The sequence below is a fragment of the Macaca mulatta genome, chromosome 8 (genome assembly GCF_049350105.2).
Source record: "Macaca mulatta isolate MMU2019108-1 chromosome 8, T2T-MMU8v2.0, whole genome shotgun sequence".
NCBI lineage: Eukaryota > Metazoa > Chordata > Mammalia > Primates > Cercopithecidae > Macaca > Macaca mulatta.
The window spans coordinates 83576768-83634346 of record NC_133413.1 but is presented as its reverse complement, the minus strand read 5'-3'; the positions used below and the strand labels follow the sequence as shown (position 1 = coordinate 83634346).

The following is a 57579-nucleotide window of genomic DNA, read 5'->3' as shown; positions in this document are numbered from 1 at the left end:
CACTGCCATTCTCATCCCTACACACCAGTTTGTTAGATTCCTCTCTGAGGAAGTGGATTATCCAAGAGAAATGACAACAGGTGTTGACAGTTGGTGGTCCCCTAATGAAGGAGCCATGTCCCTGTCTAATCACTATACAGGCATATCGCTACCTGGATGTCTTTGTTCAGGCTGCTATATATTAAAAAAAAAAATACCATAGATTGGGTGGTTTAAACAACAAACATTTATTTCTCACACCTCTGGAGGCAGGAAAGTCCAAGATGAAGGTACCAGTAGATCTGATAACCAGTGAGGGCCCTCTCCTTGGTTTGGAGATGGATGCCTTCTCACTGTCTTCAGATAGCATGGAGAGAGACAGAGGGAGAGAAAGAGAAAGAGAAAGAGAGAGAAGAGAGAGAGATGGGACAGGAGGAAAGAGAAAGAGGAGAGTAAGCGGGGAAAGCTTTTTCATGTCCCTTCTTATAAGGGCACTAATTTTATCATCAGGGCTCTATCCTCATGACTTCATTACCTCCCAAAGGCCCATCTCCAAGTTCCATCATATTTGGGATAAAGGTTTGAACATACGAATTTTGCGGGGACACAACCATGCAGTCCATAACATTTGACATGTCCCATCAGTGCTCACAGAACTTGAATCAGCTTTTTAACTTTTTTAAAGTATTATTTATTTATTTAGAGATGGTAACTTGCTATGTTGTCCAGATTGGTCTGAAACTCCTGGACTCAAGTGATCCTCCCACCTCAGCCTCCTGAGTCACTGGATTATAGACATGAACCACCTCATCTGGCTTCAATCAACTTTTTTGTTCTTGTCCATAAATATAAATGGACAGCACAGGACAACCAGACATTTCAGAAAAACCACTAACAAGAGCAACCAAAATTAAACATGAAGAAACAAGAAATATAACAAAACTCAGAGTAAATAAATCAGAGTAAATGATCACTACCAGGAATGAAGAGATGACATGATAAATCATAGAATAAGGACAGGATGCTCTAAAAAGGGAATATTTAAAGCTCTTGAAGATTAAAAAGTGTAATAGTCATATATAAATGTTATGAAAATTTATAACATAAAGCTTAATGCCATTTTCCCCAGAAGGTAAACAAATTACAGACACAGAAATTAGGAGATAATATATGAGGACATCTGAGAATCAGTCAAAGAGATATAAAACCTGAATAACGGGAGCACGTCAAAGTCTACTGAGTGACACAGTCTCCTTACTTTACAAAGAAAGGCTGGCCCAGTACAGTGGCTCACACCTATAATCCCAGCACATTGGGAGGCCAAAGTGGGTGGATCACTTGAGCCCAGGAATTTGAGACCAACCAGCCTGGGCAACATGGCGAGGCCTGTTTCTATAAAAGTTTTTTTTTTTAATTTTTTTCTTTTTATTATACTTTTTAAGTTCTAGGGTACATGTACACAACATGCAGATTTGTTACATATGTATACATGTGCCATGTTGATTTGCTGCACCCATTAACTCATCATTTACATTAGGTATTTTTCCTAATGCTATCCCTCCATTGCCTCACCCAACAACAGGCCCTGGTGTGTGATGTTCCCCAACTTGGGTACAAGTGTTCTCATTGTTCAGTTCCCACCTATGAGTGAGAACATGTGGTGTTTGGTTTACTGTCCTTGAGACAGTTTGCTCAGAATGATGGTTTCCAGCTTCATCCATGTTCCTACAAAGACATGAACTCATCCTTTTTTATGACTGCATAGTATTCCATGGTGTATATGTGCCACATTTTCTTAATCCAGTCTATCATTGACAGACATTTGGGTTGGTTCCAAGTCTTTGCTATTGTGAATAGTGCTGCAATAAACATACATGTGCATGTGTCTTTATAGCAGCATGATTTGTAATCCTTTGGGTATATACCCAGTAATGGGATCACTGGGTCAAATGGTATTTCTAGTTTTAGATCCTTGAGGAATTGCCACACTGTCTTCCACAATGGTTGAACTAGTTTACACTCCCACCAACAGTGCAAAAGTGTTCCTATTTCTCCACATCCTCTCCAGCATATGTTGTTTCCTGACTTTTTAATGATTGCCATTCTAACTGGTGTGAGATGCTATCTCATTGTGGTTTTGATTAGCATTTATGATGACCAGTGATGAGCATTTTTTCATGTGTCTGTTGGCTGCATAAATGTCTTCTTTTGGGAAGTGCCTGTTCATATCCTTTGCCCACTTTTTGATGGGTTGTTTGATTTTTTTTTTTTTTTTTTTTTGTAAACTTGTTTAAGTTCTTTGTAGATTCTGGATATTAGCCCTTTGTCAGATGGGTAGATTACAAAAATTTTCTCCTATTCTGTAGGTTGCCTGTTCACTCTGATGGTAGTTTCTTTTGCTGTGCAGAAGCTCTTTAGTTTAATTAGATCCCATTTGTCTATTTTGGCTCTTGTTGCCATTGCTTTTAGTGTTTATTCCTGAAGTACTTGCCCATGCCTATGTCCTGACTGGTATTGCCTAGGTTTTTTCCTAGGGTTTTTATGGTTTCAAATCTAACATTTAAGTCTTAATCCATTTTGAATTAATTTTCGTATAAGGTGTAAGGAAGGGATCCAGTTTCAGCTTTCTACATATGGCTAGCCAGTTTCCCCAGCACCATTTATTAAATAGGGAATCATTTCCCCATTGCTTTTGTCAGATTTGTCACAGATCACATGGTTGTAGATGTGTGGTGTTATTTCTGAGGCCTCTGTTCTGTTCCATTGATTTGTATCTCTGTTTTGGTACCAGTACCATGCTGTTTTGTTTACTGTAGCCTTGTAGTATAGTTTGAAGTCAGGTAGCTTGATGCCTCCAGCTTTGTTCTTTTGACTTAGGATTGTCTTGGCAATGCGGGCTCTTTTTTGGATCCATATGAACTTTAAAGTAGTTTTTTCCAATTCTGTGAAGAAAGCCATTGGTAGCTTGATGTGGATGGCATTGAATCTATAAATTACCTTGGGCAGTATGGCCATTTTCACAATATTGATTCTTTCTATCCATGAGCATGGAATGTTTTTCCATTTGTTTGTGTCTTCTTTTATTTCACTGAGCAGTGGTTTGAGTTTCCCCTTGAAGAGGTCCTTCACAGCCCTTGTAAGTTGGATTCCTAGGTATTTTATTCTCTTTGTTGCAATTGTGAATGGGAGTTCACTCATGATTTGGCTCTCTGTTTGTCTGTTACTGATGTATAGGGATGCTTGTGATTTTTGCACATTAATTTCGTATCCTGAGACTTGGCTGAAGTTGCTCAGCAGCTTAAGGAGATTTTGGCCTGAGACAGTGGGGTTTTCTAAATATACAATCATGTCATCTGCAATCAGGGACAATTTGATTTCTTCTATTCCTAACTGAATACCTTTTATTTCTTTCTCTTGCCTGATTGCCCTGGCCAGAACTTCCAACAGTATGTTGAATAGGAGTGGTGAGAGAGGGCATCCCTGTCTTGTGCCAGTTTTCAAAGGGAATGCTTCCAGATTTTGCCCATTCAGTATGATATTGGCTGTGGGTTTGTCATAAAGAGCTCTTATTATTTTGAGATATTTTCCATCAATCCTAGTTTATTGAGAGTTTTTAGCATGAAGGGCTGTTGAATGTTGTCGAAGGCCTTTTCTGCATCTATTGAGATAATCAAGTGGTTTTCATCTTTGGTTCTGTTTATGTAATGGATTATGTTTATTGATTTGTGTATGTTGAACCAGCCTTGCATCCCAGGGATGAAGCCCACTTGATCGTGGTGGATAAGCTTTTTGATGTGCTGCTGGATTCAGTTTGCCAGTATTTTACTGAGGATTTTTGCATTGATGTTCTTCAGGGATATTGGTCTAAAATTCTCTTTTTTTGTTGTGTCTCTGCTCGGCTTTGGTATGAGGATGATGCTAGCTTCATAAAATGAATTAGAGAGGATTCCCTCTTTTTCTGTTGATTGGAATAGTTTCAGAAGGAATGGTACCAGCTCCTCTTTGTACCTCTGGTAGAATTCGGCTGTGAATCCATCTGGTCCTGGACTTTTTTTGGTTGGTAGGCTATTAATTATTGCCTCAATTTCAGAGCCTGTTATTGGTCTATTCAGGGATTCAACTTCTTCCTGGTTTAGTCTTGGGAGGGTGTATGTGACCAGGAATTTATCCATTTCTTCTAGATTTTCTAGTTCATTTGTGTAGAGGTGTTTATAGTATCCTCCGATGGTAGTTTGTGTTTCTGTGGGTTCAGTGGTGATATCCCCTTTATCACTTTTTATTGCATCTATTTGATTCTTCTCTCTTTTCTTCTTTATTAGTCTTGCTAGCGGTCTATCAATTTTGTTGATCTTTTCAAAAAACCAGCTCCTGGATTCATCGATTTTTTGAAGGATTTTTGTGTCTCTATCTCCTTCAGTTCTGCTCTGATCTTAGTTATTTCTTGCCTTCTCCTAGCTTTTGAGTTTATTTGCTCTTGCTTCTCTAGTTCTTTTAATTGTGATGTTAGGGTGTCGATTTTAGATCTTTTCAGCTTTCTCTTGTGGGCATTTAGTGCTATAAATTTCCCTCTACACACTGCTTTAAATGTGTCCCAGAGATTCTGGTACGTTGTGTCTTTGTTCTCATTGGTTTCGAAGAACATCTTTATTTCTGACTTCATTTAGTTATTTACCTTGTAGTCATTCAGGAGCAGGTTGTTCAGTTTCCACGTAGTTGTGCAGTTTTGAGTGAGTTTCTTAATCCTGAGTTCTAGTTTGATTGCACTGTGGTCTGAGAGACAGTTTGTTGTGATTTCTGTTCTTTTACATTTGCTGAGGAGTGCTTTACTTCCAACTATGTGATCAATTTTGGAATAAGTGCGATGTGGTGCCAAGAAGAATGTATGTTCTGTTGATTTGGGGTGGAGAGTTCTGTAGATGTCTATTAGGTCCACTTGGTGCAGAGCTGAGTTCAAGTCCTGGATATCCTTGTTAACTTTCTGTCTCGTTCATCTGTCTAATATTGACAGTGGGGTGTTAAAGTCTCCCATTATTGTGTGGGAGTCTAAGTCTCTTTGTAGGTCTCTGGGAAGTTGCTTTATGAATCTGGGTGCTCCTGTATTGGGTGCATATATATTTAGGATAGTTAGCTCTTCTTGTTGAATTGATCCCTTTACCATTATGTAATGGCCTTCTTTATCTCTTTTGATCTTTGTTGGTTTAAAGTCTGTTTTATCAGAGAGTAGGATTGCAACCCCTGCTTTTTTTTTGCTTTCCATTTGCTTGGTAGATCTTCCTTCATCCCTTTATTTTGAGCCTATGTGTGTCTCTGCATGAGAGATGGGACTCTTGAATACAGCACACTGATGGGTCTTGACTCTTTATCCAATTTGCCAGTCTATGTCTTTTAATTGGGGCATTTAGCCCATTTACATTTAAGGTTAGTATTGTTATGTGTGAATTTGATCCTGTCATTATGATGTTAGCTGGTTATTTTGCCCATTAGTTGATGCGGTTTCTTCCTAGCATCAATGGTTTTTACAATTTGGCATTTTTTGCAGTGGCTGGTACCAGTTGTTCCTTTCCATGTTTAGTGCTTCCTTCAGGAGCTCTTGTAAGGTGGTGACAAAATCTCTCAGCATTTGCTTGTCTGTAAAGGATTTTATTTCTCCTTCACTTATGAAGCTTAGTTTGGCTGGATATGAAATTCTGGGTTGAAAATTCTTTTCTGGCCGGGTGCAGTGGCTCACGCCTATAATCCCAGCACTTTGGGAGGCCAAGGTGGGCAGATCACGAGTTCAGGAGATTGAGACCATCCTGGCTAACATGGTGAAACCCCGTCTCTCCTAAAAATACAAAAAATAAGCCGGGCGTGGTGGCAGGTGCCTGTAGTCCCAGCTACTCAGGAGGCTGAGGCAGGAAAATGGCATGAACTTGAGAGGCGGAGCTTGCAGTGAGCCAAGATCGTGCCACTGCACTCCAACCCTTGTGACAGAGCAAGACTCCATCTCAAAAAGAAAAAAAAAAAAAGGAAATTCTTTTCTTTAAGAATGTTGAATATTGGCCCCCACATTCTTCTGGCTTGTAGAGATCATTCTTCTGCCACGAGATCTGCTGTTAGTCTGATGGGCTTCCCTTTGTGGGAAACCCAACCTTTCTCTCTGGCTGCCCTTAACATTTTTTCCTTCATTTCAACCTTGGTGAATCTGACCATTATGTGTCTTGGGGTTGCTCTTTTCGAGGGGTATCTTTGTGGTGTTCTCGGTATTTCCAAATTTGAATGTTGGCCTGCCTTGCTAGGTTGGGGAAGTTCTCCTAAATAATATCCTGAAGAGTGTTTTCCAACTTGGTTCCATTCTCCCTGTCACTTTCAGGTACACCAATCAAACATAGATTTGGTCTTTTCACATAGTCCCATATTTCTTGGAGGCTTTGTTCATTTCTTTTTACTCTTTTTTTTCTCTAAACTTCTTGCTATATTTCATTAGTTTGATCTTCAGTCACTGATACCCTTTCTTCCACTTGCTCGAATTGGCTATTGAAGCTTGTGCCTGTGTCATGTAGTTCTTGTGTCATGGTTTTCAGTTCCATCAAGTCATTTAAGATCTTCTCTATGCTGTTTATTCTAGTTTTCCATTCATCTAATCTTTTTTCAAGGTTTTTAGCTTCCTTGTGATGGGTTCGAACATCCTCCTTTAGCTTGGAGAAGTTTGTTATTACTGAACTTCTGAAGCCTACTTCTGTCAACTTGTCAAAGTCATTCTCTGTCCAGCTTTGTTCCATTGCTGGTGAGGAGCTGCAATCCTTTGGAGGAGATGAAGCGCTCTGGTTTTTAGAATTTTCGACTTTTCTGCTCTGGTTTCTCCCCATCTTCGTGGTTTTATCTGCCTTTGATCTTTGATGTTGGTGACCTACAGATGGGGTTTTGGTGTGGATGTCGTTTTTGTTGATGTTGATGCTATTCCTTTCTGTTTGTTAGTTTTCCTTCTAACAGTCAGGTCCCTCAGCTGCAGGTTTACTGGAGTTTGCTGGAGGTCCACTCCAGACTCTGTTTGCCTGGGTATTACCAGCAGAGGCTGCAGAACAGCAAATATTGCACAACAGCAGATATTGCTGCCTGATCCTTCCTCTGGAAGCTTCGTCCTAGAGAGGCACCCACCTGTATGAGGTGCCAGTTGGCCCCTACTGGGAGGTGTCTCCCAGTTAGGCTACACGGCAGTCAGGGACCCACTTGAGGAGGCGGTCTGTCCAGTTCTCAGAGCTCAAACACCATGCTGGGAGAACCACTGCTCTCTTCAGAGCTGTCAGACAGGGATGTTTAAGACTGCAGAGGTTTAGGCCAAGGTGGGCAGATCACGAGGTCAGGAGATCGAGACCATCCTGGCTAACACAATGAAACCCTGTCTCTAGTAAAAATGCAAAAAATTAGCCAGGTGTGGTGGCAGGCACCTGTAGTCCCAGCTACTTGGGAGGCTGAGGCAGGAGAATGGTGTGAACCCCGGAGGTGGAGCTGGCAGTGAGCCGAGATTGCACCACTGCATCCAGCCTGGGTGACAGAGTGAGACTCTTTGTCTCAAAAAAAAAAAAAAAAAAAAAGACTGCAGAGGTTTCTGCTGCCTTTGTTCAGCTATGCCCTGCATAGGCAGGCAGGCCTTGGTGAGCTGCAGTGGGCTCCACCCAGTTCGAGCTTCCCAGCCACTTTGTTTACCTACTCAAGCCTCAGCAATGGCAGACGCCCCTCCCCCAGCCAGGTTGCCACCTCGCGGTTTGATATGGGACTGCTGTGCTAGCAGTATGCAAGGCTCCATGGGCATGGGACTGACTGAGCCTGGTGCGGGATATAATCTCTTGGTGTGCCGTTTGCTAAGACCTTTGGAAAAGCCCAGTATTTGGGCAGCAGTTTCCTGATTTCCCAGGTACAGTCTGTCACAGCTTCCCTTGGCTACGAAAGGGAAATCCCCTGACCCCTTGCACTTCCCGGGTGAAGTGATGCCCCACACTGCTTCAGCTCACCCTCTGTGGGCTGCACCCACTGTCCAACCAGTCCCAATGAAATGAACCAGGTACCTCCGTTGGAAATGCAGAAATCACCCGTCTACTGCGTCAATCATGCTGGGAACTGCAGACCAGAGCTGTTCTATTTGGCCATCTTGGAATGGACCAAAAGTTTAAAAAATTAGCTGTGTGTGGTGGTGCATGCTTGTGGTCCCAGCTACTTGGGAGGCTGAGGCAGGAGGATCACTTGAGCCCAAGAGGTCAAGACTGCAGTGAACCGTAATTACATCACTGCACTCCAGCCTAGGTGACAGCACAAGATCTCAAGAAAAAAAAAAAAGGTTCACACCAAGGCATCTTACCATGAAATTCCAGATTATCAGACACCCAAGAATCTAAAATATTCCAGAGAGAAAAAAGTAGGTCATGTGCAAAAATCAGTAATTAGAATTGTATCAGAATATTTATGGCAAAGCAACATTTGAAACTATAAGACAACAGAGCAATGCCTTTAAAATTCAGAAAGAAAATGTTTTCCAAACTAAAATTCTATGTCCTATAAAATTATTATTCAAATGTAAGGCAGAATAAGGATATTTTCAGACATGCAAGATAGGAGTTTTCCATTCTCTGTGCTTTTTCTGTGAAGGTACAGGAGGAGGTGCTCTATCTAAACAGGAGTGTAAACCAAGCAAGAGGGTCCAGGTAATAAGGAACACAACCTGGGAGAGAATTGAGGATCCCCAGAGTGCAGACGAAGGGCAATGTAAGCGTGACAGCTTGCAGCAGGCCTGCAGAGCAGCCAGACTACCTGGGAGCAGGGGCAGGGACCGTTCCAAAAAAACAATGCAATCCGAAGGAGGGCCTACATCTTTCATTATGTTCTGAGATTTTCAATTTGGAGAATTTGGAGATGAGTAAGTGACATGTACATAGAAACTGCACAGCTCAGGTGTAAAGAACAATTACAGAGTTAACATAATATGAACACTTACAATTGATTCAACAAAAACTGGCATAAACGTGCTGAAGGAACTGGGGAGGAGAAGCACATGTGTGAGTGCAATGAGTGTATGTGAGGTGTGGCCAGGCACAGCATCCCATATAGAAGAGGTCAATAAGATATTATCTCTGGCCAGGCATGGTAACTCACACTTGTAATCCCACCACTTTGGGAGGCTGAGGTAGGTGGATCGCTTGAGTCCAGGAGTTGGAGACCAGTCTGGGCAACATGGCAAAACCCTATCTCCTTAAAAACAAAACAAAACAAAACAAAAAAAATAGTCATGATGATGCATGACTGTGGTCCCAGCTACTCAGGAGGCTGAGGTGGGAGAATTGCTTGAGTTGGGGAGGCAGAGGTTGCAGTGAGCTGAGATTGCACCACTGCACTCCAGCCTGGGCAACAGAGCAAGACCCTGTCTCTAATAATAATAATAAACTGAAAAACAACAAACAGCAGTAAGTGCATGTTTTTAACAAATACAAAAATCAGTAACTAAGAGAAGAGCTAAAAGAGTTGAGAATGGTGGCTTATAGGAAGCACCAAAGGGTAGTGAAAGGGAAGAGTGTTTTGTATTTTAAGCCATGGAGAACCATTTCAGTTTTAAAATTGTGAACATGTACTACTTTCATAAAACTAGAAATAAAAGTTTCAGGATAAAACTGCAAATAAAAATATGATCAAAATATGAAGCTTAAATGTGGCATGATTTTGAGCTATTGAGGGGGGAAATAGAGAACATTTTGACACTTTAGTTGTATGAATTTTGTGATACGGGATTACATTTTTAATGAGTCAACCACACTTCTAGGAACTAATGTGAATAATATACTATATAATCGTAAAACAGGTTTATTGGTTTCCGATTTTTTAGAATCTACCCACACATAAAGCACAAAATATTTAATTATAATTAGTGGACAGACTGTGTTTGAATGGTGAAACCAAAACCAAACCAACCAACCAACCGCTTGACAATGAAATAGTCATAGCTAACAAAATGAGTGAGTGTGACATTGGGAATTGCTTTTCTCCATCTTACTTAGTAAAGCCAAGGAATTCTGTCTAAAGTCAATGGCATAAGAAAGAGTACCTTAAGCAAGTAAAAGGAGAATAATATTGAACAAAGCATGGGAGGTGCACGGGGAAGGAGGAGGAGTGAGTGTGAGGAAGCTAAACGTCTCATCTTCTTCTCAGGGAGTTACTGTAATAGGTTTCAAAATAAAAATAAAAATAAGAAAGCTGGGCATGGTGGCTCACACCTGTAATCCCAGCACTCAGGGAAGTCAAGGTGGGTGGACTGCTTGAGTCCAGGAGACAGAGGTTGCAGTGAGTCATTGCACCACTGCACTCCAACCTGGATGACAGAGCAAGACCCTCTCTCAAAACAAAAAAAAACAAAAACAAAAACAGAAAAAAGAGAAAGAAGTAATCCAGAAATATAGAAAAGACTCTTTAAAAGGGAAGTCAAGGGAAGTTGACTGAGGTGTATTTTGCCTCTGTGCTTCTGTGCTTCATACACATATAGCATGTAGGGGTCACACTGTGCCATGATCGAGATGCCCCTGGGATGTGGTAAGTGTTAAACACATGTTTAACCTACTTCCTATTCAAAATTCCAAATATATAATACAGAGATCATTTTTCTTTTCAAAATTGCTCATCACAGGATTCCTTTGAATAACAGCTCATCAAAGTTGTTGTAACCACTTGGTAGAAGTAAAAAGGGCTGGGATGGCTGGGTGTGGTGGCTCATGCCTGTAATCCCAGCACTTTGGGAGGCTGAGGCTAGACGATGGCTTGAGGCCAGGAGTTCAAGACCAGCCTGGGCAACATGGCAAGATCCCGTCTCCACCAAAAATACAAAAAAATTAGCTGGGTGTGGTGGCAAGCACCTGTGGTCCCAGTTACTTGGGAGGCTGAGGAGGAGAATCACTTGAATCCAGGAGTCAGAGGTTGCAGTGAGCAGAGATTGTGTCACTGCACTCCAGCCTGGGTGACAGCATGAGACTCTGTCTCAAAAAGAACAAAAACAAAAAAAGAAAAGAAAGGCTTGGAGCTTGGGATAAGAGGAACATCAATCTGCTTGATGCCATGCCAACGGATCTATAACCAGACACAGAGGAAAAGCATCTCTGAAATAATGAAAAATACCCTTCTACTGTAGGTGCATTTGGGTGAATTCCCATACATTCTACTATCTGCTGCAGCTGCAGAGCTCCACGGGTATCGAGATCACAGGCCTGGGCTTATTTATAACAAGCGTATCACCATGTATAGAATAAAAGGGAAAAGAAGTCTACCTGAATAATGAAAAGTTTTAATTGTGGAGTATCAGCAAATAAAGTTCTGTCACTTACCAAATCAATTTTGGGCAAGTCAAAATAACTGAAGCTTGATTCCTTATCTATTACATGCAATTAATAATACCACTCTCCCTGTTACTACTACCATTCTGCTAATTAATAATACCATTCATCAAGGTTTTGCAAGAATTAAATGATATAATCCATGCAAAGCAAAACACTATACAAATTTGGGCTAAAACAGATGTGAGTCCCTTGAGGACTTAAACATGGAAAGGGAAAAATTAATATGTATCTCTTTAAATTATGACTTGTAGATACCATCAAAACATTGCAAAACTATTACTCTTTTCTTTTGAGAGTTGTAGGTCATATAAACCATTGCATTTCTTGAGTCAAACTGCCTTTTTTTTTTTTTTTTTTGCTCTTTCAATATAGGATAGATTTAAATGAAAACTTAGTGTCATTTTGACATATGACGGGGTGTGTGTGTGTGTTGGGGGGAGTAAGTTGAAAAAAATTAAAGCACTTTATGTGCCAGTTATCAATATAATGGCTCTCAGCTCCAAATCCACCCTTCTTTGCCCTGCTTTGTGATAGATGGACATGGGTGGACTCTAAACATCTGTTGACACAATGACCATTAAGCTTTACCAACAGAGGGCTTTGGAGGGTCTCTGGAGTGAAAGTGACAGGAAAACCGTTCCCTTCTAGTCCTAGTCCTGTCATTATTATTGGGGGTGGGGTGGGGGTGGAGCTACATGGATAGTTCCAGTTGTGCCCTCAGGCCACCTTTCCACCTTTCCACCCGGCCCCACCCTCCAGTTTTAATGGACTGTTGTTCCAGGTTAGCACCGCCTGTGCCCTCTGGCCAGTTTCTTCCCCAATGCGGACTGTGGTCCAGGGGTAGGAAGGTCCTCTTTGAAGAGGTCTGTTAGCTTTGGAGGAAAGGGGGTCCTTCTACACTTCTTCCATTATTGTCTTCTCTTCCTCAGCAAGGGGGCCAGAAGTCAAAGCCCAAGGACACATTGAGGTGGGAATAATTAAATGAGGACACTGAAAGACTATATTCTTAGGGGGAGATTGAACCAGAAGCCACTTCAAACCCTCCCTTAAGGCTCAAGGAACTGTGTGAACATTGAATGGGACTAAGAGGTCACTGGCAGTCAGCTATCCTGTCTATCTGAAGCCCAAATTCTTATCACTAGGCTGATCTTGGAAAACCAACCTGTTAATTTATAAGTGGTTCCAAACTCTAAAACTGGAAAAAAAAAAAAAAAAAAAAAGAGAATTAAAAGAAGTTCTCAGATTCAGAAGTAACTTAACTGCCTGCCAGAACAAGGTCCAACAAATTTGAAAGGAAGGAAACACACTCTAGATTCCACAGTAAAGGTCAGGAAACTATAACCTGTGGCTAAATCCAGCCTGTTTGTTGTTGTAAATATAGTTTTGTTGGAACACAGCCATACTCACTCATTTATATATTGCCTATGGCTAATTCGAGGCAGAGTACACAGACCGTATGGCCCACGAAGCCTAATATCTGGCTCTTTACAGAAGTTTGCCATGCGCCTTCTGGCTTAGACCGTTAACATTTGATGTAACTATTGATGTGGTTGGATTTAGGTGTACCATTTTATTTCTTCTGTTTGTCCCTGTGATTTTGTTTCACTACTTTTTGTTTCTGGTTCATTAGTATTCCAAATAAAGTAATTTAGTATTCTATTGGCTGTCTATATTTTTGAAAAAATGCTTGCTCTAGGAATTATAATATTCATACCTAACTTTTCATAGTTGACCTTTGCTGTCGAGTTCTAGATTGTGTTTCCTTCCTTTAAAATTCATTGGACCTTGTTCTGGCAGGCAAGAGTTCATATTATTTCTAAAATCATACTTCATATGAAATGTAAAAGCCTAGCAGTCAGAAACTGGAAACAACTCTGAGACTAGGCATATATACGGACGATGGACAAGCTTCTGTGACAATAGAACTCTCACCCACGCCTTCTGCAGCAACCAGTCCTGGAAGCCAAACCACAATCTCCACAGCGATCCATTCAGAATGGTCAAGACTTACTCAGTTACTGTCATCATCCCTCTTCCAACTTGGGACCAATCAGAGAAAGCCAAATAGGTTCCCCAAAACAATCCTGTAAGACACCTGTGGCTAGCTGGTCAGCCTCCAGCTTCCTCATGCCAACACCCTCCAAGCAGAGCATTCCTGAACCTTGCCCCTTTTCCCCCCACTATAAACCTACCTGCCTTTGAGTCTGCTAAACACAAGAGATTGTGGCTAATTCCTTTGCTACAGCAAGCTCCAAATAAAAAGTCTGTTTTTCACATGTTTGGTCTTAATTTTTACTTCAAGTGCTCACCAACGGTGTAAATTATTGATAGAATCATGTAGTGGATTAGTGTAGAAATAAAAATAAACAAGCTACAGTTACAATTTGAATTGTACAAACATGCTGAGTGAAAGATGGCAAAGAATATGTACAGCATTTCACTTAATTTCCTTAACTGTCATGAGTTCAAAAGAACAAAATGTACTCTTTCGCTTTGAAAGGTTGAAGCAGGAGGATTTCTTGAGGCCAGGAGTTAAAGACAAGCCCAGGCAACAAAGCAAGACCATGTCTCTATTTAAAAAAATAAAATAAAATAAAACATTAAAAATGATAATTCTCCCAGGCTTTGCAGATTGGTTCTGACTTGGGCATTCCTTCAGCGCTTAGCCAGGCCACCTAAATTCTGCTTTAGCTTCCACCTTCTGCTTCTGTGGAGCCTAACGATCAGTCAGAGGTGAAGGCCTAGAGTCCTCTCAGGTCTTTTCCAAAACTATGCCCAGTGCTAGGCATGTGTGTGGCCTTCCAGAGGCCACTTAGTACAGACAAGGGCCCTTCTGAGCCTTCTCTCTCCCACATATCTTCCTCCCAGTTACTTCCTTCCCGAGGTTTTTCGGGTTTGCTGCCTGCCCCATTTGCTGTCCCCAGCCCCAGATGGCTGCAGGTAATGCTTCTGATAAGCACTGTGAGGCTGTTCTATTGTGGAGGGGGCAAAACAAAGGCAAACCTCTGAGCTGAACCTTCAGAACTGCCAGGCAGGTCAAAGCACACTCACATTTCTGTGAGAGCAAGATCTGTATTGCTTGCTCTGGCACCATCAAGATGCACTAGGAACACAGGACACTGTCCTCTCAGCTGTTGCCTAGCTGGGAGACAGGGCATGGTAGGTACGTAAGCAAAAGCACAAAAACCCTTTTACCAAAGTTAAATAGCCTCTTCATTAAGCATTCCTCTGGTTGTTGTTATTAGATAGTAGAGATCCAAAAATTGATCTGAAGTTTTTGCTAGCAATGGTTGTTTCAGTGGCGGGACAGATCTTTGGAGCTCCCTCTTTTGCTATTTTTGGTGATGTCACTATATAAGATTTTAAAATGATTAACTTTTATAAATAGAGGATAGGTTAGTGGCTGTCAGGATTTGAGGGAAGGATGCAGGAAAGAGGTATGTATGCTTATAAAAGAGCAATGTGAGGGATCCTCATGGTGGTAGATATATGAACACAAGTGATAATACTGTTTAGATCTAAATACACAGAATACAAAACTGGGGAAATAAGATGAATGGATTGTATCAATATCAATATCCTGGTGGTGATACACTATAGTTTTACAAAATATTAATAGTTGGGAAAACAGGGCCAAGTGTACAAGAGATCTCTGTATTATGTCTTACAATTGCATGTGAATTTACATTATCTCAACAAAATTTCTGACTAAAAAGAATTCAGGGGCCAGGCTCAGGGGCTCATGCCAGTGATCCCAGCACCTTGGCGGGTTGAGGTGGACGGATCTGTTGAGCCCAGGAGTTTGTGACCAACCTGGGCAACATGGAGAAGCCCCATTTCTACAAAGAAATACAAAAATTAGCTGGGCGTGGTGGGACATGCCTGCAGTCCCAGCTACTTGGGAGGCCGAGGTAGGAGAATCACCTGAGCCTAGGAAATAGAGGCTGCAGTGAGCTGTGATTGTGCCACTGCACTCCAGGCTGGGCAATTAAGTGAGACCCTGTCTCAAAACAAAACAAAACAAAACAAGGATTCAAAAAAGATTCAAACTGGAGAAGATGAGGTTTTAGGAATATATTACCCAACTTATTTCTTATAATTTCTCTTTTTTAGTATCCACAAGTTACGTGATAAAAATCTTATGTTTAAATAAATCTAAACTAGCTCTTCTAATAAGTAAAATTCAAAATAAGAAAGCACCATACTATAATTGATTCCGATCTTCTCTTCTAGTTGTATGTGAAATAACAGGGCATCTTACAATTAATGGCAACTTAGATTTGATGATTTATGGCAGGTGTTTGGAATGAGGTTGACTTAAGTCTATTTTGACTCATGATGCCAGCCTTGGCACTAATCAACAAAATGTCTCCAGTAAACAGTGACAGTATCTCTTGGTGTAACAAGATAAAGGAGAAAGGAGTCAGGAAGCATATGGTACTCATCCATGTTTCTGTTTATATATAGGATAACAAATTCAGGAACAATGGGAAAGTAATAATGAAACCTTAATAGGAAATACAATAGAGATTACGAAACACTACCATTTGATTTTTTATGCAAATACTTTAATATTCCAATATTTTTACTCACTTGCTAAATAAAGCACATAACTCAAAATGCTAAATAATTCTGTTTGTCTAAATCTTTTAAAGAATAAAATGGTGAAAAACCAAAATTGCTTAGTTAGGTATATATGACATTGTTTATTATCTATCATAGACATCAAGATGATCATAGTTAATACCAATTTAAGCTTTGCAGAATACTGTTTTAGGCCCAATATTGATATATTAAATGACGGTATCAGAGAATCTTGTATTTATGGCATTAGGTTATAAAGATCTATTCAAAACCATTTTTGTCAAAGTTTAAACACTGGAACAAAAGTCAAATTGTTTCTAAATGTGACACAAAATGATTCTTGCTAACAGTACAAATTTTGTACCATGGGTAATATTATTGTCTTTTTCTTTTTTAAAAAAATCATTTCCATTTTTCTTTTAGATTCAGGGAACACATGGGCAGGTTTGTTAGCTGGGTATACTGTATAATGCTGAGGTTTGGGGTACAGATGATCCTGTCACCCAGGTAGTGAGCAGAGTACCCAGTAGGTAGTTTTTCAGCTTTTCCTCCCGCTCCCCACCCTACCTCCCCAGTGTCTATTGTTCCCATGGGTCCTCAGGTATTACTATTTTCAAGTTTTTTTATTTACATAAAACTATTGAAAGCAAAAGTATGTCATGCTTATAGGTTACTTTGTACATTTATCATTCTATTAATAAACATCTTAAGTAATTAAGTAGTATATTAAGGTCATAAACCAAGTTGTTATCTCATATCAAAGGACTATTGTTATTCAATAATCTAGAAAATTCATTTTAGGCAGGACACGGTGGCTCACGTCTGTAATCTCAGCACTTTGGGAGGCTGAGGTGAGCGGATCATGAAGTCAGGAGTTCAAGACCATCCTGACTAGCATGGTGAAACCCTGTCTCTACTAAAAATACAAAAATTAGCTGGGCTTGGTGGTGTGCGCCTGTAATCCCAGCTACTCAGGAGGCTGAGGCAGGAGAATCGTTTGAACCTGGGAGGCAGAGGTTGCAGTGAGCTGAAATTGTGCCATTGCACTCCAGCCTGGGCGACAGAGACTCTGTCTTAAAAAAAAAAAAGAAAATTCATTTTAATGGGTTATGTTACAGGGTTGAAGTCAGCCTAGAGACACAAAATAGGTTAACTGAAATTCTTTTTTTTTTTGGATCATGTTTTAGTTTTTTCATTGGAACAGGATTTGGGGGTGGGGATACTAAATGTGGCAGGGTTCAACAAATTTACATTTTATCAAAATAAGGTTCTTAATACAATGATAGCATATGCTTTAACTCTTATAGCACAAACCCTCAAAGTTTTAAAATACATAAATGACACAAGTTTCAAACAAAATGCAGTGATCAAAATACTTAACTGTCCTTTCATCAAGCTTTTACAAACACAATCAGTCTTCGCTGTCTGAGCAAATCAGTTTTAGTTTCTTCATGGTCCTCCATCTGTCTTTTAACATGACACTTGTCCGGTTGTTGAATTTATAATGCAGTAGTATTTTAGACCAGTTTCCCTCTCCATATTTCCTCACGCCAGATCTCAAATTCTTGTCTTCTTCCCAAAGCCATGCCTTTTGATAAAAAGTAAAACAGTTATTTACAGAAACAATTATTCAAAAAGAAAATACCTACTATAAATGCCAGTTTAAAAAAATCAAAATAATGCTTAGTTTCTTAAAGATGGAAGATTTCTCTAAACATTTCTTAGATTTTTTATAAGATTATACATTTATCATAACATTTTTAGGGGTCATTATTATTACCATTCATTTTATGTAAGCTCAGCTGCCCAAGATCAGATAGCTAGAAAGTGACAGCGCTACATGTCAACTCAATTTTTCTGACTTTAAGCCCACATTGTCTCTTAAAATGCTCTTCTACAATTGTTAATAGTTGTATTTATTATCCTCCAAATCTCCAAATAGGCTTTGTGAATGTTTAGTACTTCACTAATGAACTCAGTGAAAACCCTGTTCTGCCTATGTTAGGGGAAGTATTACACACCCATATAAAACTCAAATCTTGTCTAAAATACTTTCAAAAACACAACTAACTAATTAGGAACATTTAATTTTATGCTAAGAAAAAATTCCTAAACATTTTAAAAAATCAAATTTAATACTATACATAGAAAAATTACTGATACTTGGCATTTGCTACAGGGAACCAACTAATTATTCCTTCTGTTGGCATGCTGAAAGAGCAATATGACCATCTGCGTGATTATTTACTGTGTCTAGATTACAAGAAATTCTCCAGCACTTCACATTTTCCTTAAAAACCCTGTTCATCAACCCACACTCATTCAGATGGCTGCTAAGTGTTGGTGAGGATATGGATAAATTGGAACCTATGTGCACTGGTGGTGGGAAAGTAAAATTATAGCACCACTATGGAAAACAGTATGGCAGTTACCCAAAAAAATTTTAAAAGGACTACCATATGATCCAGCAATTCCACTCTGGGTATATATCTAAAACAGTCGAGAGCAGGGACCTGAAAATGTATTTGGTACATCCATGTTCATAGCAGCATTATTCACAATAGTTAAAATGTGGAAGCAACCCAACTGTCCATCAACTAATAAATGGATAAAGAAAATTATATTATATTACATGTTTATATAATTCAGCCTTCAAAAGAAGTTCCGACGCATTCTAGAACATGGATAAACCTTGAGGACATTAGGTTAGACAGAAAAAGACAAATACTATGCTACCTCTGATATGAGGTGGCTAGAACAGTCCAACTCATACACAGAAAGTAGAATGATGGTGGCAAGGGGGCTGGGAGGATGGAAATGGAGTTACTGTTTAATGGGTACGGTTTCAGTTTTGTAACAGGAAAACAGCTATTGATAGATGGTAGTGATGGTAGCATAATATGAATATATTTAACGCTACCAAACTGTACATTTAAAAATAGTTAAAATGGCAAATGGTAAATTTTGTATCATGTGTACTTCACTATAATCGAAGGAAAAAAAAAATCCAGTTCAGTTGTCTGATGCAATATCAGAATTCAAGGTGACCTGAAGAAGACAAACATGACATGAGAACCATCTTGTGTATGACTCAGTACCAAAAAGTTGGCAGTGACCGTAACCAAACCCATGTAGAAGTTTGTTTGAGCTACCTTAAACCTGATCCCCTGTTCTTGCTATTCCTCTGCTTTGTGACTTAAATCCAAGATACCAGCCTGGTCTCTTCTGTACCTGCTTTTGCTTTTGTTTGTCTGTGGCACACCTATCAGCAACTGTGCTGCTTACAAGTACATGGCTATTCAATCGCTAGACAAAGGTTGACAGCCTCCTATAACCATCTATTAATGCCTGACTCAGCCTTCACTCCTACAAAACCTCACTACACTGCTTGTCATTAACTGACAAAAACCAAGAGATGTATTAATAAATTTTTCATGTGTCAGGTGATTGATTAAAAGCACTTCAACAGTGGGTTATTAATCTTTGGGGTCATATAAATCTTGTAGATCTGGCCGGGTGCGGTGGCTCAAGCCTGTAATCCCAGCACTTTGGGAGGCCGAGACGGGCGGATCACGAGGTCAGGAGATCGAGACCATCCTGGCTAACCCGGTGAAACCCTGCCTCTACTAAAAAAAATACAAAAAACTAGCCGGGTGAGGTGGCGGGCGCCTGTAGTCCCAGCTACTCCGGAGGCTGAGGCAGGAGAATAGTGTAAACCTGGGAGGCGGAGCTTGCAGTGAGCTGAGATCCGGCCACTGCACTCCAGCCTGGGCGACAGAGCGAGACTCCGTCTCAAAAAAAAAAAAAAAAAATCTTGTAGATCTACTCCACAGAAAAGTGTAGGTATCTAAAATTTTATATACAAATTTGGGGGCCACATAGACTCCCTTTAAAGAGCCTATCAACTCCATGGTCTCCAAGTTAAGAATTTTTTTCTTTCAAAAACTTGTCATATACATTATTCAGCTTTAAAAATTAGTTTGTGGTTTAGGCAAATTTCATACACATATACGGCATTTTCTTGTTCTTATCTGAGCTGTAGTATTTTTAATAAGGTGCACAGATGACGTTTGATAGGACAATACAAAAGCCCCTTTCTTTCAAGAAATGACCAATGTTCTCTGAATCCTATTTGGGGTCCTGGGTGCAGTATATTTAGGCAGTATTTTCCAATGTATCATCTATAGCAAGGGTCAGCAAGCCACTGCCAAAACCCAGGCCAAGGCTGGTTTTCTACAGCCCTGGAGCTAAGAACCATTTTTAAATTTAAGTCATTTAAAAAATATATTTAAAATATGTAACAGAAACTATGTATGTGAAATATATGTAAAATAAATATATTAATAATATATTATAAATCTTGCTCTTTATAGAAAAATTTTGCTCACCCCTAACCTAGAGGAAAGTAGTAATGTTGTCAGTACAGATTAACTGAAAACTAACAGTGTTTAGCATTAAGTATTTTGTTTTTTTCTTCTATTGAAAAAGAGTAACTTTAGCTTGATATAATGTTACTTCATGGTTGATTGTGCCTTTATTATTTTGCTTGATTTAAATGTTTTCAGTCTTTGTTTAATTTTACCTGTGACTAAAAGAGTTTTGAAAACATCATACACAATAAGCTATCATCTGGCAAGTAAGGAAAGCTGTGATTTTTAAGTTTAGAGGTTCAAGTGGCCTAGTAGTCACTGGTACCAACTCCTACTTTCTATAGCTAGAGTTGAATGAGTGACACAACTAACCTATCAGTGTCAGATCAGAAAGAAAACATAAGGGCAGTACAATTTCACAAAGTCTACTACCATGCTTAAAACTTTCCATTTCCTCATTTTATACATTTAACTGATTGTACCAGATTCCACTGATAGTAATAGTTAGGGGAAGAGTTTAAGATGATGTATTTCTGGACATTAAACCCATACAAGTAATTTCCTTTGTTTTATTGTCATTTGTCTTTTATTTTCTTTTTTTTTTTTTTTTTTTTTTTTTTTTGAGACGGAGTCTCGCTCTGTCGCCCAGCCCAGGCTGGAGTGCAGTGGCGCGATCTCGGCTCACTGCAAGCTCCGCCTCCCGGGTTCACGCCATTCTCCTGCCTCAGCCTCCCGAGTAGCTGGGACTACAGGCGCCCACAACCGCGCCCGGCTAATTTTTTGTATTTTTAGTAGAGACGGGGTTTCACCGTGGTCTCGATCTCCTGACCTTGTGATCCGCCCGCCTCAGCCTCCCAAAGTGCTGGGATTACAGGCGTGAGCCACCGCGCCCGGCCTTTTTATTTTCTAGAAAAATCAAATACAAAATCATAACAACTCCAGCCATGCCAATAGCCTGAAAAGATACAAAGAGCACGTAACAAATTAAAACACACCAATCTTTTTCTTTCCCAAGGCTAGAGATGATATAACTCAGATCTGAAAACTGTATATCCATTCTAAAGAACAAATAATGCTTTCTAATGCCTTAAAATGATACTACAAATAGTAAAAGAAAATACTGCTACAGTATTTCTCATTATATACTGTTTACGGAAAACAGTTTGAAAGGCATTTACTTTTCGTCTTTAATGGAATAAATTTATAAAAGGAGGGCTCTTTAATTCTGATAAGGAAGGAAGAAATATCTTTAACAGACCAATGTAGGAAAAAGAAAACTGTCCAAGTAGACATGGGCTATTGCCGTAAGTTTTTTTTTTTTAAAAACCTCAATACAAAATAAAATTAAGTCTATCAGTTACCTTCTAAAACAAGTATTTTAACAAAAGGCCAACAGCAGAAAGCTAAAAAATAAAACCAGGCCCTTGTGATATCCACAGAATTCTTTTTTGGCATAGGAAAGGGTGATAGATATTATCACTGATTACGTGGTTGATACCTTACATTTTGTTTTGAATAGAAGAGAAACAACAGTTTTCTTCATATTTATCTGCAAATAACACCTCATTTGGAATGCCTGCTGGAAGAACTCCAGGGAAAGATCAGTTATATGTGTAAGGCAGAGACTTCTGGTTTCCAGTCTCACATATGAAGAGCTTGGAAATCATCACTCCAGTCCCCAGAAGAAAAAAACTGTTGAACAAACTGAAAATCAGTAACTCTTCTTAGATACATCAAAGAATGAATGTCACAGGGCAAACTGCTGCCCTGAAAACTAGAGAAAGAGAGAGGCAGACTGAGAGAATCACAAGAATTACTGGGGACAGAAAGGCCAGGAGCAGAAGCTTACAGCTGGAGCCAATACTGGTAGAAGCAATTAACTGTGACTGAGGAACTGATGGAGGCTCAGTGTGGATAAGCTTGAGAGTTAAAAACTCCAGGGGCCCAGTTTCAGAGGGACTCACAAAGTTTTGGGAGTTTTATCTCCAGGAGCCCTACCAGGTCTCAGGGTAAAGATCAGACAACAATTCTTTCCTGCTTCTGACAGCAGGAGGGGAAAGGTAGCCATTTAGAAATACTCCTCATTTCAAAATAAATGAGGAGAGCGTTCTGGTCTCCTTAACAAAATCCTTTCCTCAAGAGAAACTAATTTTGCCAGAACCTAACCAACTGAGGTTTTACAAGAACCTAACTTACCTGTGGAAATACTCAATTCCACCCCTCTCTAGCCTTCATGTCTCACCCAAGGGGTGGTGGGCTGAGAAGCACTTATGAAGGTCACAGTCTAGAACACAGGCTTACTAAAAGAAGGGAGACCTATGCACAGGACTCCAGAACGCTTCACCTCCCCTTACCTTACCACCACATCAGTCAGGATCCTGGGCATTATAGTTGAAAGAGCTCCTTCAGATTCTTATTAAAAAGCAGTCTCTAGGGAAACCCAGAGACAAGAGAGACAAAAACAAGACACTAAAGGAAATTTTAGCCTTTGACACCTACAGCTACAGAAAACGATAACTCCCAGCCAGATAAACATAAAACCTCACATTAGGCCAGGTACAGTGGCTCACGCCTGTAATCCCAGCACTTTGGGAAGCCGAGGTGGGTGGATCACAAGGTCAGGAGATTGAGACCATCCTGGCTAACACAGTGAAACCCTGTCTCTACTAAAAATACAAAAAATTAGCCGAGTGTGGTGGTGGGCGCCTGCAGTCCCAGCTACGCGGGAGGCTGAGGCAGGAAAATGGCGTGAACCCGGGAGGCAGAGTTTGCAGTGAGCTGAGATCCTGCCACTGCACTCTAGCCTGGATGACAGAGTGAGACTCCATCTCAAAAAACAAAAAACAAACAAAAAAATAAAAAACTTCATATTAAAGGATCATTTATCTCATTTCCTTTTACCTGATATATCTAGCTATCAGCAAAATATTATAAGCATGCTAAAAAGCAAAAAACACAGTCTGAAGAGACAAAGGAAGCACCAGGACCACACTCAGATATGGCACAGATTTTGAAATTGTCAGACTTGGAATTTAAAATGATTATGATCAATATGTCAAAGGATTTAATGGAAAAAGTGGACAACATGCAAGAACAGATGGGTAAATGTAAATGGAGAGATGAAAACTCCAAGAAAAAACCAAAGGGAAATGCCAGAAATCAACAACATGGTAACAGAAATGAACAATGCCTCTGATGGGCTCATAAGTAGATTAAACACAGCTGAAGAAAGAATCAGTACATTTGAAGATATATTAATAGAAAGTTCTCAAACTGAAAAGAGAAAAAAGAATGAAAAAAGATAAAGGAATACCTAAGAACTGTGGGACAACTTTAAAAGGTGTAACATTTGGAATCATAATGGGAACACCAGAAGAAGGAAAGGAACAAAAGAAAGATTTGAAGTAATAATGGCTGAGAATTTTCCAAAACTAAAGACAGCCACCAAACTACAGATTCAGGAAGCTCAGAAAACACCAAGCAGAATAAATAAACAAACTATATACATCATATTCAAACTGCAAAAAAAATTCAGTACAAAACGTATGCATGACTGTGGTCGCACATGGTAGCATAAGGTTAGCATTTCCCTCTTCTCCTTTGGGAATTCACCCAAAAGCAACAAGAAATAAAATCCTGAAATAAAACTCTGAAAAAAGTAAGAGGCATTTACAACCTGAACCATAATGTAGGTAGAAAGGGTATACATATCAGTGTAACTTAGGTGTATGAAAAAGCAACTTTGTCTACAGATCTCAGGAAACATGTGGTGTATGCTTTTCTAATGAAAATACCCTGAGGTATACCCCCTAAATCTCTGGTCAGCAACAGCAGAAGCTCCCCTCAACCTACTAAAGGCCAGAGATGGCAAGGCTAAAAAAGGGAATCACAAAGGCAAGTAATATGTGTAGGAAGCAAATCAAAAGTAGAAGTTGCTTGCTATGTTCACTGGGGAAGAAATGAAGGGTAACATAACCTTGAGTCACAGAACATATTCCTAGTAGCCTGCAACTTGACACTATCCGCAACACCTCAGTACGAGCTATTTGCAATTAGCTTGTCAAAAAAAAAAGACACCTTCGAGTAAGAAAATGGTTCCAGCCACAAAAGAAAACAAGGGCCTGAATGGGTGCAGTAGCTCATGCTATAGTCCCAGCACTTCTGGACCCCAAGGTGGGAGGATCACTTGAGCCCAGGAATTCAAGACCAGCCTGGGCAACATTGTGAGACACCATTTCTACAAAAAAAGGGGAAAACACACACACACACACACACACACACACACAACCACAAAAACAATGACCAGATTTATCCATCTGCTGTGAACAACTAGACAATCAAAAAATATATAAAATAATAGTTTCGGACACTGGACAGATGGCACAAAACTATAGTCACTGAAAGTGGAAACAAATGAATCATGCCCTAAATTGATCCACCTTAATAAAATGTTGTGATCAAATGGTATCTTTTCTTTGTTTTCAAGTAAAGAAAAATCTTATTTAAATTGGATCCTTGTTAGGAAATTTAAATATCAAAGCTTATAATATGGAGTTAAGTCCCATCTTACATCTAATAAACAGATTTTATGATAGTATCACAATAATTCCAAATAGATGTCAGTACTAACACCCAACTTAAGACTTTTCAATGTGGGTGAAGTACTTCATTTTGAATAGGCTGATTAGTCACCTAATCTAAGATGGCAAAATAAAAGATGGCAAAGCGTAAATATTTTATACTCAAGATTTTTGGGAGGTTGAACAGAAATAATCACAATTATTCAAGTTATAACTTTAATGTCCATAAGTGTTATTCAAATATAAAAAAAACCAAATACCTGTTTTTTTCTAGCTCGATGTTTTTCAGGAGTTACCGGTTGACTCTTTGAAACAGGTATTCTGCTTTCAGTGGCTCTTCTGCTTTCTTTTTTCTTTTTTGTACCTAAAAGTAGAAAAATAATGTCATAAATATTGTTTCACATTAAAGAAAAAAGAGCAATTATATTTTTAATGATTATCATGAAATTCTTTTAAGCTATTCTAAGAAAAAGTACTCTACATGTTTGATTTTTTTCCTTCAAATCTGGAAGCAGTATGGTATAGTACAAAGAACAGTCTTAGTGTTTTGAGACTTGATTCTTTTATATGTCTTTAAGTAAATCATTTCACATCCCTGAACCTGTCTTTTCATCATCTGTTTAAAAAAAAGGAAAAATATTTATTGCATAGGATCATTGAAATTTTCTTATGATAATGTTTTAGGAGTACTAAGAAGAATAATCCTTTCCTAACTCCTTCTTTCTTACTCATAGTTTGATAAGACAAGAAATAAAAGAAACAGAACTGTAAATATTGAAAAATGAATTGTTTGGGCAGAAAATCTTAGAGAATCTACAAATAGAATTAAAAGATCAGTAAGATCAATACACAAAAAGGATTTCATTCATTAGCAATAGGATTTCTAGTCATTAGCAGCAAAGAGTTAAAATAATTTAATTAAAACAATAGAAAGATACTATTTACAATAGCCACAAAAAATCTAACATTCTTAGAGATCACTTTTTTTTTTTTCCAAGAGATAGGGTCTCTCTCTTTCGCCTAGGCTGAAGTGCAGTGGTATGATCATAGCTCAAACTCATGGGCTCAAGTGATACTTCTTCCTTATCCTCCCTCACCTCAGCCTCCTGAGTAGCTGGGACTAGAGGCACCTGCTGCCATGCCCGACTAATTTTTAAAAATTTGTTTGTAAAGACATGGCTGCACTATATTGCCCAGGTTGGTCTCTTAATTCCTGGGCTCAAGTGATCCTCCTGCCTCAGCCTCCCAAAGTGCTAGAATTACAGGTGTGAGCCATCATGTCACGGCCTCTTAGATAACTTTAGCAAAAGGGATATGTTGTAGTAAATTATAAAGCTTTACTATGTATATAAAACATGTTATGAGAAGTTTTATCTATCTATCTATCTATCTATCTATCTATCTATCTATCTATCTATCTACTTACCTACCTATCTATCTATCTATCTATCTATCTATCTATCTATCTATCTACTTACCTACCTACCTACCTACCCACCTACCTACTATTGGCCCTCTATATTCGCAGGTTCCACATCTGTGGATTCAACCAACCTTGGAATAAAACATTCGGGGGGGGAAATATATATATATATACACACACACACACACACACACACACACACACACACACACACATCGGGGGAAATATATATATAAATATATATATATAAACAATAAAAAATGATACAAATAAAAAATACAGTCTAATAATTATTTACTACAATTTAGTTATCATTTACATTGTTTTAGTTACTATAAGTAATTTGGGGATGAGTTAAAGCATGTGGTAGGCGAATGCACAGGTCTATATGCAAAGACTATGCCATTTTATGTAAGGGACTTGAGCATTTGAGAATTCTGGTATCCCTGTTGGGCGGGCAGGAGGACGAGTCCTAGAACCAACCCCCTGTGAAAACCAAGGGATGATTGTATATATAAAAACTGTTAGAGAAATATATTTTGTTCATGCATAGGAAAACTTAATGTAATAGTGTCAGTTCTCTGCAAAATCATCTATTGTTAACAATGCAATTTCACATAAAAATCTCAACAGGGTTCTTTGTGTAATTTAACAAGAATATTCTAAAATTATGTGTTAAGAGAGGTAGTCCACCATTGGCTGTGAGCACCCCTGCAATTCTTGTTGCATGTACAAAAGCCTTATTCATCTCCTGAAATAGTGCATTTTCTATAGCCAGTCAGATAGGCAATTAAGCAGGTCAAGGAAACCATAACATGATGACCAGGCCAACCGCTCTTCTCCTGGGAGAGGGTACTGGCTTGGTTGCTATTTGTTACAAGTTTTGTTGCTTACTCAAAAAGCACTGGGCCCTTAGCTCTGAGTTTTCCTCAGCTGAAATATAACTTACTGCCTTCACAGCATCCATTTAGGCCTGCTGCATAGTCCACAGGACTTGGGGTAGGGAAATCTGAACAACTACATCAATGCCATGTTGTTTGCTATAATAATCTGTCTTACTCTAGCTCATTAAGTTGCTAAGTCTTGTTGTCTCCCTTTTGTACCTATAAAGTAGCAGCAGGTTTACTGCTTATAAAGCCCGATGGCTAGGTTTTTTCCCTGACAATATGGAAGACCAAAACACCAGAATAGTCAAGATACTCTTGAAAAACAATAAGATTACCCTACTACAAACTGATCTATTATAAAACTACAGTAACTGAAACAATATGGTATTGTTGCAGGAGTAGACCAAGAGACCTAAACATACATGGGATTTTGACATATATATTGGGTGGGTTCCAGTCAGGAAAATGGAAACCACACTAGCTCTGATGGAGAGATTTTAGCATTAGGAGAAATGTTTAAACAGGTGTTAGAGGACTAAAATAGAAAAAAGGAAATAATCACATAAATGTAAAGACAATTCATAATTATAGCTGGGAGATTTTATCACTTTTCTAATTGACAGAACAAGTAGGGAGGAAATGAGTACATATATAGAATACCTGAACAGCATTATTAAAAACTTGACCTAATTGACATTTTAAAACACTTCATACAACAATGCCAGAATTCATGTTCTTCTCTGGGCACATCCAAATGGACCAAAATAAACCATACTGTGGGCCATAAAACAAATCTTAAAAAAACTATGAAGCATATTCACAGACTGAAATAGAATTAAACTAAAAATCAGTAACAGAAAGATATTTGGAAATTAAACAACTTCCCTCATAGGTCAGTAAAAAAGTCTCTAAGAAAATGAAAAAATATTTTGAACTGAAAATCCAACATGGGAAAACAATGCTACAAATATTGATTATATAGAATATAACCAAGAAAAATTGGGGATTGGTGGAAGAAATTTTTGCTACGGTCAATCAACAAGACTAAAGTTGATCTATTAAAGCATTTCATATTCTTTATTTTATACAGATCATAAAGGTTACTGATAGATTTCTTGTGAAACCACCTTCATCTGAAGTACTGAATCCTTATTTTACATCTTAAAAATTAAATGTAAATATATTTTAAAGTAACATGTGTAACTTGATCACAATTTTCTAAAATTTTATTTGCTCTCAATCTATCCATTCTTCTATTGAGGCAGTCCATCTAAGCAATTAGAGGCTGGGCTCTGGAATCAGACTGTCTGATTTCAAATTGTGGCTCCTGTTCTATTCATACACTGTAATCAAAGGCATTTTATTTACCTTTTTAAATCTCAGCTTCCTCATCTGTATAATGGAGATGATTTAAAAAAAAAAAAAAGCACTAATCTCATAAGGTTATTTTGAGGATTGAATGCATTTACCTATAAAAAGTTTTCAACTCAAATATTAATAATTTCACTCAATGCTGGTGAGTTTTTCTGCACTGATGAAATCTGGATGATTTGGCTTTTTCTTTCAACTTTTCTGAATTAACTTGATTTTTTTTTCCCTAAGCACATGTCAACTGTACAACACAAAACTTAGTTTTTGAAAAAAAGGTTAGGGCTAGGAGCAGTGGCTCACGCCTGTAATCTCGGCACAATTACAGTGAGCAGATTGCTTGAGTTCGGGAGTTACAGACCAGCCAGAGCAACATGGCAAAACCCCATCTCTACAAAAATTACAAAAAGGCTGAGTGTGGTGGCTCACGCCTATAATCCCAGCACTTTGGGAGTCCAAGGTGGGCGAATTGCCTGAGGTTAGGAGTTCCAGACCAGCCTGGCCAACATGGCGAAACCCCGTCTCTACTAAAAATACAAAAATCTGCTGGGTGTGGTGGCACACTCCTGTAATCCTAGTTACTCAGGAGGCTGAGGCAGGAGAATTGCTTGAAACCTGGAGACTGAGGTTGCAGTGAGCCGAGATCAAGCCACCGCACTCCAGCCAGGGTGACAGGACAAGACCCCATCTCAAAACAAACAACCAAACAAACAAAAAACCAAAAAATAGCAGGGTTGGCATGTGTATGTGGTCCCAGCTACTTGGGAAGCTGAGGTGGGAGGATCAACTGAGCCCAGGAAGGTAGACGCTACAGTGAGCCAAGATCTCACCACTGCACTGCATTCCAGCCTGGGCAACAAAGTAAGACTGTCTCCAAAAACAGATAAAGAAGAGAAAAAAAGGTTTAGCACAAACAAAATTACTATCCTCAAACTATAAAGAGGGGGTACCTCTTTAAAATGGGAATGATATCTATGAATGTAAATATTTTAGAGCTCTATTTACAAATATTTGCTAATGGTTGCCATGTCATCAGCCATCAGGTATAAACAAATTTATTCTATAATATTTACTGCAGGCCTATCATTTGCCTGGCATCAAGATGGTACCTTATGAGCATGGAGAAATAATCCTAATTTCATTATGTCTATTATTTTTATCAATAAGTATTTATATTTAGATCCATATTAAAAATCTCAGTATCAGTTCAGTACCTAAAATATTAATGTGGGGTCAATAAACATTTGTTAAATGAATACATACCAAAAAGAAACTTGTAATTTGCTAATTCAACACTCTCAGACTTTATAAAACATAACTACTGTGAATAACAAGAATCAACTGTACTTAATGTTTCTGAAAAGTAACTACAGTCATGCATTGCTTTACAAGGGGTTATGTTCTGAGAAATGGGTCGTTGGGTTATTTTGTCCTTATGTGAACATTAAGAGTACACTTACACAAACATACATATACATATATATATATATTCATATAGAAAACCCACGGTTCCCAGTACCATTGCTAATTATCAATCATTTCCCCTACTTGATATGCAATGCCAATATCAAGTGCCACATTATCAAGTTTCTATACATGCTCCATTACATTATTACAGGATCACCATCTTACATGCAATGCAGTCTGTCTTTGACTGAAATGTCATGATGTGGCATATGACTATATTTGAAGTTGCTGAACACAGTCAAGGAAGAAAAGCAGTATACCAAAAGAACTCTAAGCTAGACAATCAAAATAGCTAACTTTCTCAATTAAACACTACTTCAATTAACTCTATGAAGTCAAGACTTCGTGCTTCAGTTTTCTGAAGTGTGTGTTTTTTTGTTATAGTAGTAAAGTCAACAGCTGGGTTGTCTGAGGACACATGAATTCTCCCCCTCTAAAACTGTTATAACAGTACTCACTTTGAAGAGTTCCTATTCTTCTTTCTTTCTTATTATTAAAGTCTTGTTGCTGGGTTCCATGTTGCAACTTAGATAAGAAAAGATTCTTGTGAGACCTAAAATAAAACACGAAGTTTGTAATTGGTTCCAAAAAGATTAGTAAAGCAATGGAAAAAAGGTAAATGATTTGCCTTAATCTGTTCTAGGATCTTCTATTAATACTTTGGCCTACTTCCTTTGGTGCTCTCCCTGCTTAGTGCCCCATCTTAACCTGTGGCCTCTTAAGATTTCTGTTGCCTCTCTCATCTTCCTCTATCTGATCTACTCAGCAGAAATCAAGATGTTTTTTGACGTCTCAGAAGAAGCAGGCAAAAAAAAAAAAAAAGAAAAAGAAAAAAAAAAAGAAAAGGCAAGACTCTTTTGGCCTTCCAATTAGATACATCAAGGAAAAAAAATCCTTAAACTACAAAGTATTAGCTTTCATTCTCTCTTAAGGCTTTTATTTCCCCAAAGACGGATTTCAAAATTGCTTTACATAATGGCAGGTATCACTTGATTATCATTACTGCTTCCAAAAAGAGTTTTGAAAGGTAAGGCTGTTTGGAAACACAGGATGTGGCATCATTTTTTTAAAAAACCCTGCCAAATTGGTATTATATTAATCCAATTTTATGAAGGAGCAAACTAAGATTCAAAAAGCAGTTCACTTAAGCTTAGGCAGCTGTATTACCTCCACCTAAAATGTAGGTTCTTTTAGCTATACTTTTATCCCTATAGATACTCTATGTGACCAGCTATCCTTTCTCTCTTCCCCTCTCTCCCTCCTTCCCAAGACTTTCTATTGTCCTTTCTGGAATGTCATTCTCAATCTCTTCAACCATCCCTTCCTGCTCTTTGCCTTGTCTAAAATCTAGCTTTCCCCTGGGGACAATGTTTCTCTCCTTGGTAGCCTTCTCAAGTAGAGATTGGCTTCATCTTCCACCCTCCATAAACTACAGGATGCCAGAGACAGCAGTTTTCATTTCCTAATGAATGCCACTTTCAAGATCCTGCTTCCATAGAAACTTCAGCCTTGAGGATTCATGCCACTGAGATATATCACCTTCGATCATTCTTCACAGCCATTCACCATCCTTCCAAGCACTTCTTCATCATTCACAGATCTTTCTCTACACCTAAGTGCTGCTATTATGAATTATTTCAGTATTCTCATGGACAATTCATATACCATCTTGGCCTCTCAATTCTTCATGTCCAATCACCTCTTCCACATGAAGTCAGCCACCTCCTCCCACGGTTCCACTTGTGATCCCAACTGCTCTATCTTATAAATCATTCATGCAGACTTTCTGCCCTCTGGACAGGTTGCATTGTCTGTCACAGTGATTCTATTAGATCGAATAAAGTTTTTCAAGTAACTTTGATAATATTGGCATTGGGGGCATTCATTAGAAATGTAATCCCCATCCCCTTCCTGCCCCAGTATTGTATCTTTGTTTCTATGACAGATAAGTGTTTACTAAACATCTGTTTTAAGCTCAAGAACTCCCTATATGTGTATTCCAATAAGGGCTTTGTAGAAACAATGTGAAACAACCCAGTCTCAGAAGCAAGTCTCTACAGTTTGGAATTGCAAGATGTCTCAGAGTCGTTGAATATCTGTTGGGCTAAGTAGGACCCTGAGATATTCTTTCAATTGTACCATTTATGTGGTAGTTATATTAGGTCTGCATGAATTGCTTCAATCAAAGATTTGAAAGACAAAGAAGAAAAATGTCAATTTACTTCACCTCAATAAGGATACTGTACCCTCTGAGGATTCAGTTACCGCAGACTGTTTGTCACTAACACTTTAAAAGAAGAAAAAACTTGTAAGAATGTAAACAAAAGAAACTTTTCATAAGGGTAGTACTTTCCACATAGTCAAGACATATTTCAATTTATAAAAAATAACTTTGGAAAGAAACCTCGGTAACATTGGGACATACACAGTCCATTACAACATGGCTAATTTTTGTCCAGACATGCTTATACTTATAAGAGGTATCAAATCAAGTTTCTCCAGACATAAGCATAATTAATGCTGTAGTCAAGCATTTATAATAACACTCTTTCAAAAACTCTTCCATGGCACTTTATTTCTATGAATTCAAGTTTTAAAAACTGCTTTATTAAGGTATAACTGATACATAAAAAGCATGGCACATGTTTAAAGTATACAATTTGATGGGCTCAATTTTAATTTATGGTTCTCCCCACCAGTCTCCAAGTGAACTTTTGGGAATTGATTAAGTTCCCATTTGCTATAGTTAAAATGGTTTCCACACACACATGACTATTTACACCTCCATGCTTTCACTGGTACTATTCCTCTCTCCTAAAATGGTATTTCCTCTTCTATCCATCTGTAAAAATCTTAACCATCCTATAAAAGCCCCTGCTCAAGGTTAGTATCTCCATGAAGCTGTCCATCTCAACTATTTCAGCACTGTGTTAGATATTTTAAGTAATCTAGAGATGACTTAAAGTATATGGGAGGATGTATGTAGGTAATATGCAAATATTACACCTTTTTTTTTTTTTTTTTTTGAGACAGGGTCTTGCAGAGGGTCAGCCAGGCTGGAGTGCAGTGGCACAAACATAGCTTACTGCAGACCTCCCAGGCTCAAGCGATCCTCTCACTTAAGCCTCTCAAGTAGTTGGCACTACAGGCATGCACCACCAAGACTGGTTAATTTTTGTAAAGACAAGGTTCTGCCATGTTGCCTAAGCTGGTCTCAAACTCTCGGGCTCAAGTGATCTTCCTGCCTCAGCCTTTCAAAATGCTGGGATTACAAGTGTGAGCCACTGTTCCTGGCTATTACACCATTTTTGTAAGACACTTGAGCATCTGTGGATTTTGGTATTCACGGAGGGTGGATGTCCTAGGACGAATCCCCTTCAAACACCAACGAACAACTGTATAAGCTTTATCAGAGCAAAATATTTATTTCATCTAGTCTTCATAACATGGGGGTTTCAATTTTTCTAGGATTTGTCTGACCTCACAATCACACTTCTGATTCTATACTTGCTTTACTTGAACCCTTATTGGTAACTGTCCTGACACTGGTGATTTAATGCTTTATTTGCCCTGGTTCTGCTTCCAGGATGGTTTTGGTATTTGCTCAATTCTTGATCTTTACGCTGTTTCTAGTTTTAGTTTTGTTCCCTGTAACTAGTGTACAGCAAGTTCTAATGTATGCCTGGTAATGAATTAGGCAACAAGGATACCAAGCTAATTAAGATGCTTCAAGGCTAAGTAAGAACTTTCAAATAATTCTCAAACTAGTGAAAGAATCAGGTAAACAGATAAGTTACTAACGAAGATAAGTCCTTTTATAGAGATGTATGCTATGAAAAAACAGAAGTAACAACTCTGATTACAGAGCTGGGAAAGACTTCATCCAGGTGATCTCTGAGATAGATTGAATAGCAAGTAAGAGCTTGCCTTGGAGAAAATAAAATGATAGGAATTCAAATAGAAGGAACAAAGCAAGGGCAGAGGTGTGAAAACTTCTAACATTTTAAGATCAGGGAGAAGTTCTGTAATGCTAGAAAGTATGATGTACGTGGACAGGGAGGGGTTCATGCTTAGGGATAAGACTGTATATTAAAAAAAATAGAATGGGTCTATGTAAGGCTTTATAAGCCATGGCAATAAATTCTGACTTATCTAGTAGGAAATAGGAGCCAAAAAGTTTTTAAGCTGGGAGTGATCTAAAGAGATTTATTTTTTTGGAAGCTAACTCTGGAAGTTATGTCAAGGATGGATTTGAATGGTACAAAGCTATAGAGATAAAAATAGATTGGAGAAGCATTTCTGAGGTGGGGTTCTTAATACTTGGAGAGACAGCTGGATGTGTGAGGTTAAAGAAGAGAGGCAGGGTGTAGAGAGGCAAATGAGAACATGAAGAGTTCTGTTTGTACACATGGATTGCACTGTGTTTGTGTCTAGGAGAGCATCTGAAATAAGTGGGTAGTACTATATAAGGAGAGTCCATAGGAAGTGTGCTTGTCATTATCTGTAAGAACCATGGTATTAGCAGTATAATTATGAGCAGGATGGCTTGCCCACAAGAATGTATTGGGTATTAGTATCATTAAACTTTGATTTTTGAAACAAAATGAAGTAATTGGGCCAATAAATATGGAATCTCTACTTCTTAAACTGGGTTTTAGAAAAAAGCACATCAATGTGAAATAAGACTTTAGTACAGCCTTTGGAGAGATGAAAGGAACAGGTCATGCTCTGACAGGCAGGAACAATAGGAGGGACCACTATAAGATGACAGAGCCTCAGTCCTAAGATGTGACAAGTCCAATGTAGATCCAACTTGAACCCCAATCTCCACCTCTAAATAAGTAGTTAAGATGGGGTCCCTGCAACACTTAGGTCTTGGTCCCAAGAAGAAAGTAATATTACATCCATTTCCAAATATACCCATCCAGAGACCACAGAAATTTGATTATCTGGCCTTGGTTTAAGGTAGAAGAACAGAGAAAACAGACCATGGGTTCAATAGGAAAGAAGATCTTTATAATATCAGAGTTATAGCTTCCTCAATAGGGGAAGATACTTAAGCTTCTAAAACAAAAGACAAAATCACCCCTGAAAATCCCTAAAGAAAAAATAATTTTGGAGACTTAACATATCTCTCAATATACAGGACTGACACAGCTTGTCTTCCTCCAGTATTAAAGCAAATCACTATTTCTTCAGTCAAGCACCAGATGAAGTAGTGAGCTTACCCTTAGAGAAGATATACGAATGATATCTTAATATACTAGACTCTTAGTACAGTGAAACATGAATCACATAATGAGAACATGTAGAATCTAAAAACAACTAAGGGGCACAGAAGTCCAACCTCACCTTTGTTCCTAAGCATACCCTCAGTAAGAATGGTAAACTATCCACATTATTTAAACTGTAATATTTTCTTATTCTCTACTTTTGCTTGGCATATGTAGTTTGCACAGGTCATGAAATAACTCTACAGTACTCCAAATACCTAAATGTTAATCATCAGCAAGATAACATGCTACTCAATAATTATTTTTAACAAAAAGACTCGCATCAATTTTACATAAAGACAGAACATTCATAAAACAAAGAATACACAAATTGATTAAATTACAAACCTTTTTCTTGTATCCAAATTAGCTTCAGTTTCCATTTCAACATCATTACCATTAGGTTTATCTTGAGAAGTTATTGTTCTTGTTCTTTTACTTTCTACTACTTTTGCTGCTGCCTTAAAAAATGGTGTGTGTGGAGGTAGGAGGATAGGAAGAAATGCATTAAGCCATTTTAAACAAACAGCATTAAATTAAGCCTTGTAATTCTTTGATAGTCATAGCCAATATATCTGTTCACAGGCCAATAAAGGGCACTGTGTTGTTATTTTCACCAATAATTATGACACTGCCAGCAGCTACATTAGCTATCTGCTTGGTTTATCCGCATTACGAAGGTGGTCTTTCCTTGTAAATATATTTGATAGACAAAATGCTCTCTAGGCAATTTTTAAGAGAAAAGGCTGCATGAAAAAAACATAAATTCTATATATTTTGAAATAAAAATTATCTCAATCAAGATGCTCCACTATAACACTGTCAACTTAAAACTTCTGAGGTCAAGACAGAGAATAAAATGTTACTAGAAAAATTTTATTGTTGTTTGTTTTGAGACAGGGTCTCACTCTGTCACCCAGGCTGGAGTGCAGTGGCACAATCACAGCTCACTGCAGCCTCAACCTCCTGGGCTCAGGTGATCTCCCACCTCAGCCTCCCAGGTAGCTGGGACTACAGGCGTGCGCCACTATGCCTGGCTAAATTTTTAATTTTTTTTGTAGAGACGGGGTTTTGCCATGTTGCCCAGGCTGGTTTCAAACTCCTGGGCTCAAGCGATCTACCCATTTCAGCCTCCCAAAGTGCTGGGACTACAGGCATGAGCCACTGCGCCTGACCAGAAATGTCTTTAACGACAGGGTCTCGTTTTGTCACCCTGGCTGGAGTGCGGTGGCTCAATCTCAGGTCACTACAGCCTCAACCCCCCCAAAGTAGCTGGGACTACAGGTGTATGCCACCATGCCCAGCTATTATTATTATTATTTTTTTTTGAGACAGACTCTTGCTCTGTCGCCCAGGCTGGAGTGCAGAGGCACCATCTTGGCTCACTGCAAGCTCTGCCTCCCAGGTTCAGGCCATTCTCCTGCCTCAGCCTCCGGAGTAGCTGGGACTACAGGCGCCCGCCACTACGCCCAGCTAATTTTTTTTGTATTTTTTTAGTAGAGAGGGGGTTTCACCGTGTTAGCCAGGATGGTCTCGATCACCTGACCACATGATTCACCCGCCTTAGCCTCTCAAAGTGCTGGGATTACAGGCACAAGCCACCGTGCCGGCCCAGCCAATTTTTTTGTAGACAAGGGGTTTCACCATGTCACCCAGGCTAGTCTCGAACTCCTGAAACTTGGCCTCCCAAAGTGCTAGGATTATAGGCATGAGCCACTGCACCTGGCCTAGAAAAATTTTAAAAGGCCCTTCTTTAATGCAATTCTACTTTTCCCCAAAAATGTGTTTAAAAACGTCTTTAAAATTTACTTAAATTACAATGAATATTTGCTTTTGCCTATTTCTTATTTTTAATTCATTCTAAGTTTTCCCTTCAACTTTTTCTTTTTTTTTTTTTTTTTTTTTTTTTTTTTTTTGAGACGGAGTCTCGCTCTGTCGCCCAGGCTGGAGTGCAGTGGCCGGATCTCAGCTCACTGCAAGCTCCACCTCCTGGGTTCACGCCATTCTCCTGCCTCAGCCTCCCGAGTAGCTGGGACTACAGGCGCCCGCCACCTCGCCCGGCTAGTTTTTTGTATTTTTTTTTTAGTAGAGACGGGGTTTCACCGTGTTAGCCAGGATGGTCTCGATCTCCTGACCTTGTGATCCGCCCGTCTCGGCCTCCCAAAGTGCTGGGATTACAGGCTTGAGCCACCGCGCCCGGCCTCCCTTCAACTTTTTCTTTTGAAAATTTTCCTAATTTTGAAAAGTTACAAAAGTACTACAAAGATCACTCATAAATCTTTTAATGAGGTCCACAAAATGTAACATTTTACCACACCTTTCTACAAAACCACAACAAAAAATTCCCATTAGTTTTAAAGGATTTCTATTTCAAGTATTCTCCTTTATTATAACATTTCCTTTAAGTCTATTATTAGAGTCACTCTTGAATAATATGTATACCTTCATTAGAAAGGTTGACGATTTTTCACTTAGCACATAATTCACATAACTCTTAATTTTCTCCATCATGTGGTTGTAGCTGAAGTGTTGAAAAAAGGAATGAAATGTATCTTTCTGAGAGATTATCATAAGCAATTTGCTTTTGAAAGGCTAAAGAAAAGAGAAGAAATGAATTAACATAAATCACACAAAGTTACAGATACAAGGATTTTTGTCATATATTATTTAATTGGAAAGAAATCACTTTATAAACTCAGAGACACAGATACTTTTAAAATTAAGTTTTTTTTTTGTTTTTTTTTTTTTTTTGTTGAGACAGAGTCTCGCTTTGTCGCCCAGACTGGAGTGCAGTGGCCGGATCTCAGCTCACTGCAAGCTCCGCCTCCCGGGTTCACGCCATTCTCCTGCCTCAGCCTCCCGAGTAGCTGGGACTACAGACGCCCGCCACCTCGCCCGGCTAGGTTTTTGTATTTTTTAGTAGAGACGGGGTTTCACCGTGTTAGCCAGGATGGTCTCGATCTCCTGACCTTGTGATCCGCCCGTCTCGGCCTCCCAAAGTGCTGGGATTACAGGCTTGAGCCACCGCGCCCGGCCCTAAAATTAAGTTTTAAATGACATGCCAATGTACTTTTTTCTTACTTCTTCTGGTCTCTCCTCATTTAAAAAAATATTTTATATTTTAGACAGATGCAAAAAGATATGTATTATAAACCAGAGTACCCACTACCCAGTTTAAGAAATAAAACATAATCGATATGGTTAAAATCCCTGTTTACTACCATAATCTGATTGTATCCCCTTTTCTCTCCTCACTGTAACCATTACCCTGAATTTAGAATTCACCATTCCCATGAATTCCTTTACTTGTACTACGTATGTATCCACAAATAACACGTAGCATTGCTTAGCATGGTTTTAACTCTACAAATGGTGTTGTACGATCTGTATTCTTTTGAAACTTGCTACATTTTAGTCAACTCTATGTTTACAACATTTATCCATGCTGATTTGATATTCCTAGAAGTAGTTATTTTTGCCATTATAAAGTACTACACTGATCAAAAACATCACTTATTCATCCACTCTTCAAACCTACTGAGGGATTTAGGCTACTTGCAATTACTGTATTGCTCTTCAACATGTTCCTACATTATCTTCTGTGCACTGTATGTGTTTTCCTTGGACAGTAGCTCTTTCAATGCTGGCTGTACAATAAAAGCTGGAGAACTTTAAAAAAAATCTTAGGCTCGGCCGGGCGCGGTGGCTCAAGCCTGTAATCCCAGCACTTTGGGAGGCCGAGACGGGCGGATCACGAGGTCAGGAGATCGAGACCATCCTGGCTAACATGGTGAAACCCCGTCTCTATTAAGAAATACAAAAAACTAGCCGGGCGAGGTGGCGGGCGCCTGTAGTCCCAGCTACTCGGGAGGCTGAGGCCGGAGAGGCGGAGCTTGCAGTGAGCTGAGATCCGGCCACTGCACTCCAGCCTGGGTGACAGAGTGAGACTCCGTCTCAAAAAAAAAAAAAAAAAAAAAAAATTCTTAGGCTCAATCTCAGAGCAATTATCTCAGGAAGGCCTTGGTTTTTTGTTGTCTTTAAAGCTTTATGGCTTTTAAAATATGCAGTTAAAAGTGAAACCAGCTATTCTAGGATATTGTCTAGAAGTGGAATTGCTGGAATGCATGCTTAAAAGATTTTGCTAAAATGATCTCCCAAAGAAGTACCAATATACAGTCTTGAAAGGAAGTTATGGCAGGTAGTACAATCATTTCTCAATTTGTTGAGACAACTATTGGTATTCTAAGACATTTTAATTGATGCCAGTCTAAGGGATGGGAAGTAGTGTTTCAATATAGTACTTAATATTGCTCTAATGAGGCAACATTAATACTAGTGAGGTTAAGTACTTATCTTAACCTCTTAATATTTCCTGGCCGTTAGTTTTCCTCTTCTGGGAGGTATGAGGAGAGTAGAATTTTCAGTAGTCTCATAGTGCTATGGAGAAAATATAAGGGTAGGAAACCCAAAAGACAAATTTCTGGAGGGCTATACCCCAGGGACAGGGTTATATTAGAGATAGACAAAGCCTTGCCAAAACTGCCCAACCTACCCTCAACTAGGCCCAGGTTCCTTATTGGATTAAGGTAGTCACTCTCCAACTCTTTCTACTAACGTTATCAAAAGGTGCTCAATCTGATTATTCATCAGGGAAACAAATTAAAATCCAATGGGACAGCACTACATATTTGCCTGAATGGCTAAAATGAAAACCCAGATGTAAGATCTGTGGAGCCACTAGAATTCTTTTACACTACTGGAGGAATTGACATAACTACTTTGGAAAACAGCTTGGCAATATCTACTAAAACTGAGTATGTACACACCTTATGACTCATCAGTTCTACTCTTCATATAAACCCAAAAGAAATGCAGGTATTTATTCCACAAAATGTATGGGGGAAAAGAATTGCACCTGTACTGAACACATACAGACTTTTTTGTATCTTTTTGTTCCTAAACAGTACAACTATTTACATTGTATTAGTTATTATAATCTAGAGATGATTTAAAGCATACAGGAGGATGTACATATGTTATATGCAAATACTATACTATTTTATTATTTATTTACTTTTAGAGACAGGGTCTCTATCTGTTGCTTAGGCTGGAGCACAGCGGCAGCACTATAGCTCACTGCAGCCTTGACTTCCTGGGCTGAAGCAATCCTCCCACCTCAGGACTATAGTATCGCTCCACCACACCTCGCTGATTTTTAATTTTTTCGTAGAGAACAGGGTCTCGCTGTTTTACCCAGGCTGATCTTGAACTACTGACCTCAAATGGTCCTACTGCCTCAGCCTCCTAAAGTACTGGTATTATAGGCATGAGCTATTGCACTCAGCCTCTTTTTACTTTTTTAATATGACTACTGGAAAATTTTATTTATTTTTCATTATTTATTATTTCTTTTTTTTTGGAGAGATGAGGATCTCCCCATGTTGCCCAGGCTGTCTCAAATATCTGAGCTCAAGGGATCATCCCACCTCAGTCTCCCAAAGTGCTGGAATTATAGGTGTAAGCCACTGCATCCAGCTTATTAGAAAATTTTAAATCACATATGTGACTTGCATAGTTTTTCTATTGCACAGTATTATTCTATACTGTTTAAAAGATAAAGCATTTATTTTCTCCTCCAATTTTCTTTCAGTTTTCCTCATTCTACATAAACAGTTCTAAAATTCTGTGGTTTTAATTTAAATAATTACCATATAAGAATTTGGATCACCAAATATTCTTTCAAAGACTTCTTCTGCTTCTTTAAAGTTGCCATTTTCCATACAAACAGCTATAGCCTAAAAGATGAAAAATACCAACCTTAGACTGCGTTTAAAAATATCTAATAGTTATTTAATTATTAAGATAACTGAAGTAAGTCTGAAATCCTCTGTTGAAAACATTTTTATGTAGTTTAATAATTTTAGTTTGATAAAAAATATAAAGTACTTTTTCAAAGACAAAATAAGTGTCGCTTGAAATGACATGAAAAATTTGCACTGGTCCCATGCACATTTACTCATAAATGCCCAGCATTCTATCTCTAATTTAGACCAAATCAAAAGCATGTATTAGTAAATAAATTAGAAGCCATACCATGGACATTTAGGACCCACCTAAATATTAATTTTGAGTAAAAGGGAAATAAGAGGAGGTAGATGATGTTTGTGATGATTAGGATATATAAAATTTGCTAGTCAGAATCCCTGGAAAATATCTAATACAAACCTAAGAAGCTAGATGTTTTTGAATGATCATTTTTTTCACACATTGGCATTTTTGGTAACAGGGTAAGACAGGACCACTATTACCATCTAGGTAGCTATGTAAACTTGGTAAGCTACTTAGCCTCTTGGTGCCCCAGTTACCTTATATGTAAAATGGTGGAAACAATAGTACCTATTTCATCAGATTGTTATGAGGACGTAAGAGTTTTATGTGAAAGAGTTTAGAACAGTGCCTGGCAAATAGTAAGGAATATATTAAATGTCTGCTATAAACTTTGTCACCCATTTGACTTTACAGTAGTGTATTAAGAAAGACTTGCTTTCTCTAGCGGTCTAAAAGATTGCAATAACATGACAAATCTCTTTGCTCTGAATTCATAAAGGAAACAGTCGTTTTTCTGCCCATTTTCTTTTCTTCAGGTCCTAATTCTACTTGACTATCACCACACTAATTCTTCGGAAGGTGGGGAATGACCTAGCTTTTCTTTTCTATTCAACCTGAAAATAAATTTTTAAAATTCTCAAAAGAGAAAAAGTTTATTTAACTAAGAAAGTACCTAGTATTTGCTCTGACTGCTAGCTACTGTATCTTTGAATGACTTTTTAAAACTACTCACTGTCTACTAAAATTCTCCCTACATGGTTAAAATTTTACATACTCTTGATTAGAAAAATCTAAAATTTACCATTAATTAAAAATATTATCTACTTTTTCCATAATCTTTAAATATCAATTGGAAGAGCACAAATCCCTGGTTTTAAAATTTTCCACAACATGGGGGCAACATATACTTAAGTATGGAACATTAAGTTCCAGCCCCCAGTGATCATGTTAAGGCTATAAACCAAAGGTCAAATTTCTGAAGAGAAACAATACATTAAATTTTACTATTGCTTAACCTCTACTAGGTTTCTCTTAATTTCTTTTAAGTGTTAAATGTTCTTATTTTCTAGAAATATAATAATTATAAGCATAAGTTATTTATTCATACCTGAATTTTAATTAAATTCTGTATTTCTTCGTGAAGTTTGTCATGTTCCTTTTCAATTGAACCCCAAATCATCAGGGCTGATTCCAAGGGTGTAATTCGTTCATCATTTTCAAACTGTGCATCTTTTAAAAACAGAACAAAAATAAGTAACTCAGAAAGCTAAGTAGAACTTTGTCAGTTTTTAATAACGCTTTCCTTTAAATATTTATTGAGTATATACTATGTGCTAGGTGCTCCTCGTTTATACCAGTTTAGAGAAGTGATTTTATTTTCTAAGTTAATTTTCTCATTAAGATCAATTTCAAATGGAAAAAGGTTGATGAGATAACAAACATTTGAAGATTTCTTTACAAAAATATGAATTTTAAAAACTAAACTATTTTACATAACATGTCATAGCAACAGAATTCTTAAGTGGTTCCTAAGTCTAATGCACTACAACAAACCTCAAGACAGGCCAGTTTTCTCATCTATAAAATGGTGACAATAAATACTATCTCACAGAATTTATGTGACTATATAATGAGATAATAGTTGTACTATTATTAAGCTTTCCTAAAAGAATTATGATCAAGTTATTCAGAACAAAGACTCACAACAACTGATAACTAATTAGCAAATTACACAGCAACAATTCATTCGGACATTCAAGAGCCTTCACTATAACGTCTTATATGTCTAGCATCTACAGTCTACAATTCATTTAATAAATATTTATTGATCACTCACTATATATAGGCACTTGCCTAAAAACTTGGAATGTCTCAGTGAATAAGACAAAATCCCCACTTTTATGATGTTCACATGCTAATGAGAAATAAATACAGTTTCAGAGTAGTAAAGGCTAGAAAAAATAAAAAAGGTACTGGAAATGAATGGTAGGGGAGGGGGAAGCTCTTTCAGACAGGTTAAAGACCTCTCTGAAGAAGTGACAGTGGAGCTGAGAACAGCATAACGTGAAGCAGAAGGCACAGTCACCCAAAGATCTGGAAGAAAAACATTCCAGAGGGAATGGCAAGTGCAAAGATCCTGAGGAGGAGTTTGATGTTCAAAGGGCAGGAAGAGCCAGGTGGGGGCGTGTGCCTGTAGTCTCAATTACTCGGGAGGCTGAGGTGGGAGGACTGCTTGAGCCAGGGAGTCTGATTCAGGGAGTCTGATTCAGTGAGTGATGATGACACCACAGCACTCCAGTATAAGTGACAGAGTGAGACCCTCCCTGTCTTGAAAAAACAAATACAAAGGGCAGGAGGAAGGTCAGTGGGCAAGTTGGATGCACGCTCTTAGAAAGATGATGGAAGAGGCAAGTAGTTAATCAGTTTTGGAACTTATTTTGAATGTAGAATAGAACCTGTTAATGGATTGCATGTAGAGTATGAGAAAAAAATGGAGGACTCTTGGGTTTTAATAATTGGATAAATGGTGCTAACATTTACTATCATAGGAAGCCTGGGTGAGGACCAAGTTTATGAAGTTGTATATAGAAATCAAGAGTTCTACTATCCAGGTAAACTACAATTTATTTTCAAAATAATGCTAATGTTTTCATTTTGTCTAGACTACCATCCCCCCACCCCCACACCACATCTGAGGATGTGGATAGACTACCATTTTTATACTTTCTTTCTGACAAACTCTAGCAATTCTTACAGGCTTAGCGCAAACTCCACCTCTTTATTGAACGCTGTCCTTACCCCAGCAGCTAAGAGACTAGGAAATATCCTTTCTCTAAATCTCCTGTATGTGCTTGCTTTGGCAGCACATATATAAAAATTGGAAGAATGCAGAGATTAGCATGGCCCCTCAACAAGGATGACACAAAAATCCATGAAGCGTTCCATTAATTAAAAAGAAACTCTTGTATCATTATTCCTTTTTTAATGCCTTGCAGTACTTTATGCTTACCTCCACAACCCTATTAGATTTTAAAGTGTCTTGAAGACAAAAAACTTCATAGTCTACCATGCATAATATTTCAAATTTTGGGGGGCAGGAGCCACTTAGTGTATTTTTCTAAACCCCTGTAATCCTAGCACAGTTGTAGTCCCATAGCAAGTATGCAACAAATAAGCATAATAAAGAGAATTTTTTATTTTTATTTATTTATTTTTTGAGATGGTGTTTCGCTCTTTTGAACAGGCTAGAGTGAAGTGACGCGATCTCGGCTTACTGCAACCTCCGCCCCCTGGGTTCAAGCAATTCTCCTGTCTCAGCCTCCCAAGTAGCTGGTGCCCGCCCCACGCTTGGATAACTTTTGTACTTTTAGTACAGATGAGGTTTCGCCATGTTGGCCAGGTTGGTCTCAAACTCCTGACCTCAGGTGATCCACCCGCCTCGGCCTCCAAAAGTGCTGGGATTACAGGCGTGAGCTACCGAGTCCAACCGAATAAAGAGCATTTTAAATAGCACATCTTTTTTTCCTTTAAAAACCAGAGTGAGCAGGCAGTTTAAATATTTGTAGTTTCAAATATTTTTACTTTATTTCCTGTTGTCCTCTCCAAATTGTTGTTCCAACATTTTAAATATAAAAATATATTCATTCACATACTAAGTCTCTTTATATTCCAGGTTGTGTCAGGTACTTAGGATACAAACATGAAGAAGAAAGTTCCTGACCTTGTGGAATTCACATCCTAGCTATGGAGGAAGACATGCAAACAAACCAATATAACTGGTACTTTAATGGAATTGTGCATTATGCCAATGGTTCTCCATGTTTGCTATACCTCAGAAACAGCTGAAGAGCTTTTGAAAAATACTGATGCATGGCCAGACACGGTGGCTCTTTGGGAGGTGGATCTCATGATCCACCGATCAAGAAATCGAGACCATCCTGGCAACATGGTGAAACTCTCTCTCTACTAATAATAGAAAAATTAGCCAGGCATGGTGGTGCACGCCTGTAGTCCCAGCTACTCAGGAGGCTGAGGCAGGAGAATCGCTTGAACCCAGGAGGTGGAGGTTGCAGTGAGCCAAGATGGTGCCACTGTACTCCAGCCTGGCGACGGAGCAAGACTCCGTCTCAAAAAAAAGAAAAAAGAAAAAAGAAAAAATATATTGATGCCTACACCCATCTCCCAGAGATTAAATTCTCAAGCAGAATCTGGTGTATTTGAGGAACAGGGTATTCACTCTAAGTAGGAATACTAGAAGTGAATCCTTCATGAAACAGAAGTCATCCAAATTGGGGCATTAAGGATAAACAGATAAACTAAGTGTAGAGTACCAAGGATGGGAAGGAGAACACTTCAGAAAAATGGAGCAGCATAAGGTAAGAAAGGTGTACAAAAGATATTCATGCTAGTAACTAACACTGAGTGTCAGGCACTGTGGCACTCGTTTTATACAGTAAGATCTGAAAGCCAGAGAGCTCACACACCTAGCAAGTAGAAGCAGACACCAAGATACTTAAAAATCACTTACTGTGTCTCAAAAGTAGTAAAATGAAGATGCAAAGGTAGACTGCCTACTTTTTCTTCCTCATTTTTCATCTGCTTGCTTTCTTTCAGAAACTAATTTCAACACACATTTTCAAATAAGTATTTCTTGACTGACATTACTTAACCCTTCTCACTTATCTGCCTTCCTTCTTATAAATGTGACATATAGAAAAATGTATGTTAGCTCTTAGCTTCAAAAAATTTACAGTATAGACATTTACTTCCAGGTGGGATGTAGTACACTGCAGCAAACAAAACACTCACACTACAACTAGAAAACAGTTAAACTCCAAAATCATGTTGCTAAAGACATGGGATAGCCATGGAAAGCAATGAAAATGAGATGAACTAAAATTCCAGAGAGAATCCCTTTTGAGGTGAGATGCTGATTAGCTGATTTTGGATAAGGTTGAGGATCCAGTGTACTCCAGCCAGAGCGACTTTACTGGGGAAAGACAAATAAGAACAGCTTTTGGTGGTTTCCTTGGGACTGGCACAGTCCACTAGAAACTAGAGGAACTGCAAACATGATTGGTTTTTCTCCACAGGACATGTGCTGAGTTCCAGGGCAATGCAATAGGCTGTGGTGGAAAGGTACATTAAGTCTCCCAGAGTTTTGGGAGGCCTAGGCGGGAGGGTCACTTGAGGCCAGGAGTTCAAGACCAGCCTGGACAACACGAGACCTCGTGTCTACAAAATATTTAAAAACTAGCTGGGCCTGATGGTGCACCTGTAGTCCTAGCTACTCAGGAGACTGAGGTGGGAGGATCACTCAAGCTCAAGAGTTTGAGTCTGCAGTGAGCTATGACAGCACCACTGCATTCCAGCCTGGGCCAGAGAGACACCCTGTCTAAAAAAAAAAAGCTTAAAGTTCCATGAGAGGAGGATGATAAGCATTTCCCCTTTAAGATATCTGCTGTATATTGCAGCTACGTGGGGGTCTAAGGCCACACCACCCCAAACATGTCCAATCTTGTCAAAGTTATGTGGGGTAGGAGACTAAACCCAATATGGTAGCTACTAGCCATACATAATTACTGAACAGCTAAAATATGACTAGTTTGAATTGAGATGTACCTTAAGTATAAAATACACATGAGATTTCAAAGACTTACTCCAAAAAAGGTAAAATATTTCTTTTTTTTTTTAAGAGATGGGGGTCTTGATGTGCTGCCCAGGTTGGGGTACAGTGGTGTGATCATAGCTCACTGCAACCTCAAACTCCTAGGCTCAAGTGATCCGCCCACCTCAGCCTTCCAGAGCTGGGATTACAGGTGTGAGCCACGTGCCTGGCCTTACTAACATTTTTTACACTGATAACTTATTGACATAATGTTTGAGAAATATTGAGTTAAATAAGATTATCAAAATTAATTCCATCTTTTTTTTTTTTTTTTTAGCTACACCTGCTGGAATGGGAATTTCTAAATTTCATGACAGAGTTTCATTCTGTCACTCAGGCTGAAGCGAAGTGGCACAATCACAGCTCACCACAGCCTCAACCTCCTGGGCTCAAACAATCCTCCCACCTCGGTCTCCTGAGCACCACACATGGTTAATTTTTTAAATTTTTTGTAGAGACAGGGTCTCGCTATGTTGCCTAGGCTGGTGTCAAATTCTTGGGCTCAAGCGATCCGCCTGCCTAGGTCTCCCAAAGCACTGGGATTACAGGTATGAGTCACTATGCCTGGCCTACTTTTCTTAACATAACTATTAGAAAATTTTAAATTAGACATGTGGCTCACATATCTCTATTACGCAGTGCCACTATAGAGCAAAACAAAACAAAACAAAACAAAACCAAAAAAAAGGGGTTATGTATAGCTGAAAATTCAACACATAAAATTTTAAATGCTGCCTCAGTTGAGTGTATTATGGTGAAATACATTGATTCTTGATAGCTGACCCTTGCCCATTATATCTAGGATATATCCAAAAGAGTATCCTGGTAAATTCCAAGATTAAACCATGAGATCACACATAAAATCTGGATTCCCCCCGCCTTTTTTGGAGAAAAGGTTATCCAGGAAGCAACTAAGACGTGCTGAACAACTGCTATGTGTAAAACACTGCCAGGCACTTTAGAATACTTTTCCACTTTAATTTGGAAAACAACCCTGTTAACAACAGTGTCAACTTATAGTATGCACGGTCTAGAATTTTGCTCCAACCTGCTACTTCTCCAGCAACTGGCCCAGGCCTACCTATAGCTCTGTTTCTTTCACAACGATTCTGCCTCTATCTAGTTCTGTCCATTTATGGTACTGGCACCAACTCCAGACCTACCCTCACGCCCCAAACAAAGCTGACTACATCAGCCAGAGCTACTTTAGTGGGGGCTTTGACAGTGGTGCTAATATACTGGGATTTTATGTAAGACAACACTTCAGTAAGTAGGCAGTTTTATGTAAGTACTGCCCACTACTCAGGATTGTTGGAAAAGTATTTTGTAAATTATAAAAACCAATCTAGGCCGGGCGCGGTGGCTCAAGCCTGTAATCCCAGCACTTTGGGAGGCCGAGATGGGCGGATCATGAGGTCAGGAGATCGAGACCATCCTGGCTAACACGGTGAAACCCCGTCTCTGCTAAAAAATACAAAAAACTAGCCGGGCGCGGTGGCGGGCGCCTGTAGTCCCAACTACTCGGGAGGCTGAGGCAGGAGAATGGCGTGAACCCGGGAGGCGGAGCTTGCAGTGAGCTGAGATCCGGCCACTGCACTCCAGCCTGGGCAGCAGAGCCAGACTCTGTTTCAAAAAAAAAAAAAACCAATCTAAATATAAAATTATTTGCATCAAATAGCCTTTTAAAATGACCATGTTGTAAATACCAGCCATTGCTGATAAACTGAATCAGGCTTGCCCATTACAATCTAAAATGAACTACAGAGACAAGGGAGAGAGATTACAGCTATAAACTGTACTTCTTACATAAATAAGTGCTGGCATCAAGTTCAAATAAAAGGTTTCAAATATAATAGTTGCCAGTAAAAAACAGAGTGTGTATGATTGGAGTCACCACAAAGTTACCAAACAGAGTCAATGAAACACACTTCCCCAACAGTAGCATCAGAATCACCTGGGAATTTATTAGAAATGTACATTTCAGAGCCCCATACCCATCCTACTGAATCTGAAACTCATGGGAGGTAGGGAGACTCAGCACTATGTTTTTTTTTTAATAAGTCCTTTAAGTAATTCTGGACCAGGCTGAAGTTTGAGAACCAATGTTCTAAGGTGACAGGGACTACATTTCTTTTACTTGCTTTAGATATGACTGTATGTGTGTACACACACACACACACACACACACGCACACACACACACCTCACACCCCATGCACCAGACACTTGTAGGCAAACTCCCCCCCCAAAAAAATCTGTTTCTTCTCATTGTCTTACATTTAGACACAGATTGAAATATTTCCAATATAAAATAAAAACACATATTTACCAAGGGTTTTTCCTGCTGCAATTCTTGTCAAAAACTGACATATGTATATCGTTCTCAACTGGTAAGCTGTTAGACTGGATAGTCCATGAATAATAGCTAAAAAAGAAAAAAGTAAATTTTATTAAAATCAAACTTGATGCAGTAGTGCCACTGTGTGGTTTGTTCAGTAATAGGCTACAAACATGTTGTAAAAATTATCACAGAGTTGTACATTTAAGATCTGATTAAAAATCAGAACAAAAAAAAGAATAGCAATGAAGACATTTCTTACAAAATAAAACTTTCACGTGCAGAATAAAAATTGTTGAAAATTCTTTCACAAGTAGCAGTCTACATTAACAAAAAAGATTTAGATACAAATTGTAAAATGTGTAAAATCACTGGTTGGAAACTTATACCTAGAAACATGTCATATAACAGAAAATATTTTATATTATTTTTATCAATGTTTCAATTAAGTGAGTCTGCTTAGCTTACAAAGCTGTATTTTAAAACATATTAATATTAACCTTACCAAAACTTGAATGCCCACCCAGATGTTGAGTCAGGCAGTGACTACATACAATACCAAGTAAGCCATACTCATGGACCACAGTGAGCTTTTTACCATGTAGCAATGAGAGACAAGCGATTGAACTACTGAAGTAAAAATGTGGCGAAAACTTTAAAAAGACAAGTACAGAATGCTTTGGAAGCATATAACAAGAAATCTGTGTGTTTAAGTATCTTCTGCACAGAGGAGGTATCAGGGAAGGCTTCTCTGAGGAAATAATATCTAACCTAAGACCTGAAGGTGCCACCACTACCATTACACTTAATCCAGGGCTTGGCTGGTGTATATAAAAAGCTTAAAAAACTAGCAAACTGAAAAGCAGTTCTTTAGCAATTAGGCATATAAGACAAATATATTGGCCCGGCGCGGTGGCTCAAGCCTGTAATCCCAGCACTTTGGGAGGCCGAGGCGGGTGTATCACGAGGTCAGGAGATCGAGATCATCCTGGCTAACATGGTGAAACCCCGTCTCTACTAAAAATACAAAAAACTAGCCGGTCGTGGTGGCGGGCGCCTGTAGTCCCAGCTACTCGGAGGCTGAGGCGGGAGAATGGCGTGAACCCGGGAGGTGGAGCTTGCAGTGAGCCGAGATCACGCCACTGCACTCCAGCCTGGGCGACAGAGCGAGACTCCGTTTCAAAAAAAAAAAAAAAAAGACAAATATATTTTTACCCAATTTCCTCCCTCAATTCTAACATAATCTTATGCTATACCAGAGATTATCTGGACCATACACAGTCATAATAGAGTTTAACAGGATTTTAAGAGAGCACAAAATTTATATAGAATTTAAACACAAGCCATTCAATATTTACTGAACATCTACTGCCAGCCTGTGTTAGGAGGTGATGACTTAAGATAGCCAGTCTCCGCCCCCATGAAGGTTTTAATCTGAGACGACACAAATTAAACAAAAAGTTATGTAAGCAACTAATTAAAATTTTAATGAGTACCACCAAGGATAGGTGCAGGCATACCTCATTTTATTGTGCTTTGCAGATAGCATGTTTTTTATAAATTGAAAGTTTACGGCAGCCCAGCTTGAGCCAAGTCTAATGGCACCATGTTTTTTTTTTTTTGAGACGGAGTCTTGCTGTTGCCCAGGCTGGAGTGCAGGGGCTCATCTCCGCTCACTGCAAGCTCCGCCTCCCACGTTCACCCCATTCTCCTGCCTCAGCCTCCCGAGTAGCTGGGATTACAGGTGTGAGCCAATGTGCCCGCCTCATTTTTCTAACAGTACCTGTACCTGTCACATTTTGATAATTCTTGCAATATTTCAAACTTTTTCACTATTATTGTATCTGTATGATGGTCTGTGATCAATAGCCTCTGATGTTACTATTGTAAAGGTTCTGGAGTACCACAGATCATGGCCATATAAGACACAAACTTATTCCATAAATATTGTGTGTGTTCTAACTGTTCCACTGACCAGCTCCTCCCCTTTCTCCCTCTCTTCAGGCCTCCTTATTTCCTGAAACACAACAATATTGAAATTAGACCAATGAGTAACTCTACATGCCCTCCAAGTGTTTCAGTGAAAGAAGTGCATGTCTCTCACTTTAAATCAAAAGCTAGAAATGATTAAGCTTAGTGAGGAAAGGATGTCAAATGCCACAATAGGCTGAAACATAGGCCTCTTGTGCCTAACAGCCAAGCTGTTAATACAAAGGAAAAGTTCTCAAAGGAAATTAAAAGTTCTAATCCACTGAACACATAAATGATAAGAAAGTAAAAGAGCCTTATTGCTCATATGGAGAAAGTTTGACTTGGATAAAAAAAAAGTCAAACTAGGCCGGGCGCGGTGGCTCAAGCCTGTAATCCCAGCACTTTGGGAGGCCGAGACGGGCGGATCACAAGGTCAGGAGATCGAGAACATCCTGGTTAACACGGTGAAACCCCGTCTCTACTAAAAAATACAAAAAACTAGCCGGGCGAGGTGGCAGGCGCCTGTAGTCCCAGCTACTCGGGAGGCTGAGCCAGGAGAATGGCGTACACCCGGGAGGCGGAGCTTGCAGTGAGCTGAGATCTGGCCACTGCACTCCAGCCTGGGCGACACAGCTAGACTCCGTCTCAAAAAAAAAAAAAAAAAAAGAAAAAAAAAAAAGTCAAACTAGCCACAATGTTCCTTTAAGCCACAGCCTAATACACAGCAAGTCTAAGGAGCCTGAAAGAGGTGGGAAAACTGCAAAAGAAAAGTTGGAAGCTAGCAGAGGTTGCTGGTTCATGAAGTTTAAGAAGCCATCTCTATGACATAGAAGTTCAAGGTGAAGCAGCAAGTGCTGAAGTAAAAGCTACAAGTTATTGAGAAGATCTAGCAACAATCACAAATGAAGGTGGTTACACTAAACTGATTTTTCTTTTTTTTTTTTTTTTTGAGACAGAATCTCGCTGCGTCACCCAGGTTGGAGTGCAGTGGCGTGAGCTTGGCTCACTGCAGCCTCCACCTCCCAGGTTCAAGTGATAGATTCTCGTACCTCAGCCTCCTGAGTAGCTGGGATTACAGGTGTATGCCACGATGCCCAGCTAATTTTTGTATTTTTAGTAGAGATGGGGTTTCGCCATGTTGGCCAGGCTGGTGTCAAACTCCTGACCTCAAATGATCCAACTGCCTTGGCTTCCCAAAGTGCTGGGATTACAGGTGTGAGCCACTGCATCCAGCCAACAACAGATTTTCATTGTAGATGAAACAGCCTCATATGAGAAGATGTCATAGAGAACTTTCATAGCCAGAGAGAAGTCAATGCCTAATTTCAAAATTTCAAAGGACAGGCTGACTCTCTTGTTAGGGATTAATGCTGCTAGTGACTTTAAGTTAAACCGATTGCCCATTTCTTATTCTGAAAATCTAACAGCCCTTAAAAATTATGCTATATCAACTCAGCCTGTGCTCTAGAAATGGAACAAGATTAGATGACAGTGCCTCTGTTTACACCATGGTTTACTCAATATTTTAAACCCATTATTGAGATCTACTGCTTAGAAAAGATTCCTTTCAAAATACCATTGCTCATTGATAATGCGCCTAACCAGTCAAGAGCTCTGATGGAGACATATGTACAAGCAAATTACTGTTGCTTTCATGCCTGCTAACACAACATCCATTCTGCATCCCACAGATCTATTGTTCTGTCTCCCTGTCCCAGCCTTACAAGTAATTGTGAAACAACCAATCTTCTTTTTGTTGTTTCAGCTTCCTTAAGTCCTTACTGTCTATAAAGTCAACCTCCAACTGCTCAATTCATTGAGCACTTATTTTATGGAATAAAGTATTACCTGAATCCAGAATCACAATAAAGCTAAGTGAGGTCTTTAAACTAAACTTAGTTGTAATTTTTTCTTTTGACAGGGTTAAAGCTAAAAAGTAGCAGAGCCAGGAATCAAACTGGGACAGTTTACTCCAGAGTCCATGTTCTTAATTGTTATACTACACTGCTTCCCACGGTAGGGTTAACAGTCTATAAAAGGTATTATCTGAGATCTGTGAGATATGAGAGTAATTCTGAGTCTAAATAAAAGAATTAAGAATTTTCTAGAAAGCATCAAGAATTGTATATTTTTACAATTTTGAAAACTGAGATTCAATAAAATAAGAAATTAAAAGTCCTTAAAAATTAAAAATGGGAACCCAAAAATAACACTGTTCACAGTTTGCTTATTGGCCACTGATTAGCAGTGCAACTTGAAAAATAGCTGACTCTCTTTGGTTTCTGTGCCCTTAACTTTAAAATAATGAGAGTAGCCTAGATTATTCCTTCAGTCTTGAGCTACAACTCTGAAGGTGGGTTTTTGTTGTTAATTTGTTTTTAACCTTGGCTCTGGGATGTTTTTATGAACAGGATTTTTTTTTTTCTTTAAAAAAAAATCAACTATTTTCTAGAACAGTTTTAAACTCACATAATTACTGTAAAAATGGTAGATAGGTTCCATATACCCTGAAGCAATTTCTCCTTTTTTTTTTTTTTTTTTACCTTTTACATTAGTATGTTGTGTTACATTAATGAATCAGTGTTGACACATTATTATTAACTAAATCCATGCTTTATTCAGATTTCCTTAGTTTTTACTTAATGTCCTTTTTCTGTGGCAGGATCCCATTCAGGACACCATATTACTTTTAGTCTTCTCTCTTTAGGAGCCTGTTGTCTACAAGAGTTTCTCAGACTTTCCTTGGTTCTGATTATGACATTTTGAGTACTGGTCAGGTATTTTGTAGAATGTCCTTCTGGGATTTGTCTGATGCTTTTCTCACAATAAGACTGAAGTGATGGGTTTTTGGGAATAAGACCACAATGATAAAATTCTATTTTCATTACAAGTGAACATATCACCAACTATTACTGCTGATGTTGGCCCTGTTCACCTAGATGAGGTAGTGTTTGTCAGGTTTCTCCACTGTGAACTTAACTCTCTCTTGCCCCCTTTCCATACCGTACTCTTTGGAAGAAAGTCACTGTGTGCAAACCACACTCAAGGAGTTATGTTCCACCTCCTTGAGGATGGAGTAGCGACATCAAATTATTAATACTTGGAATACTGCATGCAAGATTTGCCTCTTCTCCCATTTATTCAATTATTTATTCACATCAGTATGGACTCGTGGATATTTATGATATACTTTAAGCTTATACACTAATACCACTTTATGTTCTTGCACTAGTGGTTCAGCTGTGGCCACTGGGAGGTCTTGGAGATGGCTCTGTGTCCCTTTCTAACCCCACCACTGAGGTGTTTGGTTGGTTTTTTTTGCACTTCCTTACTTCCTGGTACTACAAGATGTTCCAGGTTTATTTTGTATATTTCCTGTCCTAGTTCCAGAATCAGTCACTTCTCCAAACAGCCCTGGTTCCTTTTATTGGAGAACGCTATTAGAAACCAAGATCGGGATGCTAGGTGTACTCAAAGTTAGGTTGCTTCTGTGCCCTTTTATCTGACAGAGCAAGGAAATACATGTCTACACATGCATATGTAAATATTTCTAAGTCATCTATACCTACATGAGCTAAACAGTTCATACTGATGTCTCCAACTCTAAGAGAACTTTTTAATAATTCTGAGGAACTAGCTTCATTCCAGGATTTAATTTTCTACTTAATGTTAAGTATCCCTGGCTCCAGAGTTAACTGCAATATAGAGGAAAGATCTTGGAACTGGAAGGTAAAGCATGGAGCTGAAACACTCCCTTATAACCTATCAGTACCTTAAACTAAGATTATTTGCCTAACTCACAGGATTATGGTGAAGACGAAATGTCAATATGTCTTTCTGAAAATTCTATTAAATAGCATAATTATAGTATTATAAACATATACTTGCACTGTAATTTTAGCGCCAACTATGAATGAAGTACCAGAACATCTTTCTGTTATTTTTCAAAAAGCTACACTAGGCCAGACGCGGTGGCTCACGCCTGTAATCTTACACCTGCGGGTGGTGGTGCACGCCTGCAGACCCAGCTACTCCAGAAGCTGAAGCGGGAGGATACCTGAGCCTGAGGAGGCTGAGGCTGCAGTGAGCTGTGATGGCGCCACTACACTCCAGCCTGGGAGACAGTGAAACCCCATCTTGGGACAGCGGCGGGATCGGGGCGGGGGAGGCCCCGCTAATCAACTCAAACATCTGAGCTGGGAGAACCTTAGACTGAAAAAACTATGCTGGTTTTTTCTATGGATCTATGTCTTTGTCCATCACTTATAGGCTCTCTGAGCAGCAGATTTCATGAACGGTTTCATTCATTCATTTATTTATTGATACAGGGTCTCACTCTGTCACCCAGGCAGGACTGTAGTGGCACGATCTGCAACCTCTGCTTCTTGGGTTCAAGCGATCCTCCCCGCTCAGCCTCCCAAGTAGCTGGGACTTACAGGCATGTGGCCAGCATTTACTTTTATTTAGAGACTATACAGAAAGTAACTGCTGTACAGCCAGCAGGCCAAATGAGGTTTAATAGCTCACAAATTAACATATAACACTGATGCGGGGGGGGGGGGGTCACTGGAGGCCACACAGTGACTGCTGAATATTACCACAGGAATACCTGACTATTTTGGCTGAGAAAGCGCCAGAAGAGACAAAGGTACTGGGTTGAGTGGAACTGTATACATTTTAAATCATTTAATGCTTGCATCAAACCTAAACAGGGTCTTATTTTCATTTTATCGAATAGGAAAACAATCTGAGAAAAACTCAGATGCTGATAACGGGCGGAACCGGGATTCGAACAAGTTCAGCCCGGAGCCTCGGACTCTCAGCTTATCGGCCGCAGCAGCCCCTCTCTCCCCACCTCCCTCGGCGACGTTGGGAACCAGCCCTCTGCCGCGCGCCACGGGGCCCGCATCCGGCCCCCGCATAGTCCCCAGCCCGGACGCGGTCCGCCCTCACCCTCGGCGCTGTTGCGGGTCCGGCGGAAGTCCTCTGACCGGCCGTCGCGGAAAGCTCGGCAAAGAGAGAGGCAGAGGAAATCGAGCATCCAGCCGGCAGCCACGGCCTCGGCCTCGGTCACCAGGCCCTCGTCCTCCTCCTCCTCCTCCTCCTCCTCGGGGGCCCCCACTTGCACCTGGCACTCGAGCAGTTCCTGACACTCGAACTGCTCCTCGTCGTTTGTCTCCGTTTCTGCCATCTGCTCCTCGGTAGTGTCGGCATCCCTACCATCCGCACAGCCCCGCGGGCTTGGGGCCGCTGAGGAGGCGTCCTCCGCCATGTTCAATGGCTCGCGCTGGTACTGCCCCTTCGGGCGCCGAGCAACGATTGGGTCGCTCTCGAGGGCACGGGGCGTGGCCGCGGAGAGTCTCTTCCGCCGGCGGGAGATGGGCGAGAGGCTCAAGCCTGGCTTCTGATTGGCCGAGACCTGTTCCTGCCTCTGTGGGTTGAATTTTCCGCCAGTCTAGGGCAGGGCTTTGTAAGTAAACTGGAGGACCCGGTGCTGAGCGAGGAGTGAGATTAGGATAGGGTGAGGCAGCTTTATCTTCCTTATTCCTTGTAAAATGCAACCTTGACTGGAGCAACAACACGGTTATTCAAAATGAAAACGCATTTGCCTGTAGCCTATTTCAGAAAGAGATGGGTAATGAGAACTTGTCACTGTTAGTAAAGCATAACACTTTTAAACCTTAGTATTCATCTGTTACTACTTGATCAACGAGCCACAGCTATTCCAACAGACTAACATCTGTGCTTCTCCAACCTCAAGATGCATCAAAATCAGCCTGAGGGCTTGCTAAAACACAATTGCTGGGTTCCACTCCCAGAATTCCTGTTCTGCTGGTCTAGCTTGGGGTCCTTGAATTTGACAGTCTAATGCTACTTGGCTGGGCACCACATTTTGAAATCACTGCTTTAGAAAGACTATACTACTAATGGAAATGTATCTGAATCAAGGTTTGAGACGACTATAGGATGCAGTTTGTAGAAAATAATAAGTGAATGCTTATTTTGAATTTTGAAACTTAGCACAAAAGGAAATTCTAAGTGGGGATGGGTGGTCTGGTTATTATTATTATTTTTTTTTCCTTTGAGACAGGATTTCGTTCTGTTGCTCAGGCTGATCTCCAACTCCTGGCCTCAAGTTATCCTGCCAAAGTGCTGGGTTTACAGGCCTGAGCCACCACACCCGGCTCCGTTTTCTGTTCCTTGATGTGGGTAATG

At 39.3% G+C, this 57579-nt stretch overlaps 1 protein-coding gene and 1 non-coding gene across 3 annotated transcripts; one reads left to right on the top strand and one right to left on the bottom strand.

Moving 5' to 3' along the window:
* Positions 1–15765: 15765 nt before the first annotated feature.
* Positions 15766–56658, bottom strand: TERF1 (telomeric repeat binding factor 1). Of its 2 annotated transcripts, XM_001083645.5 has the most exons (10): positions 56317–56658; positions 49384–49479; positions 42496–42617; positions 40988–41074; positions 37722–37871; positions 35628–35740; positions 32234–32293; positions 30465–30559; positions 25122–25225; positions 15766–17499 (listed from the first exon to the last, which is right to left on the bottom strand). In XM_001083645.5, exons 1-10 carry the CDS (start codon positions 56633–56635, stop codon positions 17323–17325), a joined length of 1323 nt encoding a protein of 440 aa, XP_001083645.2. In that variant the 5' UTR covers positions 56636–56658; the 3' UTR covers positions 15766–17322. The 2 variants fall into 2 exon arrangements, with proteins under 2 accessions (XP_001083645.2, XP_015001049.2); XM_015145563.3 differs by lacking the exon at positions 32234–32293.
* LOC114680457 (U6 spliceosomal RNA) lies at positions 44236–44339 on the top strand. The gene has a single exon (XR_003732682.1). It is a non-coding gene; the product is annotated as a U6 spliceosomal RNA (small nuclear RNA).
* Positions 56659–57579: the final 921 nt, after the last annotated feature.

Bases quoted from the DNA above. Each gene is read 5' to 3' on its own strand.
- TERF1 (XM_001083645.5), bottom strand. From the start codon at position 56,635: ATGGCGGAGGACGCCTCCTCAGCGGCCCCAAGCCCGCGGGGCTGTGCG. The intron at 42,618-49,383 runs GTAAATATGTGT...TGTTTTTAAAAG, and splicing joins TGCAGCAGGAAAAACCCTTG to ATGCACAGTTTGAAAATGAT. The intron at 17,500-25,121 runs GTATTTGGTTTT...TTTTATCAAAAG, and splicing joins ATCGAGCTAGAAAAAAACAG to GCATGGCTTTGGGAAGAAGA.